The following is a 70,564-nucleotide window of genomic DNA, read 5'->3' as shown; positions in this document are numbered from 1 at the left end:
CGAGATTAACAAAGAATTCAACAATTAGTTCTAATCATATACTCCCGCGGTCTCAAATTGTTTGTCGCATTTTGAGATTTCAATTATTTAATAATAGTGATTTGACGGTGATGTTCGTGAATTTGTTTTTGAAATTACCCTCAAAGATTCAAATTTTAAATTTAAATTTAGTATAAAATATAGATAAAAGTGGGCACAACATTGAAAAAAAAAATTCAAAATAACTCTGACTTTGATATGAGATGATAAACATTTTGAACTATCTCAAAATGACACTTTCAATAGAACAAATATATATATATATATATATATATATATATATATATATTTTGCTACTCATACAGCAATGAATCCACTGGGAAGCACCGGAAGATTTTGATTTTGCAAGGTACTGAATGCATTGAACCGATCGGCGAGCGGATGATGCTAATATCCAAAACCGTTGTGTATTATTATTTTTTTTGTCAATCGAGACTTGTTTACTTTATATCTACTCATACTTAGGGTTGTAAACGAATCGAACAGCTCGAATTTGATCAATATTGAACTCGAGTCGAGTTCGAATTGGCCAAATCAAAATCGAACTCGAAATTATTAAACTCGTGAGCTCGCGAGCCGAGTGTATATATATATATATTTATTTTAATAGTAAAATTACATATATATCCCTTATTTTTTATTATTTATTAAGAAAAAAATTATTTTATTTATTTTTTAAAATAAAATAAATATTTTTTTAATTTTTTCGAATTCGATCTTTAAATTGGCAGCTCGTCGAGTTCGGGATCAAGTTCGAACCTGATAAAACTAAATTAATGCTCGACTCGATTAAGATAAGACTCGACTTGTTTACAATCATACTCCTACTCCTACTTTAGTCTATTTTAAAAAGGAATAATCCAATTGAGCCTATTAAAAAACCGATAAGAACTGAACCACGATCGAACTTGTAGCATATTATTAATTTGGAGTGGATGTGCTGCTTATAGTTATAATCGCATGTTAACACTTTCTCGACCCGGCCTTCTCGGATATAAACCTGGTATTCCACCTCCAATCCCAATCACTTTCCCGATTGGCGTTCTTCTATCTTTATACAAAGGGTAATTCGATTCCACAAAGTAATGGAGTACTAGGTAGCTAGGGTTTTATTTTAAGCTCTCCTTGAGAATCGAAGTCACATTTGTCATCCCTTTTTCCAGCCAATTCACTCGCCTCCTGTCGTGGCGCTTTCGTCGTGATGAAAAAAAATCACAAATAGGCCCGACAGAGCTCAACTAAACTCCAATTATAATCAACGTATGTCCGATCCAGGGAGGTCAAAACTTTCTTAACAATTTCTAACCCACAGCGTAAGGGCACGCTGACTCCAGATCAAGGGTATCTACACTTGCTAGTAGGAACTACACCATGCATTATAGACAGTAGCATAGTAAGTTTAGACACTACTAATAACTCAATAAATATAGACAATAAAATAGCAACAATGAAAAAGAAAAACAGAACAAATTTTCTCTCTTCTTGATATTTGTGACCAGAAATTTGCTGCACATTCAGATGTTATTGCGTTAGTATCTACATTCGTTGGTTTAGTATTTATATTTGGTATCAAATTGTCTGCACCATAAAATTGCTACTAGTATTTGTAGAAGCGCTTGGCTTCGTGTCGCTTCTCTCCCTAGGCAGCATATCCATATCCATATAGTAAATCTGATCCCCTTCTTTTTTTTTTTTGTTGGTTTTTGAAGCATAATTAATCTGCAAAATTGGGTGCACGTAATTAATCTGCCGAGTGTGTGTGTATATATATATATATATATTTTTTAATAGTAAAATTACATATATATCCCTTATATTTTATTATTTATTAAGAACAAAATTATTTTATTTATTTTTTAAAAATAAAATAAATATTTTTTTATTTTTTCGAATTCGATCTTTAAATTGGCAGCTCGTCGAGTTCGGATTCAAGTTCAAACTTGATAAAACTAAATTAATGCTCGACTCGATTAAGATAAAACTCGACTTGTTTACAGTCATACTTCTACTCCTACTTTAGTCTATTTTAAAAAGGAAGGATCCAATTGGGCCTATTGAAAAACCGACAAGAACTGAACCACCATCGAACCGGACGAGTACACTAAGCACCTGTAGCATATTATTAATTTGGAGTGGATGTGTTGCTTATAGTTATAATCGCATGTTAACATTTTCTCGACCCGACCTTCTCGGATATGAACCTGGGGCCTATTTGGAAGCTAGTTTTTTGGACAAGTTTTTTACCTACAAGTTTTTTAACAACTTTTGCTATAGGAACCTAAAAAAACCTTCTCAAAGTTTTTTACCTACACACTTCAAAATACCCAAAACACACAAAAAAAATTTCCTTCCATTTTTTTCTTCTTCCACCCCAATCCCAACCCACCACCACCGCCATTTCGTCCCCTATCCTGCGGAGATGCGCCTGGCTTGTTGATGGCTATGAAGAAGGCACACGTTGGGGAAAGGGCAGGAGGGAGGGGGAGTGCTGGGTCGGGCTGGAGAAAGGGCGGGGGGTTGCGCCTGGGTCGGGCTGGGGAAAGGGCAGGGGGAGGGGGTCGCTGGCAGAGAGGGGTGGCGAGAGAGAGGGAGTCGCGCTGGGGAAAGGGCAGGGGGTGGCGGGGAGAGGGGGTCGCGGGGAGAGGGGGTGGCGAGGGGAGAGGGTCGCTGGCAGAGAGGGGTGGCGGGGGGAGGGAGTAGGAAGGCAGAGGGGAGGAGAAGGGAAAAGGGAGGAGAGGGGTGGCGGGAGGTGAGTTGGTGCTGGGAGGTAACGGGGAGGAAAGAAAGAAAGAAGAAGAAGAAAAAGGAAGAAAAAGAGAAGAGAGAGAAGAAAAGAAAAGGAAAGAAAAAAATAAAAAGAAAGAGAAAGAGAAAAAGAAAAAGAAAGAAAAAAAAGTTTTTCACCTTACAAAAACTTCTACAAAAAATTTTTTTACGTTACAAAAACTTCTACAGTGCACTACAGTAAAGTTTTAGATAAATTCCCAAAAAACTCATATTCCAAATAAGCGTATTCCACCTACCACCTCCAATCCCAATCACTTTCCCGATTGGCGTTCTTCTATCTTTATACAAAGGGTAATTCGATTCCACAAAGTAATGGAGTACTAGGTAGCTAGGGTTTTATTTTAAGCTCTCCTTGAGAATCGAAGTCACATTTGTCATCCCTTTTTCCAGCCAATTCACTCGCCTCCTGTCGTGGCGCTTTCGTCGTGATGAAAAAAAATCACAAATAGGCCCGACAGAGCTCAACTAAACTCCAATTATAATCAACGTATGTCCGATCCAGGGAGGTCAAAACTTTCTTAACAATTTCTAACCCACAGCGTAAGGGCACGCTGACTCCAGATCAAGGGTATCTACACTTGCTAGTAGGAACTACACCATGCATTATAGACAGTAGCATAGTAAGTTTAGACACTACTAATAACTCAATAAATATAGACAATAAAATAGCAACAATGAAAAAGAAAAACAGAACAAATTTTCTCTCTTCTTGATATTTGTGACCAGAAATTTGCTGCACATTCAGATGTTATTGCGTTAGTATCTACATTCGTTGGTTTAGTATTTATATTTGGTATCTAATTGTCTGCACCATAAAATTGCCACTAGTATTTGTAGAAGCGCTTGGCTTCGTGTCGCTTCTCTCCCTATGCAGCATATCCATATCCATATAGTACATCTGATCCCCTTCTTTTTTCTTTTTTTTTTTTGTTGGTTTTTGAAGCATAATTAATCTGCAAAATTGGGTGCACGTAATTATTTAAGTATGCTTCACTAATTGATCAACATTTCTAGGGCCTATGACAACTTTTTTATAGTTAGCTAGGATCAATGACATTAATGTCGGGTAATTGTGTGGTAGGGCGTACCATGCATGCACATATTCAAAAGGAAGCGGCCGGGCATATATGGGGATTGTAGAGACAACGGTACCAAAAGTTCTACTACAATATTAACCTCTAGAAAAGTGCAGGCGGAAAAAGTTGAATTTGTCGACAGAAACCCTAAAGCTTGTCACTGTTCGTGTAGGTATTAGGTGGTAAGCTTGTAGTCAAGGATTAAGACGACTACGTCTTAATCGAAGGTTAACAAAGAATTACAAAGGTCAAAAGTGAATGTTAGCCTTGTTCCCATCAGAGTACACTCCTGCGTTAAAGTTCTCTGATTTATTATGATTTAATACCATCTGTTATCTTTTCTTTCTCATCCAATTGCATTGATTACCGACCGAGTCATTATTCTGTCAAGTGTCAAGTACAGACAACCCGCCAACACCAAAAGGAGGTTGTAAAAAAGATACATTGTAAGGAGGTTCAATCTACTTTCTTTTTCTCATCTTCTTTGTCTTAGCTATGATTGATGAGACGTAGTGCTGCTAATTATTAATATTGTTGAGAAAAAGATCACCAAATCAATTGCGTAAATACTCTTCGATCAATCAATTGAGGGGGCTTGTGTGTATTTGTCTGTAGCTATAATTGCCTCATTGCTAATCATATATATGAACCAGAGATCACGTGTTCACTTCACTGGTACTTCATGAATGTGATCATTAATTAGACTAGGTTACATTAGTTGGCTTCTGAAAATTTGTCTTCTTGATTCCGAAGCTTATGAAGATTCCCTGTGCATGTGGAATAAACAGGTTAAGCTAAAATGGTACAGCACAAGAAGAGAGTATTTGTCTCGCTGGATCGGCCAGCATCGCTTTAAGTATTGGAATCAATGGCAGTACAAGTGAGTTCGGCTTTTCTCTATCAACAGCAAACATTTTCTATGGGCAATTATAGTAATTAACAACAACTAACCCCGGTTTTCTTTTAATCCAGTTCACGAGTTTCACGAGTTGGGTGGAGACCTGAGGATTGGATCATTACAACGATTAATGACCCTACGGTCTATACTTGGAAGAATACATTATATATGAAGTTCTCACTGCCATCTGATGAATAATTTTTGTGCCAAATGTGTCAGCAAACGCTTTCCTGCCATCCTGGTCCCTGATATCTGCCATATCTGTCGCAGCGAGGTTTGTGCCCAAGTTAGAACGTTAAACCCATACTCGAATGAAACAAAATCAACTGCAGGTTTGTGATGGTACAGAACCAGATTACAGCAATTTCTTCATGCTACTGTGAACTAAAACTGAGTATCAGTCCCTCCACTCCACCACAAGGTTGAAGAAGGCATGGACCATAAAATTTATGCCCAAGCATAACTTAAAATTCATACACGAAAGAAAGCACGGATATTTTATGACATAAAGATCGATGCCCACCCGGCAATATTTGCTTTTGAATCTAAATTTTCAGAATGCAGCAACTGGCACGTTATGCATAAATCTGCACGACATAGCAAATTGTTTTATGCTGACAATGATTCATCAGTTTTGTCGTACGCATTTTTGTATTTGCCGAATGTATATGGTATGTAATTGGTGGAAAGTCTTCTTAAAAGGGAACCAGGTAGAGGGCTGCTGAAGTTGCTGCCTAAAATTACAAGTTACTCCGTAACCTAACAAGAGAGTTCTGTGTTGGGAAAACCACATATTCATTGGTAAATTTTAACGTGGGGAGCGATCTGTAATTGAAGGCAATGGAGACAAGCACATAATATAGCCAGCTAGCATGGAAGGAAGTAAAAGCAATGTGCCTCAAATACTGTGCATTGTATCCGTAGGAATGCCTGCTTCTTATGCAACAAATCATTCTCTGGAGCACAGAAACCCACCCACACAGCGTCCAAGGTTCTATCCCCTAAGATCTTCTCCAGTTCATAGATTCAGTTGCTGTTTGCTGTCCCGAAACACCACCCACATTCTCTTAACCGTTGACTTATGAATTCTGTTATGGTATAGAGTAATTTAAAGTACAGCTTCTACGAGCAGGATTAAAACTTAGTAGGCTACCGCAATTTGATCCCCCAGCACATACACCTTTTTTTTTTTCTCCGATTTTCCCTCCATTCTTTTTTAAATTAATCTTTACTATGCTGAAAGCATACACACCAGCGAGTCCGAACGTATGACATGTAATTTAAATTTAAATTTATTTTCAAATTTACGTGTACGATATACATCCATCCTTACGAGTGTATGCAGTATCAGTGCTAGCCTATAAATCTGTATGTAAGTGATCTCGTTGATGGACTACGTATGGCAATGAATGAATGTTTCCCTGATTAACTCCTTGAATTAGCATAATCCGACCACTTTTTAAAAGTAGACTAGGAGTCTGATTAATTTACTGATATATTACCAATCAAGGAGTGCTCATTGGTGTGTTTGGTGGCCGACATAGAACTTAGTTGCAAACTCTGATTGATGCCATATAATAGTATGCCAGTAAGAACCCTTTCTTTTTTTTCTTTTTTTTTTTTTTCTCACGAACGCTTGATTCAGTTGATTGCACAATAAGATTTAATTCCGGCCAAAAGAAAAGAAACTGAAAAAAGAAAGAAAAAAAAGAGCACGAAGAAGTCGGTACTTGAGTGGATGTCTCATGGTTTCACGACCTCTGAAATTGGCCTTACAATCTTTTAAGTTTAGGAGAAATAAAAGTTTTTTCCAAATTAAGTTCTTGTGAAAAGAGGGTACATTCGTACTTCTGATTTATACTGCCTGATTTGTTGGATCGATATTAATATTGGCCACCTAATTTGTGCATTAAGAAGCCTGAAAATGCCAACAAAAGAGAGAGAGAGAGAGAGAGAGAGAGATAAAGAAAAAAGGCCATGATATATCAACATCTTCTCCTGGCAGAGAGGCACGTAATGCAGTAATGCACTGAGCGCCACCGCCCCCCCCCCCCCCTCCTCCTCCCTCCCTCTCTCTTCCCCCTAAAACAACCAAACAAAAAAAAAAAAGAAAAAAGAAAAAAAGGGAGGTTTGCACCGCATTTAGCAGAAAATAGAAAAAGAAATGCCATACGCTGCATGTATATAAAGAAAATAAAATGGTGTCGAATGCACTTGGAGAAAATTAAAAAACATGTGCAATGAATGCCATCATTAATTCATACCCGTGTTTCATTGTTTGTTTCAAATCACATTTGGATGATTTAGAAATTAAGATTCAGAGCTCCTCCTCTACAATATCCAGACACCAACTAGTCGACTGGCTGCCTCAACTGTCTGCTTCAAAGGGGATTAATGTCACCTTTTCTACTTCCGAAGAGTTACCACTCAAATTAACAAAACTCTTGCAAGGTATTTTTCTGGTCGAGGGAAGGAAAAAGTGGCACCAGCTGCACTTGTCATTGCGGTGGTTGGAAGGAGTGTTGCTATACATTACTTCATAAATTTTCGAACTGCAAAGTCCCCATAATAGGAAGGTGCATGGTGTCAGGTTTGTCATGGAGGATCCAGCTTAGATGAATTGACCGGAATGAATCTCTATGGGTTTTACTTGTATATTAAGGAAGTTAGCATTACTACTTTTTCTTTTGATTTTTATTTTCTAGAAGAACAGTAACAAGGGAGAAACTGAAAGAAATGAAGCCGTGTATTCATTTAAGACAAATGTAGAAATACTTTTAATTAACAGTAGACTACATAACATTCACGTTCGTTGCTCAGAATTAGGGTTCAAACGAATCGAGTTCAATCAAACTACACATGAGTTTTTTTCAACCAATTTCAAGCTTGATTGAGTTACTCAACGATATCAACAAACTCAAGCTCGAGCCTTATTTGTGAGGCTCAAAAGTTTGTCGAGTTTAATGCATCCATCATATATGTGTGTGTACACACACACACTAATGTTGAAGTATCTATACTATTTTTTGTTTAAAATTATATAGAATATTAATTTATGTCACTTAGGTTCGATTGATTTCAGTTGAACTCAATTAAGTCAAAATCTAGTCAGGCTCAAGTTCGAACTCTAGTAAGATAAAATTAATTTGAGTTTAAGTATTTTAATTTGAGTTGAGTTCGAGCTATGTACTGCTCAAAATTCAATTCAATTCGATTCGATTACACTGTTATTCAAAATGTAGCAAGTATGACTAAAAAGGAATTAACAAGAAATTTTTTTTGTTTATTGAATTGAAGGAGAGACTTCACCACTATAATCTACCTATTGTCTCCTTAGAAAGAGAATAAAAACACACACACACACACACACAGAGAGAGAGTTTTACTACAAAAGCCGTCTGCAATTCAAAGGATGAAATATCTAAACTAGGTACTTTTTGGGTTTTGGGCATAGTCTTTCCCACAGTTGTACCATTGCAATTGACTTTTTGGTGTTGATGGGCCTAAAAAATGGCAAGTACCACTGTACAACGGCAACGGCCACCACCACAAAGCATATCTTTGAAATCTTACAGCACAGAAGGCCTTGGTGGCGCGGACAGTGTACACCAGACGAGAAGGTGGGGGGGCCTCTGATGGTTGCAATTCCCTGAGATGGATTAATTAGGATGGGTGCCCACAATTCACTTTGTCTTTAAGCATTGCTATCTCCCACTAATGCCATTGGGCTGCTTCTACTCTCGTCCTCTCCCTCCTCCCCCGGTTTTTCCTTTTGGTTGGTATGGTATAAATCACTTACTGTATTTTCTTTTTCTAACATGTAAAAGAAAACCAAAAACTCTGCGAGCATAGTAGAACAGAAAACCTAAAAGAATGCAAAACGCATTAGCAGTATCTTTTTGCAGTCGTATTACAATTTATTTTTTTTCCTTTTTGAGAAACTTTAATACTCTCAATTTCTGCTGAAGGAGGTCAAGAACCACAATGGGTGATTGGGGATTGATATCAGCAATAGCATCCCATGGTTTAGGCTTGGAAGTAAACGTGAGTTTATTACTGCATTGCTATCAGACACAGACGATTGCCGGAAAGTAATAACGAAACATAAAAGTACTGAGAAAGCAACAAAACTACATACTACAAACCAAACACCGATGATGATGATGACAATGATCTCAATTTCTGACAGCTGGAAACAGAACAGTTGAAGCCATAACACAAAGAGGACGAGGAACGATGGAGGTGCTTGATTATCATGCGTGCCTGGGGTTGGGCGGAAGGGTTCTGAAGCAAAATATTTGGTTGCTGACACTTTTCTGTAATGGCCGAAGCAAGTGAAAAAGTACATGTTTACGTGGCAAGCGCAGAAATGGGACCATTAATTGTTGTGGAGGTGTGGCCTACTTGGGTTATAAGTTTTTTCCGAAGGAACACGATTTTCATAAGTTAGTACTTGGCCTACTTGTGTTTTTTTTTTTTTTTTTTCCCAGAAACTATAGATAGCCTACTTGGGTTATAAGCAATGTGGTTAATCTCGGATCGGACAGTTACTCGGTTAAACTATTGGGGTCAACTAGTCGAATTGGTCGGATCGTTTATAAAAATCTGCTATCATCAGCATGATGCTATAATTATTTTATTTTTTTTAAGTTTAAAAAATATTGAAATTAATTTTTTTGTTATATTTTTCCTATTAATAAATGAAAGCGTTACAATTTAAGTAACTCAAACTATGTTTGGAGAAAAGAAGAGGATCAATTTTGATGATTTTGACCGAAACAATTTTATGCTACAAACCAGTTCAGTTCAAAAAGAAGGCCAATTTCACAGTCGGGCAATCGAACCGACCGGTCCAATTAACAACACTGGTTATTATTTTTATTTTTCCCTAAGTGGTCTACCATGGAGAATCTCCAATATACTAGGAAACTTAGGCAAACCAAACTTGATATATTAGGAAACTTGTTGTATTGGAAAACATGATGGCGTTTCAGTGGCATGATAGATGAGAATACAAGCAATAATTAGTAAATGACACTTGTTTTGTAAAGTCACGCCGTCCGTCGGTGGGTTACGTTGTTAATTTTGTTTCAACAATGTGTAGTACTTATTTGGACAGACAAAGGGGGCTTCTGTTGTGTATATCAGCGTGTGTACCTGCATAAGAAAAGAATCAGAAGTCAGAACAGCAATGGTGGGACGACTGTTTGTGGGGGTATCTCTGATCCAAAAGCTATTGATGCTCTCGTCCTCTGTTGCGCTTCTGCACAAGGATTGAATTCGAGTTAAACGGCGATTTATTATGTTGCAAGGCCTATGCTTGGACCACCCTGTCCTCATATTTTTTCAGAGCCCTAGGGTGGTCCTGTTGCATTGCCATGTAGCTGTTTCTAGTTACGAGGGAACGGTGATTTACCGGACGGTTTGCGCCTCCCTCCCTGGGGGTCTATTCACATTTGAGGTACCCTTTACTTGATTGAATGCCGGAGGAAAGTTGGACAAAGGAGAGGAAACTAAAAGAGATCGGAGATTTCTCGAGATGGACCTGGGCACGAGGCGAGTTTTACGCCTTTTGTCTTTCTTTCGTAAGAGCGAAGGGAGCATTGGACCTGGACGAAGAACCAGGCCGCATTAACTCACGGCGTAATATGCTTTCTTCTTAGGTATGTGTTGGAAGGGTCGGTTCCGGAACCATGGCGTTGGAGGCCCAGGTTGTCAAGAAAGATACGAGGGAACAAAAACAGACTCTGTTGAAGCCTCCAGACACAACCGGGCCCAAGACACAAAAGAGCCTGGACATCCACATTCATCCTCAATGCATTACTAACATCTTTTGTGCACTACCCAAAACATAAAAAACTGAAGAGATTTTTGTTCCTTGCTGCTGATTATCATAACAGAACAGAAACAATGCTGCTCCAGTTGTTTTTATCATGTTCTCGAAGTACTAGTAGTATGTTTTTTCAGTGGTTTTATTTGTTTAATTAAACTGCATTTTCATTGCTCTACATCTTGCGACAGACGCCTAACATTTTTTGGTTTCCATTCCATGGATTGTCAAAAGCAGAATGTTTTGCTGCAAAAATTGCCCGCTTCATCAAAGTTGCCCCCCGCCAAACAGAACTAGGACCGCACGGCATCCCCCCATGACTTCTCCTAATCTCTCAATACTGGCTCATCCCTGAGTAGGGAAAATTTCAAAACCTCCCAAAACCCAGGTCCTAGACTTAGGCCGGCCACTTCAACCTGTGCAAGAGCGCACTTGCACAGAAGAGAGAAGACCAAAACAAAGAGTCGAGCTTCCATCCCAGCAAAAAGATTTTCTGTCTATTAAAGTAACCATTTCCCGCCCCGTGGGGGGGGGGGGAGATCGGTAAACGCTGCTCCACACTTTTTACCCATGTGCGTTTTCACCGCCCCTTTTCCTCATCTTCTTCATCGCCGGTCCCCTTCCTTCCTTGAAAAATCTGAAAAGCAAGATTGCGCAATTTAACTGGTGACTGGATGCATGTTTGGTTGCAAGAATCATCATATTTCCATCTTGAGCAAATCGGACGAACGGGAGGAGGTTGAGTTGAAAAGCAGTTGATGGTGGGAAGTCAGACAAAGTGCTCTGTCGGGTATTCATGTTCGTAGCCATTGTAATCGTAGTACAACCTCTCCCCTTTTGCTATATCTCTGCTCGCAATCAGTAAGACCCGACACTCTCCATTCACATCATATCGCACGCATTTTACATTCTGCTTCTTCTTGCCATCCCTGCATCACAGGATCGTAAATACTTGTCAGCACTTTTCAAGGTAGACCTGAACAATAAACAGCGGATGCCTTTCAGGAAAGAAGTATGAGTTAGATAGCGAAATAAACGTACGGTGTGTGATTGTTGATGCCATTAATAAAGCGAGCAATATTACTACGCTTGTCCGGACAGATTACGAGGCTTTTTGATGGATCGGCTGCAGAAAGAAGGGTCATCATGCTATCACCTTCATCGTTTTCTCTATTTTTCAAGTAATCAACATCCCCAACATACTCCGTAATGATTGTCAAATCCCTTATAAATCTATCTGCTTCCACGGTGAATCTGTTAAGATCATCAATTTCTCAAATGAGTGTAAATCTCCCAGAATGCAAAACCTGGTTGCATATGTTTCCAGTAGAAAGACAATCAAATTCTCGCTAAACTCACCCTTCTAAAGAATCAAACACAACCATAAGGGGAGGCCATTCCCCTCTTCGCATCTTAGCCTTGCACAAATTCAAGGTCTGGCTATCTTCCTTGGATATAACCTGCAATTTGTAAATTCTAAGTTTCATATTTGTACACAACTCAAGCTTCAGTCTTTAATGTAAATAAGACTGAATCAAGTAGCATGTTTACAGATTGCTTACTATTAGACATCCATCGGACTTGTAAAATTTCACTGATGGAGAACAAAAGACGCTAACCAAAAAGCATATTTGAGACATCATTATCAAAACTACGAATTTCATGCTGGCTTTAATATCTTGCGTCCGTGTAATGAAAAAAGGCACCCATTTCTAAATGCTGATAACAAGTTCGTACGGGTTCTAATTATCTAACATAGTAGAGTTGATTTAAAACATCCAACCTGCATTCCTTCTCGTTCATGTTTAGCAAGATTGGCAGATCTTGGGGCCATCCCAGGCATGTAAGTGAGCTCATTACTGAATTCTGTCCCTGTTGCTATCAATGCTGTGGCCAGCGATGCCATTTGCTCCAATCTCCTTGCGGGATCCTCGCTGGGATTGAAAGGCAACAGCTTCCTTCTTTTCTTTGACATGACTAAACTGCTGCCAGTGCGCTTTCTTCTCTTTCTGCCGTCTAGAATATTGTATAAACAGTAACGAATAATAGTATATTCATTAACATTTGAAGAGAGCAGACGCTGAACAAAAGAGAGGTTACGCCTGCGGGACATAGGGATGCGTTGTACTTGTACCTTGACCAGGTGCTTCAGCTGATAGTGAAGACCTCTGAATCCGAAAGAAATCTACAATTTTCGTTTGTACAAGAGGAAAAGCTGCACATACATGACAGAGCAGGAGTAAGTATGTCCGATTATATGGTCTGTAAAGCATTTGCTAATGGAAACTAATACACACATTATTGGGGCAAAAACTTGCACAACACTAATCAAAATGGGTTATACTTCTAATAGGACTACTTGGAGATTCTCAGGTTTAAACTCGCTCTTAATTTTAGCTCACTTATTAAGTAGTATATCATCGATTTATATCATTTCTACGGGCATAATTTTCCAAAAAAAAAAGTTGGCTTTTGACAGCCCGGAGAAGAAACTTTTACAGATTTTACAAGCAAACTGATGGCAAATGCTAATGAACTAATGACCAACATCCACCCCCCCAGCCCCACCCCTTTGAAACTGGTGAGTCTAAACAAGCAACTCGGTCGACAGAATCCCATACTCACCACTAAACGTCAAAAACAAAACATGGAAAGTCTGGTACAACTTGAAAACGCTATCAGCAATTCTGATATACAAATTTCAGAATCTAAGGAATCTATTAATTGGGATGAAACCGGAAGGTGGGGAGTAGGGAAGTAGACATCTTGAGTAAATAGCATGAATGCTTGAATTTGCTTCCATATATTGCAAAAAAATAAACTTTTAATAGGAAAAAAAAAAGACATACTGGTGAGCCTTTTGTTATTGGAGCAAGAGGGACAAAACCAGGAGCGTTTAGGGACGGATGCGAGGATAGGCCTGAGGCAAAATAGGTGAAACCCACGATCACATTTGTCACATAACAGAAGCTCGTCAGCATCCTCACCAGACCCACATTTCTCGCAGCACGCATTGCTGTAATCTTCTTGTTCTTCTGCTCCTCCTTTCTTTGATCTGGATCTCTTTTTAGATCCGGGTAATACGGAAACTGGGATGGGAGCTTGGGTCCTTTTCCTCAGCACCAGTCTTGTTGAAGAAACCATTGTTTTCACTCCCAAGTCACAGCTCCCTTCTTCTTGGGTTGTTTACGTAGGCAGCGTGAAATAGTGACAACAAAATAAGGGTTAGGACTTAGGAGGGCGTAGCGGAGGTTTTGGAAGATTTGAGGAACCGGGAAGGAAATGATTTGGCGCGCGAATTTGGTTTCGCGGGAAAATGGTGCTTGGCGCCAACCTGGTGAGAAGTAGTAGTGGGACGGGTGTGGACTGTGGAGGTTCCGAGGTGGACTGTGGAGGTTCCTTGACCGTTTCGTATTCGCAATTCACTTTGGTTATTGGGTTTGGGCTTTATTAACGTTTCTACTTGTAATAAATGCCTTCCAAGATCCAAGGCCATGCCTGAAGACGGCCTTTGAAGAAACGAATCAAGATTAGGAGTGCGAGCACACGGGTTCGGGTCGAATTTGGAAATTTTTTACCCAAACTCGTTTTTTGAGTAGATTCAAATTCGACCCGTATACCCGATGAATCTTGATTTTAGAGCTTCGAAACCAGGTTCGAGAGGACCGGGTCTAAAAGGTCCGAAATTAAATTCAAAGTCAATCATAAATTCAATCTCCAAATTTAAACAAATCAAATACAAAACTAAATTACAAATAACTCACAATATTCAATTCAAAACTAACCACAAATTAATCTATAAAATTATTACTAAATTATTAATTTGGTAAAAGAATTTATTTATAAATATTTGTAATTTATAATTATTAATATATTGTTTGAATCCAGGCCAGAATCCTATATTCTGTATCCGATCATTTTTTTTTATTAGAGTTAACGAGTCAGGATCCAAATTTGAGTATTCGAATTATTTTTCAATCCAAATCCAAAAAAAATTATTGGGTATGAATCCAAATCCGATCCGTTGACAACCCTAATCAATATTCAATAAGACTACATAGTCCGATGGATGTGGACGATATCAGTCCGACCCAATTGGGTTGTCAATCTCAAAATTAGGAAAATAAATAAATAAAATGAATAGTTTCAAATCAGGTTGTTGCGATTTTATCTGAATCATTTACTAGACTTCACCTACAACAGAGAGAATTTGGACCCTGGAGAATCACTTTCATGTCCCTCTACGGACGAAACACTTTAGTGTCATAAAAAAAGAGTAAATCTTTATATACATCGACAACAATGTATATCACCAAGCACTTTAATAGAGATATGTCTAGCACATAGTAATTTGTTCCTAACAAATTAGGACTACTATTAACAAACTTCCCTCTTATGTCTATCTTCATTTCTATACCTAAGGTTCTGTTTGGATTAGCTGTTTTTTAAAAATATTATCGTAGCTGAGTTTTTAGAGTATATTTTACAATAAATTTTGAAATATTTAAGAATAGTAGTATTTTTAAAATATATTTTAGGATATTTTTTGAATAATTTAAAAAATTTAGACTACTTTTTAGAGTATCTTTTAGAGTACTTTTTTAAAAAATTTATAGTATTTGAAAAACTAATTTTTGAAAAACTAGTGGATCCAAATAGAGCCAAATATTTTGTAAAACCTTTAGGTTCATGATGATAATTCTAAAAATGTCTATATGCTTCTTTATAATACTTATTTCCTTCTAAATTCATTAACCAATGAACCAGAAATCTTGCCGAGGGCTTTGATACCACTATTCACTAAAGAATTGTGAAGATATTCAACTCCGGTATTGCAAATAACAAAGCGATTATTAAAAAAAAAAAGAAGGCCCAAGGCCGAACGGAGTCAACGGCCCACAACCACCAATTAAGAGTAGTTTGGGTAGGGCCGGAGATGTTGTAAATCACTCTTAATACTAGTAATTGTTGGCAGGACTCAGGAGTGCTCCTACCTATTACAGTATTACTGTCCAGTCTCTGCTTTGGAAGGTCCGTCATCCATGGAATCCACGGGCGAAAAGCCTAAACTTACCAGTAGCAGTATTTACTGGGTCTCTTGTACCGATTCGCCCGAGTTCGCCCACTTGAGTTGGTGTCTGACTCACTCCACTGTCGTCGGAATCGACGCCGAATGGAAGCCCCACCGCAGCCGCCAATCCACCTTTCCCACGGTCTCTCTCCTCCAAATCGCATGCCGACCATTCCCGGACTCCAACGAGTCGCCGGTCTTCCTTCTCGACCTATCCGTACTTCCTCTTCCGTCAATCTACGAATTATTGAGCAACGCATTTGTATCCCATGATATTCTCAAATTAGGTTTTAGGTTCAAACAAGACTTGGTATATTTATCGTCCACTTTCTGTTCTCAGGGCTGCGATCCTGGTTTCGATAGGGTGAGTACGGTTTTCATTGTACTTTTTCTCTTTGCCCTCCAAATTCTGTCTATACTTTTCATTGTTTGAGTTTTTGGCTGGGCAAGGTAATGCATTTATTTTTTCAATTTTTGGCTGATGAAGGTAATACATGCTTTTTAAAAGGGTGGGATTTTTCTCATGCACGTTATTTGGACCAAAATTGCTCCTGCTATATAGCGAATTTTTTTTTGGCTGACATTGTTGTTATTTTTCTGGATTGTACGTGGCTTTTACTTGTTTTCTTGGTAGAGAACATAGCTCAGAGGATGAAATAGGTTAGATTAACGATGTTGCAGACTTGCAGTTACCCTTTTGCATTGATATAATTTGTGATACCATTTCACTGGTAATTGGTCAGAGTAGGTGGAGCCTTTTCTAGATATTACAAGTGTGTACAGCCATCTACAGCACAAGCAATCTTCAGGAAGAAAGGTACCAAAACAAAGCAAGAGCTTGGCAACCATTTGCCAAGAAGTGCTGGGTGTTTCACTTTCAAAGGTTCGAACATTACCAACGGCTTTGCCATTGGCTCCATTCTCAAGTTTTATTATTGTGTTTGATTGCATTTTCGGGAATTTACATAGTGTGATGCATATGCTTTAGGAACTTCAATGCAGTGATTGGTCGCACCGTCCTCTTAGTGAAGAGCAAAAAGCGTATGCAGCTGCTGATGCTCAGTGTTTGCTTGATATATTTAATGTCTTCCAAGCAAAGGTTGAGAAAGAAGGTTGGGCGCCCTTAATGTGACTATTTGCTACTGTACATTCTTGGGTTAATCTCATCATGTAGAGTTCACCTTTGAAGTTAAATGCATAGCTACTTTCAAGTGTCTGTTGACTGTTAATATGATGTGTGGACGCATGAACCATTGAGGTTTATTTCAACGCAGATAAATTATCATTTTTCTCATTGAGCTTTCTTAATTGTGTATAGACAAAAATCTCATGTTCTTGATTTCTTATCTGTATCAATGCTTTCTTAGGTTATCTGGTATTAATATATTGGGCTATTAGTTGCAGGGAATTCTTTTCATAGGTCATCGAACTTTAACCTTGGGTTGAAGCAGATTCTTGAGATTTCTAATTGTTGTCAGACGGTCCTAAGGAAAAATGTCTCTGAAGCTTCTAATGTGATTCGAGCTACTATGCCTGAGTTCCCAGGTAGAATTCCTGCTATTGAGGCTAAAGCCTCTGAGAAATCAAGTGGATTTACCAAAGAAATGGATGTCATCCTCTTGCGTATTGCTAGAAAATATGGTGACAAAATTTTGTTGAAGGACTCTGACAGGAAACCTAAAATGTCCAAGAAAGGAAAAAGGTCATCTGCAGGGATGACTTACAAAGAAAGACTCGTGCAAAGTGTTGATGATTGGCAAGGGGCCCCCCCATGGGATCTTTCAGTGGGTGGTGATGGATGCCCCAAATTTCTCTGTGATGTGATGGTGAGTTGGAAGGTTCTTCTTTTCAATTTGTAGTAGCTGAAACTTTTTTGCTTAGATTTTGTTAAGGTTAACTAGATGATGGTACGTGATGGTCTGGGTGTGTACTCCTGTATCTATAGGTGGAAGGCTTAGCAAAGCATTTACGTTGCGTTGGGATAGATGCTGCTATTCCGCATTCAAAGAATCCTGGAACTAGGTGATTGTTCAATGAACAATCTTGGTGATTTTCAAAAGAAGTTTTGGAGTATGTATCAGCAGCAGAAAATGGAGACACGGTTCCTTAACTGCTTTACTTTTTTTTTTTTCAGGGATTTGATAGACCAAGCAAACAAGGAAAAGAGGGTGCTTTTAACTCGGGATGCGAAGCTTTTGACACATAACTATCTGATAAAACATCAAATATACATGGTCAAAAGTCTTCTGAAAAATCAACAGCTACTTGAGGTAGATCTCCAACATTTTTTGGGAATATAATTCAGCTTTCCCCAACCCTACTTCTTATCCAAACAACAGGAAACAACAATTTTGATATTCATTTTTTTTATTGTTCGCCTGTCAAGGTTAATGTTGCATTTTTAGTGCCATCTCCTGGAGAATGAAAATTGGTTGACTGCAGGTAATCGAAACTTTTCAACTGAAAATTTGTGAGGATCAGCTAATGTCAAGGTGCACTAAATGCAATGGGAAGTTCATCCAAAAACCCTTAACAACTGAAGAGGCTGTGGAAGCTGCCAAAGGATTCCAAGTGATTCCCAACTGCTTGTTTAACAAGAATCTAGAGTTTTGGCAGTGTATGGACTGCAATCAACTTTACTGGGAGGTATTTTTTTTTTTAAATGCATTTTTTGGGTTCCATCTCATGTCCCCCGCGCGGGGGCGCTCCCCTTCTTTTTTGTTTTATTATCTCTTTCATCTATGTCAAGATCTACTTCATAACTTTGAAGCAATCAACCTGCAAAGTTCTGATTCTATGGAGGTCTTGTGTGTTAGTGCAACAGTGGATTCCATTCCAGCATTTTCTTGATTAAGGAATTTTTGTTTGTAAGATATTGTTTATTATTTTTTTATCTTTCCTTCAAATGAAGATACATGTACATTGCATTGGGCCAAAAATGCCATCTTTACTTGTTTTAATTTGATCACTGAGTTCATTTCAATGGATTCAGGATGCTGTTCCTTAATTTGGATCCTTTCTATGGTTAACGCAGAAACTTCTCTATTGCATAGTGTATTGTATAATTCATACCATATCCTCCTGCTCTATCTTTGCTGGAAGCTGTGTCTGCTGCTTTTGGTTTTAGTAGCTGTAGTGCTCCCAAAACATGACGGGATGTGCATGTGCATGGAGTTGCAATCTTGTGGATAGAGTTTAGAACCCATCTTTAGTCAGTAGTATCACCCCAGTCTTGGTTCAATGCACAGCATTTTTCATCTGAAATTCCTGTTATACAGAGCTTCCATAACCCTCCATTTATTGCATGAGTACTGATATTTAAGCTGAAATTTGAGTTAAATTGTGTGGATAAAACATTCAGCATCTGTGGCTTAGTGAAGTGATCTCCAGTAGCATTGCTCACATGTAGTTTTGTACACATTCTGTTGTCACAGGGAACCCAATATCACAATGCTGTTCAGAAGTTCATTAACGTGTGCAACCTAAATGAATAGCTCAAAGCCATTTGATTTGATGATCAAACAAAAGGCAACCATGCTTCTGTCGTGGAGAAAACAAAAGGCAACCATGATAAAACGAAAGGCATTGTGATTTAATGATGGCAGTGCTGTTCAGAAGTTCATTAACGCGTGCAAACTAAATGGATAGCTCAGTGCCATTTGATCTGATGATCAAACAAAAGGCAACCGTGCTTCTATAGTGGTGAAAAAAAATACTGAATAAAAGTTTTGTTATCTTCTCTCTGGCTCAAGTTCTATTGACTTCTTGTTACTTCGTATGTAATGGGCTGCAACCCTCCCTAGAACCCACCCAAAAAAAAAAAAACTTTTCTGTAGCAGTCCGCCTGTAACAACTTATTGTAAAAAGTAGCTGTTTGGATTGTAAAAAGTAGATGGTGTAAATGTTTCGGTGTCATGCACATCCGTTGAATGGCTCCATCACCCTTTACTCTCTTACAATCTGTAAGTGGGTGTGTGTCCAAATAATACTCTCACTATCAGTCCAACACTCCCATATCGTGACATAGGTGTTTTATTTTGTTTTTGACTTTTTTCCCTTCTGTTTCCCCCAATGGTTTCGTGGGTGTATCTGATATGTGTAGATTGGTGGGGAAGGGATTGCTTTGTCTGGAAGCTTAATCCTGGTTAATGATGAGAGGCGCTTCTTGTAGATCATTGGAGATGTATGATATAGTGTGGGGGGGAAATGGAGTTGAATAATGGCGTTGGAGCGTTGCTTATTATTCTTTTGATTGATAATTTAAAATGGACAAACAGCTGGTTATGAAGAATCAAGAATGTATTCCTTAGCCCATTCAGCTTGACTTGCGGATCAACTTTCTGTCAGAGCAACACATCATGTCGTCAAAAGCACTAAGATTATTATAGCGACTAAAACAATGGAGAACCTACAATAACAAGCGTTTTGTTTGGCAGGCAAGCATTATGCAATATGGCAAGTGTTATTTAAAAGATAGAGACAGGCTTGTGTGTGGACTGGACTCTGGGATCTGGACTCGGAGAAATAGAGAGATGGGAAAAAGCAAAAGGACCCACACGAAACTCTCTGTTGGTCGGTGGGTCCAGCTCCGTCGGATCATTTTTCAAGTTATCGACTTTTCGGACGTTAGGACAAATGTTTTTTTTTTTTTTTTTTTTTGGGGAAGGAAAACGTTAAGACGAATGTGGTGGAAGAAGGAGGCATCCATCTTCATTAAGGTTTATTGTGGCGCTGCTGTGTCTTTTGTTTCGATGCACATCCTTGTCCGGATGTTTGATTGTTTTCACGTTGAACATTGGCATTAAGTATCCTTGTCCAGATCTTCTCCCTGTTTTTCCCCATTTTTTCCCCCTTTACCCGGCGACCAATGAGAGAAAACCTTCAACAACCAAATGTGGAATTTTTCTGAAATTTTTATAAAAGAAAAAATTACTGTAATGATTTAATATATTTGAAATAAAAAATTGATTGAAAAATATGTTCATAAAAAAAAAACAAAAATTTTTTTTTTAGAAAATTGCAATCCAAACACACCCTTATTAATTTCCCTTAGTTACATACATAGTAGTAGTATTTTATCTAGCCGGTAATTCACTGCAAAATAAGAGTTACAAAGGAATTGTGAATAGAACAATTAACAAGTGAGTTTTTTGAGTGTTTGTCTAAAATTTTACTGTAACTTACTGTAGAAGTTGTAAAAAAAATTTTTGAAGTGTGTAAATTTTTGGATATTTTAAAGTGTATGTTTTAAAATTTTTGAGAAGTTTTTTGAGATTATTATAACTAAAGTTGTTAAAAAATTTATAGCAGATAAATTTGATCAAAAACTTGCTTGCCAAATAAAGTCAATATTTCTCTTGCATTATAAACATATTTTTTAATTCACTTTTTTTAAAAAAAAATTATTTTCAACTATTTTTTTTATCTCACATACATACATTACATAAAGTGTTACAGTAATTATTTTAAATAATATTTCGAATAATACTCTGTCTAAACACACTCTTAAATTTAAAGTGAAAAAAAAAAATTTGTTAATAATGTAATAAAATAATAACAAAATAAATGGCTATCCATAAGAAGTCGGACGGGACTATGGATCTCGTGTTCCTGGGCTTCCGTCCTGCTGCTAGGCTCGTACGAAGAATATTTGGAGAACCTTCGTCGCTGTTCTGTCCTGACGTTTGACGCGGAGCAACTAGACTGACGGCGGCTCAGCTCACATTCCGTCATTATTCCTCAGATTGTTGGATGACTGGCGATAGATGGAGCGGACAGCCCCCTCTCCAGCGTTCACCACTGAAGAGTAAAGGGTAAGGATTGGATTAGGGCCGCCCAAGTCCCATGTCCCAACTCAACACGTCGCACACGCTCTGATGGGACCAAACGGGACTTCTACAAATCCAAATATTCTTGCTCGGTACCGAACGTTTCGTTTTCTCATTGGTTCCATGTGGGGTCCTAAATTCTTTCGGTGTTGACACTTTTTACCAAAGAAAGGGAATAAAATTTAGAAAAAAGGAAAATCGTTCAAAACGTCCCTCACATTTTGTAAAATAATTTTTTTCGTCTTTCGCTTTTAAAAATGTAATTTTATGTCCTTTACAAATTCGCATTGGTCAAATTTGGTTCCTACTTAGGTTTTCGACTAGTTTTTTGTCAGAATTTACCATGTGCCTTGCACGTGATCATATTTTTAAGAGCAAATTTATCAAATCAAATTTTATATAATTCGATTCATAATCCTTCACATTTCATAACATAAAATTTTTCGTCCCTTACATTTCACAAAATGAATTTTTTCATCCTTCACATTTTTTAAAATGATTTTTTTTTACCTTTGATTGCTCGTGTGTGTGAATAATTTTTTTAAAATCCATGTATATATTTTTTTTATTTCTCTTGAACAGTACGAATAGTATGTGAAATCAAATAGAGATATATTACACACTATTCGTATTGTTCAAGTGAAATCAAATAAATATATACATGGGTTTAAAAAAATTGTTAGTTTTTTACTTATATTCATTTTCTTTTACTCGAAATTTGAAAATAAAGAAGACATTTAATCCTAAATATTATCGAGTGTTTATATCGAATTAAATTTGGATAGAAAAAGTAAACAAAAGAAAAGTATGACAAAAAGAAATAAGTGATTGGCACTTTCAAATTTTAACAAAATCACAAGGCAAGTAATTCAACTGTTGGTCTTAAAAGTGTCGAGTAGAAATTTCAGATTTAAACTGAAATTTTTTAGCATAATTATAGAATTTGAGTTAGGACCCATTAATTAAATGACCTTATTATACAACTCAATAAATAAATTATTACCAAAAGAGAAATGTCACAAATATTGAATAGGTTCAAATGGTGAAATCATATAAATATATATATGGGTTTCAAACAAAATTATTAGTTTTAAACTCACACACACACACATATATATATATCTATTGAATAACATGTATATAACTACGATTAGCATGTTTAGATGAAATTCAATAGAGATAAATTACATGTTATTCATACTGTTTAAGTAAAATCAAATAGATATATACGTGGGTTTATAGAAAAAAAGTTATTCGTATACATGATCAAAGAGAGATGAAAAAAATCATTTTGAAAAATATGATGGATGAAAAAATTCATTTTTTCAAATGTAAGGAACGAAATAACTCATTTTGTAAAATGTTAGGGATGAAAAAATTCATTTTGTGAAATGTGAGGAACTATGAATCAGATTATGTAAAAATTTGATTTGATAATTTTGCCCTTAAAAATGATCACATGCAAGTCACGTGGTGGATTCCGGTGAAAAACTAATCGGAAACCTAGGTAGGGACCAAATTTGGTCAATATGAATTTGTAAGTGACGTAAAATTGCACTTTTAAAAGCGGGGGACGAAAAAAGTCATCTTGTAAAATGTGAGGGACGTTTTGAACGATTTTCCCTTAGGAAAAATATTTTCTCACATATTATTATTGATTCTTATATCTTTTATATCTCTCACATATACAATGATAATTTTTCTTCCCTTACACATACCGACTTTGTACCTTTTACGTCCCTCACGTATAAAATGATAATTTTTTCGTCTTTTACAAGTAAAAAATGCACATATTTAGTCATTCGACTCATTTCTAATTATATTTTTGTTAGAATTAAAAGCGCATGAAACTCATGCTTCACAAATTTTAATGCTAAACCAAAAGGCCACGAGAAAGAAAGGAAAAACATCTCTCACATTTCGTTTTTCTTCGTTCTATTTTTCTAGGCATCATCCATGGCTGCATCCAACAGCCGCTGTGCTCGTGGTGTCACCGTTGATCGGCACCATTTTCGATCACAAAATTTTATCAAAATTTTGTTAGATAAATAGCTACAACAATGTTAACACTATCTGCTTGAGTCGTGCGTGGCACTATCCTAAGAAACTATTTCATGAAATTGAAATGTTTCCCCAAGATTAAACAAGCCTTCTTCTAATTGTTGCTAACAAGAAAGACAAGATTTCTTCTTGTTGCAAACTAGAAGGACCAGAACTAGCAAATTAAAACCAGCAAATATATATAAAAGACAAGAAGATGAGAACAGAATTATCAATAGGATATCAACTAACAAAAAATAAAAGAGAGAAAGAGAGAGAGAGAGCAGCTATCAAAAGATATCAACTGAAGCTGCTGGGGTGATTTTCTGAGGAGAGAATGGATCCTATTTATAGATTTTAGAGTGAGGTGCAACCCTTCCCACTTCCGATGTGGGACAAAAGACTGCAAATCTTCTCACTTCTCAATGTGGGACAAAGAAAATAATACTTCTCATTTTTCGATGTGGGACAAAGAATATTTTGAAATACTATATATTTTACAACAATCTCCCTCCTATTTTAAAAAATTCTTTGGATAAAGGAAGAATTTTAAAAGTACTCTGCTGGATTTGGTTGAAATGTAATTAGATTGGTGTCTTTTTGGACTATGAACCAAACATAGATTGATAAAACATGATCTACAGAATTATTGGTGAAATATAAATTTCTATGAACCAATAACTCTTGATGTATGACAGAGATTTTATCAATCACATTACAACCCATAATTTACTGTTAACGCGATTTTGCGCTTTTTGACCGTGCGCCTGCCTGGTTATTCATGAGAGCTCTAAAGATTTGACCAATGAATCTTATAGGAGCGGCCCCACTCCACTCTCATATAGGTGAATTCATCAAGTGTGTATTGCTTTAACTACACCTCCCTAATGGGATATGAATTCATTAAAAGTTTTAACTCATCCTCACAATTACTCAAAACACTTATCTCTGGAGGGACTTAAATTGAAGTGCTTTACTATCAATATTGACTTGTTATTACCCATATGAACCTACTTCATGGGATCACCAATCACATAGGTTGGGTTACTGTCTCTATTGACAACTTGTTGGTCGAAATCCCATTTCTTTTGTAGTTTGAAGAATCAATTTTCTTCCTACGGGTTTAGTCAGAGGATCGGCTAAATTCAACTCTGTCTTTACATAATCAATGGAAATAATTCCATCTCTAAGCAGCTGCTTTACGACATCATGTCTCAATCTCATGTGTCGACTTTTACAATTATACGATTTATTTTTAGCTATGGTAATCGCTGCTTGACAGTCACAATGTATGGACACAGGAGGCAACAAATCCTTAGTTGAAGGAATATTAGCTAAGAAATTTCTCAACCACTCGGCCTCAGTCCCTGTCAGTTCCAGAGCTACAAACTCTGACTCCATTGTTGATCTAGCAATGATTGTCTGTCTAGCAGATTTTCATGCTATTGCACCACCACCAAGGGTGAACACATAACCACTAGTGGATTTCGTATCATTTGAATCAAATATCCAATTAGCATCACTGTAACCCTCTAATACAGTGGAAAATCCACTATACAGGATACCAAAATTCATGGTACCTCTCAAATATTTCATTAGTCTGACTAATGCAAACCAATGCTCACGGTTGGGATTATGGGTATATCTACTCAGTCGACATACAGCATAAGCTATATCAGGTCTATTGAAATTCATCAGATGCATCAGACTCCCAATAATCTGAGCATATTTAGACTGAGCAATTGGGTCACCATTATTTTTCTTTAATTGAGTGTTAGCATCATAAGGAGTACTCACAGGTGTCACATCATAATTTTCAAACTTCCTAAGAAGTCTCTCTGTATAATGTTCTTGTGACAACATTATACCATCACCTTTCCTTATGATTTTAACACCCAATATTATTTTGGCTTCACCCAAATCTTTCATATCAAAATTAGAAGACAAAAAATATTTAGTACTATTTACAATATCTAGACTAGTACCAAATATAAGCATGTCATCCACATATAAACTGATTATCACATATTGATCATTTATAATTTTGAAATATACACATTTATCCACTTCTACAGACGAGAATCCATCTTTTATCAAGACTTGATCAAATTTCTCATGCCACTGTTTAGGAGCTTGTTTTAGACCATAAAGAGATTTAATTAGTTTGCAAACCTTATTTTCTTGTCCAGATACAATATATCCCTCAGGTTGAAACATATAAATTTCTTCTTCTAAATCACCATTTAAAAAGGCTGTTTTGACATCCATTTGATGAATAACAAGTTTATGGATAGAAGCTAAAGCAAATAAAACTCGAATAGACGCAATTCTAGTTACTGGTGCAAATGTATCAAAATAATCAATATTTTGTTTTTGAGAAAATCCTTTTGCTACTAAACGAGCTTTGTACTTTTCTATAGAGCCATCAGAGTTATATTTTCTTTTAAAAATCCATTTGCAACCAATAGATTTTGCACCAGGAGGTAAGTCTACCAAAATTCAAGTTTTATTTGACGAGATAGAATCAATTTCAGATTTAATTGCTTCTTTCCAAAATTTACACTCAGGAGAAGAAATAGCATCGGAATATGTTAAAGGATCATTATCAACAAGAAAGATTTGGAAATCTTTTCCAAATGAAGATTCTTTTCTTGTCCTTTTGCTCCTTCTTAATTCCTCAATTGGAATAATTTCCTTATTTATTTCAACAGGTGCATGAGAAATTTTACTAGACAGTGGAAAAATATGTTCAAAAAATTCTGCATTCTTTGTCTCAATAATTGTATTACAATCAAGTATATCACTTCTTAACACAAGAAATCTATATGCAGCACTATGTTCAGCATATCCAATAAACATACAATCAGAAGTCTTAGAACCTATTTTCCTTTTCTTAGGTTCAGGCAATAAGACTTTAGCAAGACACCCCCAAACTTTTAAATATTTCAAATTTGGTTTATAATTTTTCCATAACTCATAAGGTGTTTTGCCAGTTTTTTTATGTGGGATTCTATTTTGTAAGTGACATGCAGATAATATAGCTTCTCCCCATAAATTATCTGGAGCATGAGAACTAATTAACATAGAGTTCATCATTTTTTTTTAACGTTCTATTTTTCCTTTCAGCTACTCCATTAGATTCTGGTGAATAAGGTGGAGTTATTTCATGTATTATGTCTTCCTGTTCACAAAGGTTATCTAAAGTTAAATATTCTCCACCCCTATCTGATCTAATTCTTTTTATCCTTTTATTAAGTTGATTTTCTACTTCAGACTTATAGGATAAAAAGGCATTATAAGTATCATCTTTATTTCTAAGTAAATAAACTTTGGTATATCTAGAATAGTCATCTATAAAGGTGACATAATACCTTTTCCCACCTCTAGTCATTGTTTGTTTTAAATCACCTAAATCAGTATGAATTAAATTTAATAACTCAGTTTCTCTATGGACATTTATACAACTTTTCTTTGTTATTTTAGCTTCTGCACATATTTCACATTTGTCTATATTATCATTAATACCAGAAATTAGGCCACATGATTGCATTTTCTTTATATAACCAATATTAACATGTCCTAATCTAGCATGCCATAAAGAAATGGAATCAACAATATAAGCAGAAGAAGATGCATTTTCATTGATCACATTGGAAATATTAAGTACAAAAAGTCCCTGATTACAATAGCCTTTCCCTACAAACACATTATTTCTTGTCATTATAATCTCATCAGATTCGAATGACACTTTCACCCCAACTTTTCCAAGCAAAGCTACAAAAACAAGATTTGCCCGAATATTTGGAACATGCAGCATATCATTAAGGGCCAAAATTTTTCCTGAAGTGAGTTTCAAGAACACTTCACCCTTACCAAGAACTTTAGTAGTTCGTGAGTCTCCAAGGTAGACTACTTCTCCATCATCCTCTATTAGAGTATAGGAGGAAAACGCTTCTCGATTTGCACATATGTGCCGAGTAGCTCCAGAGTCTACCACCCACTCTTTCACATTGGCTGCAACGTTTACTTATGAGATGACTGCAGCAATTATTTCATCTCCTTCGGTTAAATTAACCTTAGGAGGATTACCATTTGCTTTGTCACCTTTATTGTATCTATACAAGGCAGCATAATGTTCTGATTTTCTACAATAATGGCAATTGCCTTTCTTTTTCTTAAAGTTGGGAATATTAGGCTTGTAATTGGGATTTTTTGGTCTATTATACTGGGACTTATTGGCTTGCACATAGCTACAATACACATCAAATAATTCATTTAAAAGTGTTTGTAAAATAGTATTTCAACATACCTTATTGGCATATTTTCACGACTCTTGTATCTTGACATCTATGATGGCAGCAGGTTGAGATTCCGTCAGTGCATTGGCCACTCCATGTATGTCGAGTAGAGAGTAGACACGTTCTTGCCACCTTTTGAAGTTTTCGTCAACAAAAACCTCAATTCTAGAGACGTCAGGAAATGGCTTCGCAAAAGGTAGTGTCACTGCAACAGTTGCTGATGAAGACTGTGGGGTGCTAACATTGTCAGATGCCATAGTTTCTTAGATTGTTGGATAAATAGCTACAACAATGTTAACACTATCTGCTTGAGTCGTGCGTAGCACTGTCCTAAGAAACTATTTCATGAAATTGAAATGTTTCCCCAGGATTAAACAAGCCTTCTTCTAATTGTTGCTAACAAGAAAGACAAGATTTCTTCTTGTTGCAAACTAGAAGGACCAGAACTAGCAAATTAAAACCAGCAGATATATATAAAAGACAAGAAAATAAGAACAGAATTATCAATAGGATATCAACTAACAAAAAATAAAAGAGAGAAAGAGAGAGAGAGAGCAGCTATCAAAAGATATCAATTGAAGCTGCTGGGGTGATTTTCTGAGGAGAGAATGGATTCTATTTATAGATTTTAGAGTGAGGTGCAACCCTTCCCACTTCCGATGTGGGACAAAAGACTGCAATTTTTCTCACTTCTCAATGTGAGACAAAGAAAATAATACTTCTCATTTTTCGATGTGGGACAAAGAATATTTTGAAATACTATATATTTTACAACAATTCAACTCCCCGTTCATTTTTATATTTCTGGGAAGTATATCATGTCTTCCAAAGTAAGTTTACACTGTTAAATTTTATGTTCCAGCAATGTTACACTTCTCAATTTTCCGAGCTATATACTTATTTAACAACTCTACTTAATATTGAAAATTAATTTATTCACTGAAATGTATTGTCATTTAACACACTAAGCACTGCTTAATTTTCTGTTCAAAATTTGAAAGTAAAAATATTTTACTGAATTTGCTGGATTAAGCACCCTCTCACATAACATATTCTCATGCACGTTAGACATCTTCTCTCTTCCTCTTCACACACACACACACACACTCTCACACACTAATATACTTAATCACTACCTTTCAATTGTTTCGTTATCTTCACTCTCATATACTTTACAAACTCTCCCATACGCAAATAAAGGCAACCTTTTTAAAAATAAAATCATCATATTGTGCTATATATCAATTCAGCATTTGAGCTTAGTTTGTTATTAAACAAATATGACCTTGTCAATGCAAAACTTTCAACAATTTATATTCAGATTTCAAATTTTACTTTTATCAAACAGAACTTAAGTGTATAGTTCGTTATCTACCCTTTTTCCTTTGCTACACAAAAAAAAAAAAAAAAAAAGAAAGAGAAAAGAAAAGAAAAAAAAAAAAGAATGTGGGTAAGTTTGCTCAAAAACATGAAATCCTTTCCGTCTTAAAAAGAACCAATCTCTAACATAACCACTAAAACTTATTCCCAGCGTACGTAGAGGTCGTCGCCGCTTCAAAACTGTACCTATGACCCTGGATTCTAATTTCTAAACCAAGTAGACAGTGAAGGAGAATTTGGAAAGATAGCCTGTCAATATTGTGCTGCAAAATGATTTTAATGGTCGAGGGTTGCTGCACATTCAAATTACGTAAGCGTACCTTTTCCTTAACAATGCACTAACATGAATATGATTTTTCAATATTTTAGACCAGCCGAAACATTAATTATTGTCAACCCGACCACGAATTATTTCGAATATGTCTCAGCTTTAGCGATCTAACCTTAAGTAGCTGAAAAAGTTGTTGGTTGCTCTGCTCCTTCATGAATGAGTCAAGCTAGCTAGGGCTCATTGTGTGGACTGTGGAACATAAGTACGTACTCGTACAGGAGCAGTCTAGATGTCATTCAGGGTCTTGTGTCCTGTTTGCTTGTTTTAGGTTGTGCTATAGAAGCACCATAAAGGAAGAGCTTTCTACCACTACAAGTGTGCCTTCCAGTTATGAATACTACTCCTGAATTTGCTCTCATCCATTGCTGGCCTCACAAGAAAGCAATTATACACCATCTCTTGCATCGGACAGGAAATTGTATCGTATATATACATGGACATCTTACAGGGCAAATTAGGCTATACAGTGGAGATGGGAACAGTTGAAGCCTAGCATGGACAAAAGAACAAGGAACCTAGCTATCTGAACCTGAACTGACGGTCTCTTCCCCATATAACAATAACAATAGTAGCAAAGCTTACCATCTGCTGATTCTCCGGTGACTGAAATCAGTTGTCAGAAGGAATCTACCGAAAACACTTGGGTGAACTCGATTTATGTAAACTTTGTGATCCAAATTTTATCACACCCTCACATGACAAAATATGGGCTGTATTGTAGATCAACCCAAGCTTTTGCCTATTCACAATACATCCAATCTTTTTTAAAAAAATAAAAAAATTTTTTGTTGGGGCAAGGTGCATACAGACCACTTATATAAGTGCAACATTGAGCAATACATTTGACAAAAAAAAAAGAGTATACGTTTGACAAATTATGTATCTATATGCTCATGAGGTGTCTACATTAGAGTATGCGAAGTCTTCAATAAAGTATAGTCTACCAATAGTACATAAAAAACTATCACTAAGTTGTCTCTCTCCACTCTCTCATATGCATATTGTAAGCCAACGCATGAAAGCACAAACATAAGCTTCGCATCAAGTGGCTTTTTCTTGCTTTAAGACCGAGTGGTGGAAAGTGGAAAGTGGATGATTTTCCTCTCTTTCTTTCAAGACTCTCTGCATAGCCTTTGCCTTTTTCTCTCTATCTTTTTCTGCCTCTTAATTTCTCAATGGATACTACTCAGTGGCCACAGGTAAAAGACACATCTATATGTTTTCCTCTCTCGCTCTTATATCATCATAACATCTTTATAGGGATGGGATTTTCAAGGGCTTTTTTTAGAAAATTTTTTGCTTTCTATGTAATATTGAAATTCTTGCATACTTTACTACTGGCTAGAGAGATGAGATGATAAGCACCCGCCACTAATGGTTGAATTTTGAGTGATTGTTTTGCTAAATTTTGCTGCCTTTGAATTGTTTCTTTCGTATGTGTCTGAAAGTTCTACGACTGCACTTTTTATCTTTGCTTTCTCCTTCCACCATCTGATAAAGGGGCATGGGAAAAGTTAAAACTAATTTGTTCTTATGGTTTTTCAAAAGTCTAAAGTAAACCCTGCACTTGTTTTTTTTTTTTTTTTTTAATTTTATCTTGTCTTGCTTGTTTGCTGTTTCTATCTTTCTCCATTCCATAGAACTTTTGCCCTATCAATAGATCTCTTTTTGTGATCACGTAAGAGAAACATGGGCTTTTTCCGATTGATCTATGTATTTGCTCTTTTTTCTTTCCATGCCTTGATGACTACCTGCTACAGGGCATAGGACTGGCGAAACCAATTGAAACGCCGAAGCCAGCTGCAGCCCTAGAAAAGAAGCCAAGGCCGCAAAAAGAGCAAGCTTTGAACTGTCCGAGGTGCAATTCTACCAACACCAAGTTTTGTTACTACAACAATTATAGTCTCACTCAGCCAAGATACTTCTGCAAGACTTGTCGGAGGTACTGGACCGAAGGGGGCACTTTACGAAATGTGCCAGTTGGAGGAGGATCCAGGAAAAACAAAAGATCATCATCCAGTACTACTTCAGTTTCGTCATTACCACCAGCTTCATCATCAGAAAATAAGAAGCTTCCGGATCTGAGTCATCTTACCGGTACCGCACCTGGTTTTCCTCAAAACCCTAAGACTCCTGAGGGCCAAGACCTAAATCTAACTTATCCCCCCGTACGAAACTACAGTGCCAGTTTATCCGGGCTCATGCAGTTGCCTAATTTTAACGAAAACAAAAACCTTGATCCCCATCTCGGTAATATTTCATCATCCATATCCCACGTGCCTGCAGCAGGCCTGGAGTTTCTGAAGAGTACTAGTGGAATATCTACAGGGGGTTTCAGCTCTTTACTGTCGATGCCTCTTTCTGATTCTAACGCAATCTACTCATCTTCTCAACAACTCCCTATGCAAGAATTTAAGCCAAAGCTCAGTTTTTCTCTGGATGGTTTTGACAACAACGGCACTGATTATGGAAGTCTACATGGGGTTCAAGTTGCAGAAAATAATAACAACAATAATAGCTCAAGACTCTTTCTTCCTTACGAGGAATTGAAGCCACTCTCCTCGGTGACTTGCGACCAGTATAACGAGCATCAGCAGAATAGAGGGCAGGAGGGAGAATCTGCTCCTAATGGATACTGGAGCGGGATGTTAGGTGGAGACTCGTGGTAAATCGTAGCAGTCAATGCCTGAAAGAAGTAAAGAGTAATCAAAAGGTGGTGCCTTCATGATCCCTTATTTAATCTCAACTGTTTAGTGACTTATTCAGCTGTTCGAAGTGTGATATCAAATGAACTAACAGATAGAGGCATCTTCTTCTTTTCTTTTCTTTTTTTTTTTTTGGATTGGGGAAGGAGGGGGTGTTCTCTTTGTCATCATCTTGTCCTTCTTCTGTGGTTTCTCTTTTTTGTTTTTCATTTTTTTTGATCTGTTCTTTTTTTGGCCTACTATTTAGTTGAAATGCTACTATTAAATTGCTCTGAGTTTTCATCATGATGATAAGATATCGTCGTGCAACATAAACTCACAATTTGGATTGGTTTGCTACGTGAAAGAAGAAAAAGAAAAGCTGGTTGCCAGCTGATGTTCGGGTCCCAAGCGTTCATGCATGGGCATGTAAATATGTGTGAACTTGTACAGCTGATGTTCCTAGTTGAAGAATGGGAAAAATGTAATAATACAACTACAGTTCAGTTGTTCAAAATCAGCATCCTTTTGGAATGTGGGTTGATGTACGGGCTCGGTAGAGTACTTGAGTAGCAAGCAGGAACGATTAGCTGAGGCTTGATGAAGCGTTTCTTAAACCTAATTTAACTGGTACGAACATTAATTAAATGATCGCAAAGCCCATGACACGACTTTAAGACTTCAAAAAAGGGTGGGATCGATGAGTTAAGCAATTAAGCTTAGGAGATGAGAACCCATACAGCAGTGAAGTGACAGCCGTCCCGGCCCTTTCTGTTTTCACTTTTCTTTTCTGTAGTTAATTATTGCCCATCTCTTCTCATCTGTTATATATATATATATATATATATATGAGGGGAGCATATAAACTAAGGTTAGATTGTCAGGTCTTGGTAGGAGGATTTGTAATCATCAGAATCTTCCAACCGTTAAACAAAGGGTACCCATCATCCATTCACTAAGTGGGATTTGGAGTGCGAAGAAGAATAACGTAGGCAGAGGCGCAACTGGGGATGACGACCACCCACGTTCCAAATCTTTTATAATCACATGCTAAGACTCGCTTTAACACCCCCAAAAAAGAGCTTCACTTCCTCTTGTAGTTTTAGGCTTCGTACTTTTACGATACATTCAGACAGACTGCCACCTTAATTTTCTTTTTTTATTGGGTTTTAGTGGAGGAACATTTTCTGCGGTTCCTGTATGGCTTCTTCGCTCAGTCTCCAAGGTGGAACGGAACTCCTATCTATCTCTGGGAAATGGTGGCCACTTTTGTACGGTTGGCCTTTATATTAGTATTGATTTCCATGACCACCATTTGTATACTACTCCTATATTGTGTATGCAGTAGCATGGCTAAAAAACATAAAAATAAGCGTTCGCATATTTCAGCGCCTAATTAGTTGATTTGGGAAAAAGCAAAACATCCTCAAGCAAGATTTCAGCCTCACCCTAGCGTGGTATGTGTATACTGTATATATATATATATATATATATATATATATATATATATATATATATGTTGCCTTCTTACTCTCAAAAGGACCCCACAAAAGATTAACATTCTACCGGGTAGTTAACGTCCAACCAAAAAACAAAAAAATCATCTAATTGACCCCATCCATGACTATGATTATTGCAATATGTAGGAAAATATGATATATAATTTTAGTGAATTATTTTAATTTATGAAATGAATGAGACCAAAAGTTAATTTAATTAATAGAAATTTTATTTAGTGTATTTGGATAGGAGATTATTTGGGATAATTTTTTTTAAAAAATATTGTAGCATTTCTTTCATGGACTCCAATCCAAACCAGCGGTGGATGAGAATTTTGATGTCATTTCAGAGTAGCTGGTTCAGATTAGGGCTGGAGCTGAACTAAATAGCTCAACTCGAGCTTGTGAGCTACTTGGTCAGCAGCTCGAGCTCGAGCTCGAGCTCGGTTAACCAAGCTCGATCTCGAGCTCGAGTTGCTCGTTAGAGCTATCGAGTCGAGCTCGATCTTGAAAATATGATACTCAAGAGCTCGACGAGCTCTATCGAGTTTTTTATAATATATATTTTAATTTTATTATTATGAAATGTCAATAATATCCTTTATTTAAAATTATATATAAAATATTAATTTTTATTACTTGAGCTTGATTAACCTCGAATAAGCTCGATTGAGCTTGATTTGAACTAATTACATTTAATTAAACTCGAGCTCGAGTTCCATAAATTGATGTCAAGCTCGAGCTTAAGCTCGAATTTTAAAAGCTTAATGAGCTCGAACTCGAACTTGAACTTAGTTATTTTACCTTGAGTCAAGCTCAAATAGTAAACTACTCGAGTTTGACTCGACAGCAGCCCTAGTTCAGATTAATAGAAAAGCTTCACATATATAGATGTCTAAGGATCCACACTCTAATTCACATGTTAAGTGGATATGTCCACACGGGACTTTTTCATTAATTTGAAAACAACTATTGTTAGGCCTGTTTAGTAATTGTTTCGCACCCACAAAATCTTTCCAACTTATCCATCCGTGAGGTACTAAGATATTCGATATGTATGCGTGTTGTGTGGATAATATATATCATATGATAAGATGCACTAGGGGATTCTTCCTCTATCGCTTCCGAATTTAGATTCAGCTTCAAGCAAAGACACAAACCTAGGAATGTAGGATTTTGATCTATGACCAGTGAGTTAGTAACTAACGACTCAAGCATATGATCAGCAAGGTGGGTAAGAAGTAAGCAGAAATTACCGTCAACCCACAGAAGATAAACGAGTTTGGGATGATTGACCACCGTCACCTCCTCTCCTGTAAAAGTAGATCAAAAGCAGGCAATATTCAATATTGTATTGTATTATTACTTCTCTTACCAGCACGCTTGTTAAAGCAAGCAACCAAAGTTGACTCTAGGAGAACAACATTTGCTTACATCCGAAGTTAATTTTTAGGTCCTTAAGCTTTAGGACAAAGGAGGGTTGTACCATGCAAACCTGTTCATTTTTGCAATCACATTCTGTCTTTCTTGAAATAAAATTTTGCTTTTCTTTTGTTCGTAGCGTTGGTTCTGAACTCTACCCACCACTGGGTCTGGGCCATGAGTGATAGGAAGAGGTGATAGGATGTTACTAGATTAGTAATGGAAGAGGGTCCTATGCCCGATGACTTGGCCTCACATGTCGTCGCTGTTGGCCTACAGCTCACCTAATTCTTCCACAACACATGGCCTGGCCACCATCTTCCCAGTCGGATGGATGCAAACCCGCGACTAACCTCTCCTTCTCCCCCAATTTATCGAAACCCTCGCATCATTTTTGTCTTGTCATTTTCCTTTCAGCCGGTGCCTTACGGATGAAGATGGCCCGGTTGATACAGCTACCTACGCCTGTATGCTAGACTCTTGCCATTTCTCCAATTTCGGCCAACAAGTCCATGCTAACGCGGTTTAAAAAAAAAAAGGGTTCGCAGGCCACAAGATGTTGTTGTTTCGACGGTGCGGTTCAACTGTTTGAGAATATGCCTCAGAGAAACTTGCACTCCTGGATTGCTATTCCTAACCTATATCTATCTACATGATGGCTTCTCTGAGGAAGCATTTCCATTGTTTGAGGATTTGCTGCTGGAGGGTGTTGAGTTAGAGTTCTTTGTGTTTCTACTTTCTAGTGTTGTTGAGGATTTGCACTGGTTATGCTGGCGTGAGATTGGGAGGCCAGCTGCATGGGGTTGTTATAAAGAATGGCTTCGCGTCAAATATTTATGCTGCAAATTCATTGATAGTATGTATGGAAGACGTCGAAGCTTGGGTGATGCAAAGAAGGTGTTTAATCTCATGAAAGAGAGGGATTGCGTCTCTTGGAATTCTGTTGTTATGGCATGTACCGTCAATGGAGAGGTGCATGAAGCATTGGAGTTTTTGTATAGAATGTAAGCAGAATGTAATTTGGAGGCACGTGTTGTGTCTTGGGGTGCTATTATTGGTGGCCTTTCACAGGATGGTTATGATGCTGTAAAGCATGTTAGCGTCAGGGTTTGAGCCAAATGCACAAACACTGGCAAGTGCTCTTCCCGTTTGTGCCGGATTGCCAATAATAAGAACTAGGAAAGAGATTCACGGCTATCTCGGGAGACATGAGCTTATGCATAACCCTTTTATAGTCAATGGGTTGGTCGATTTGTTTAGGAGGTGCTGGGATATGGCAACTGCTATGTCTCTATTTTCCTCTTTATTCTCTATGAAAAGTGAGATCTCCTATGGTACAACAATGGTCGTCAGTTATTTTAAGAAGGGGGAAATTTCAAGGTCTGGGGATCTTTTTGATCAGATGGAACTGGATGGAAAAAGGAAAGAAAAAGTATCATGGTACTCGATGATTTCAGGCTATGTGAATAACTTGACGTTTGCTGAGGCTTTTGCTGTGTTTCGAGATTTAGTAAATCAAGATGTTTTTGATGAGGCTTTTGCTGAGGCTTTTGATGTTGAAGTTGATGGTCATACCCTTGGAACGGGCATCCTTGCTGGTTTAATGGAAAATGACCATAACGAACTCAGGCATGCAAAGCTCGAAGTTGAGGCCTGTGGCATCTACACTGTTAGAATCATCTTACCAGCCTGCTCAAGGTTGGCAACTATTGAGCGAGACAAGCAGGCCCACGCACGTGTAATTAGATGTGGTTATTAATCGTATGCTCATATTGGATGCATACTACTGCATTCACCATGCATGGTCATGGAAAAGGAGGAGCTGCCTTCTTTCACAGATTGCTTTTTAATGCTTTTAAGCATATGAGCAGGAAGATGAAGCATATGATGTCATTCGCAAAATTGCAAATGCAGCCCAGCTGCACGTTGTGATCGGGAGTGCCTTGCTCGGTGCAGTGGCTGTGTTATCCATGGAAATATTACTGTTGCAGAACTTGCAGCAAGTAAAGTCATCGATTTGGAACCAAATAATACAGGAAAACATGTTATGTCGGAAAATTTATATACTTCAACAGGCTGATGCAGCGATCTTGCATGAACCATGCTTCTGATTATATTAGGAAGGATGAAGAATTAGGCTTTATCTTGGAGTTCAGATATGGACTGGAGGTTGACGGAGGAGTCGGACTCCGCCACGCGTTGGAGGAATTTGAGGATCCTGCGAAGGCCTCTCTCTCACTCACTCTGCCCGGCCTTAGAGTTGTCCGGAGTGGGAGCGTGACTTCTCTGTAGAGTCTTTGCTGGTCCAGTGATTTAACCAGTACCGCCACTGTCTATTCAGGCTGAGTCTCAGGCCCCGAGGCAAGCTGGCGTCGTGCCTTTTAAGTCTCTAACTAACTGTGAGAAAAAGATTGATGGAGAAATGGACGGACGGGTGGCAAAGCTAAGTTGGGCTTCGGAAGTTAAATGGGCTCAATCCCGCGGAATCGTATCCATCAACAGATTGACCACCCCTTTTATGGATCCATCCGTTGGTCCACCCTTTGCTTTGTCATGATTCCACCGACCGCACACGACGGTTCTGATTTTGCGACGTCACGTTAACACACTGTAGTTTGTAAAATAGCCGTATTATATTCCTATATTATCCATACTGGTGCTCAATGCAGCCTAACATGTGTGTAATAAAAAAATATACATAATTTTTATGCTCATATATTTTAAATAAAATTTTTATTATTGAAGCAAAATTTAAATTTTTAAATATTTTTTATAAAATAATTTATATTTGTAGTTATAATATTTAGAGGTAGTTATGTTGAAAAAATATATTTAAATAGTTAAAAGTAAAATTTATATACCTAATATTTAAATAGTCATGGGTAGTTATAGGTAGTTAAAGTGAAAGTAGTTTTTTTAAGAGTAAGAAGAGAACTTCATAAAATGATAATAAATGTTAATCCCAAACCTCTCCTGAAACTTTATATATAGTATAGATAATACACATACACATATAATTAAAAAAAACTTTTATATTTTGTATACTTTAAAATTACTCTAAAAAACATTCATACCTTTTAATTAATTGTATATAATACATAAAAAAATTTTGACATATTATATTTTATGAATTATACTTCATTTTAAAAAAAATTTTAAAAATTTGAGCAAGGATAATGATTTGTCTTCTTAGTTATATACAAAATAACAGTGACATATAACATAATTCTATAGATTTATACACATAAAAGTAATAAATTGATAAAATTTTAATAAATTTAATGGCCTTTACACAAAAATATGAGTTAAAATTGGTATAAATATAGCACATATTATAGTTCTGTAATTTTCAAATATATTCATACCATTCACTTTCAAATTTATATACCTAATTTTACCAAACATGTATTTTTGTACCAAAACTGTTATTCGTGCTTTTGAAAACAAAAATTATGTATGCCAATGGTTTTTTCATGGGTACAACCCAAAAAACTCCTTCTAGTATAGTTATCCCACAGAAAAATCTCGTGTCAAATCATACACAACAGTACTTTATGATTCAAAATAAAGCGAAAAATTAACGAAAATCGTTAAATTTAACACGTTTGATATAAACGCACTGGAACTGTGCGTGATTTTTCTAACAAATAGTTTTTTAAGGTAAAATTTGATCTAAAATACTTATTTTGCCCCTCATACCTTAATAAAACAACCATGATTCTTTTTTAATTTTGCTCCAAAATTGCAAAATCGACGATTTTTGCTTATATTATTAATGAATGAAACTAATGAATCAAAAATCGTTTGTTTTATGTTTTTTTTACTCATATTATTAGGATATTTTTGTCATTTCACTCAAAATCGTTTGTTTTAATGATTTCCGTCGATGTTTCAAATTACTTCAAACCATGAAGTACCGATACGTATGATTTAAAACCACAAGGGGCTTTTCTATAAAATAGCTATATCACAGGGAACTTTTGTGTTTTTTACCCTTTTTTTTATGAGTAAATCTTTCCTACACTGACGGTGTATACACTATCATCGTTGAATTCATGACATGTGTGCAAAAGTTGAATTTCAAATTCAAATTTTGCATAGTTGTCATTCATCCAACACCGATAGTGTATACACTGTCAGTGTAGAAAAGATTAATCTTTTTTTTATACATGTACATACAATATCGTGTATTATACTTGTACCATATATGGTTACTCCTACCATTTTTTTTTTTGGTTACTACTTCTTTTCCAGTTTGTAACACCAATGTCCCTTTATGTTTAGGGTACTTTTCGATGACAAAATCTTAAATTTTGGGAAAGTGGGAATCATCGAATGTAACACGAAATCTTACTTGTTAATTTGCCTCTCTTTCCAAAAAATTATCCTTAAAACTCGAAGTATAAAAGTCTCCCATCTCAGTAATGCCATTAGATTGGACCAATGTATATCAACTAGTTGGATGCATGTCATAATAAAAGAGAGTGATATCCTTATACTATATAAGAACGAGTTTAGGACTAGATTTTAACCGCAGAGGTGAGGCTATTTTGAGAATGTGAGAGTGTTTGAAGAGTAATTGAAACACTGAGTACAAGTCATTATAGCTTTAATTTCACTATAATTACTTATATAACCTTTCAGACATTTAAGGTTAGGGGCAGGTTTGGTATGTTACAATGTTTGATGCCAAGTTGAGTATCAAGTACAATTGAATAAAGCTTGTATTTTGATAGAATTACATAAAAGTCCTTTTAATCATTTATTATACTAACATCAAAACCTTCCAATTTCCTGAAACCTTTCTCATCGGTTAAGGAATTAATTGGATGTTTACATAATTGGATTTTAATTACAATTAATTAACTTAATTATTATCTGAACAATCATTATCATATTTATGTTCCCATGTTTAGCCGATACCCTTTCTTCTTTTTCGGTTTCACCTCTTTGATTTTATTATGGCTATTAAATATTTGGTGGAATGCATAGCTTTTCCTTTTAATTGAGGCAAGTTCTTTGGGTTTGTCTTCTTCGATTGTAGTTTTTTTTTCTGATGATTAATTTATTCAAAAACTTCATATAGTTTGCCTTTTGATACTTCTAATTCCAAAAACTGACTAATTGTATTGTTTTTTTTAGTAGATCCCAGAGATTCTATCTCTGGTTAAAGTACAATTTGAGATAACATTGTCACTTTCTAAAATAATCAGAAAAGCAATTTTATCATCTTCTCCTCCTCAGTCAAGGTATTATCTTTTTATTTAAGTCAAATAACCTTATTTCTCATGAACTTTCTCCTATTATTCTTGACTCCAGGGATCTGTTGACTACATTCCAGCAGTTATGGTTCAAGTAGTTAATTTTTCATGTAATATGATTTGGAATTCAGCTTGTGTTTATTTTAATTAGAAATTTTATGATTGTAAAATTTATTAACTTATAATTTTGTAATTCATTGAAACTAAAAAAGAAAATTAATCATGCTACATAGTACTAAGATGTCATTTGCACTCTATTTGCTTTCCATGTGATCTCATTCTTGTATTATACTATTTATATAGTTTCAAATACAAAAAAATTACTTTTTTATGCTATCTAAAAGAATTTGTAGTGAAACTTGATGAATTTAAATGTTTTAGCTACAGCACCATTTTGATTGCATTGTATTAATTCATTTACTCATAATTGTATATTGTACAATGATAAATAATGTTTTTTGATTTGATTGAAACAACTATTATCCATAGTTCAAACGAGTCAATTAAGCAGAGATGTTATATTGGATACTTATACAAGTAAATATTATAAAATATCATTAAGCAGTTTCTACCTATAGTTTGCAATTCAAATTCATATGAGGAATTTCTTCTGATTTTAGTTACCATTTCCTACAATTTCAAATTTAGAAAATATTATTTGCACCAATTTTTTTATAATCAAGATGGTTTCAATTCAAATCTTTAACAATTATGCAGATTTGAACTTATTTATGAGATTACAAAGAAATGTCCATAGCAAAAAACACCAAATCTGAATAATTTCTACAAAACTTTGAAAAAGACCACTTAAATTTCTTATCTATCTATCATTTTTTGGCATTATTATCTCTGTAAGAAACATGTGATTAAGTCATATTATACCCACCAAATTATATAAATAGTTAGTCAAAAATAAAATTATTTTAGATTAGATTGGACGCAAAGTGATTGATGGATAAACTTGACTTGATAATTCGGGTTGAGCTTAAGTCGAGGGATAAATCAGAAGTATTGCTTGAGGGATCTTTCACGAACATATATAGATTCGAGAGATGAAGGGTCCAATTGATACTTTAAAATGTTTTATCATCTTGAATAAGTTTTAGAAGAGACATTTGGATACTTTTCAATTGCACTTCAAACATTATTACATTTTCAAACTACCCTTATCTTTACAGTTAAAATTCAAACATAACCTTTGATCACAACGGATTCTTATATAGTATAACGATAAGAATATTTCATTGCACATTATTTTTATTGACTCACTATGTAACTTATGATTTTTCTATTAAAATTACATGATAAAATCATCATACTTCAGTTCCTATACTACAAAATATTAAACAATAATTATTAATTATCTTGAATCACAAGCATCAAATTCCCGCGCGTCGCGCGGGCTGTCCCTTCCTAGTTTTCGCACTTATATCGGGCATCTAACATGCACCTGAATCCAGTTGCTAGCCGCCAGAAACTCCTGCATTGTATTCATGTAGCAGAAACCATTTTCATGATCACTTCCGAGTGCAAGCACCTGAATCTATTAGTTAGACACACAAACTCCTGCATTGTATTCATGTAGCAGAAACCATTCTCACGATCACTTCTGAGTGCAAGCATTTGAATCCATTAATTAGTCACACAAACTCCTGCAACGTACTCAGGTAGAAGAAACATTTTTCATCATCTATAAGTGCGACTAGTGTTTAATAGCTAAACCATAATGCTCAAATTCTTGACTTAAAGCCTAATTCAGATTCAGAGTGCAAAAGATGCAGTCAAGTTCCAGTTCCCCTTCCTTCTAACACGATAAAGTATACTACAAATTATGTTGATTAGTTGAGAATGTTTACATCTGCCACCTTTTAGGCTGCAATGTGCATATAAGCTGGCTGACATTGATTAGAATTGATACAAGCATGAATGAGAACTCTACAAATACCGGCAACACCAACCCCTCACATAGCATCATATTACCCGTAAATGCTTCCAGAACTTTGGGGTGGTCATTACAGTTCAAATTTCACAGATACAGTAATGCAATACGAGGGTAAGTATTAAGCAAGAGATCTGAAACAACAAATATAGGCTTTTGAGACAAGGGTATTACATGTTCAATGAATTCCAAGACACAAAAGAAGTAGCAATTCTCAGATTCAGATGCTGACAAGTATCAACTTCTGAACTTTTCTTCAACATCTCAAAGAATCAACAATTCCTTTTGGCGTTGAAAATAAAACTAAGCAAGATCATCTTACGGTGCTACCAATTCTCTTTTACAATTTTAGACTTCTCCAGAATGAACTTTCCCTCCTTGTACTTCTGTGTTGAGTCGTAAGCTCGCTCATACTTCCACCCTAATAGCTCGTGACAATCACCACAATGTATGTCGGCAACTGTGTGTAGACCAGTCATGAGCTGTCTGTCTTCTTTAACTCCCAAAACAATGTTCATCACATGAGAGAACAAAAAGGCTCGCCCATTTCTTCCCTAAAAATTGCATCGCAATGAATCTAAGCCACTGGTGCCCAAACTATATTCATGATCATTGCAGTCTCAAGAAATTGGCTTGCTTTGAATTGAAATTGATAGTCATTCTTAACAAAACACAACATTTGACCTCCAAGTAGGATTAACAACACATAAAATTTCAACAATCTTTTATACCACTTATCTTCACTACTAGGGTCATCATATATGCTCGTCTTCGTACACAAGCGAACAAGGAATTCTTTATATTTTTTCCCCCTTAATATCTACAAGGTTTTACAGCGCCTGGAGGAAAATAACCCGATTTTTGTCGTTTGACGGTAGCAGTGACTTCCGGACAACCGAACCGGCCGTGCCATACTAATTTTCAAAGAACCGAAAACCATATATTTTAACTACCATCATTATGTATTCCCAACTAAAAACTCTCCCCAATTAGATGACCATGATAACAAGAACTGAACAAATCATCCATCCCATTAAGAATTAGGGAAGTAATTTAGAGGGTACGATTGGATCAATGCGTTACCTGAAACTCCTTGGAAATTATATCATCATGAAGCGAAACATGATTCTTGCATTTATAGCAGCTATACAGGCGAGGTCCAACCAATTCACCCATCAATCAAAAGTTCTGGGGCACAACACCTCACCCTGCTTAAAAACCAAGACTCGACGGATTCAAAACGCATGATGCAGAAACCAATCAAGATATATATATATATATATACATAGATAAACTTTCAGCAGCACATTGATGGCTGCACAAGCCAAAAGGGAGAAAAAACCACAATGTTCTTTACCTTCAAATGACTCAAGGAGGATGACCCAGAAGTCTGCAGCCAAAAAAGCCAAAGGAAAAAAAAAAGGATGAGAACAACAGAGCTTGCTGACGTAGAAGATGGTATTACGACACTCACAGGACTTTGCCAATATATATATATATATAGATATACACACACATACATACTGGAATGAAATGATGAAAAAGGAAGTTGGGTTTGACAAAGACGGGATTGGTTTTATAAGTAAACACCAGTAAAGACCTCGTTTTATATATAATATATAATAATAAAGAAGCGTGTGGAAATTTCTACTCCGCCTGTCCGCCACCCAAGCAAGATTTAGACAGAACAAGAATAGTGATGGTGCGAAACAGTAGTGTTACTTTAGTTGTGACGGTTTTGAAAAAGAAGCAACGGTGACTTTTGAGAAACCCCCTTCAGCTCACCTTTGTCCATTGTCATAATCAGAGATGGACAAAGGTTGAATTCGAGGGCAGAATTAAAGCAGTAATAGCAAATTTTTTTTAAAAAAAAAGATTAATAATTATACAATTGCACTAACCTGCCTGGCCACTCTGCCCTTGGGTTGACGGTTGCCATCCTTGAGGTCGGATGGAGAGAAAGTGGGGCTGTCGGGGGCCATACAAAGGGACCACTGCCGTGCCGGCACTGAGTGAGCAGTGACTAAGCAGGGGGAGGACAATTTCAAGAGTACCGTTAATGGCTTTGTTTGGATATCTAATTTTTTTAATAATATTTCGTTTATATCGTAAATATTTTTTTATCTTTTATATATATATATATATATATGATACTATAAAAAATATTATAATAATAATTATTTTAAATAATATATTCTATCCAAAGTCCAAACAATAATAATGAGTTCAGCGTATCAGCCATCATTACTTATAAATAAATATATTAAATGAGAAAATACCGATCGTGCAACGCAAATGACAAAGCCAAGGCCTTCTTTTTTAACTTCCCCACAAAAGCTGCATGTGGTCCTTAGAAACTTTATTTTTTATCAAGTAATGGAAACCGATTCCACTCTCACTCTTTCCAACTGGAAACTTTTAGAATTAGAATGCCAAAAAAGTTGTTAGGTCTGATCCCACGCACGATAAATGATTCCGAGGCAGCTAAAATAGAAAACTGAAAACAGTTTAAATACTAGTACAAAATACCCAACTAATTTCCTCCCCGCCAAAGGTCCATTGATTTGCTGTTTTAATTTGATGTCTAATCAAACTTTTTTTGTAAATCGGGACATGAACTCTCTAAAACTTAGTACTATTTAAATTCATTATATTTATAAGCCATCAAAAGAAGATATATATATATTTTTTTATTATAATACTCAAGCGTGACATGAGATGTAAAAACAACGCATTTGACCCCACACACACACACACACACACACTCACGCGCGCGCACAAGGAGAGGAGATTTAGCACGGCAGAGTCTTTCAAGACCACGACTTATCCTTTATCCACAGGTTCAGGGATTTGCCAGCATTAAAACGCAGTAGGCAACACGAGTTTACCTGTGACACCACCCAACGCAGTCGCTGCCTGCAATTTCAGTAGTATTCTTTCAAAATCTTTGCCTCCTCAATTGCAATCCACTCAGGAACTGTCTTTCTTCCTTCTGCCCCAACACAATGTTCATCGCGTGAGCGAACATGTATGCTGCCCCAGATTTTGCCTAGCAATCAAACGTAACAATTCCTTGCGTGAGAGAAGATCATCGCGAAGAGCCACAGGTGTACAGCACTCTCTGCAGCAGCTGTAACTAAAATGGATTACCCGTGACTGCGAGCGAGGCCTGCCATTTGACCTGCAATATTTACATCAAATTCAATTAGTAGAAGGAAGCATGCTGCTGCTATTTGAACCGGAAAAGTGCTAACCTACTTCTCTGCTGCTATTGTTTGATTAATTTGAATCACAAAAAAAAAAAAAAAAAAGAAGAAGATTGATGCTCAGAAATCAGTTTGAAAACAAGGAGAAGACGCCATTATTTAATTATGCCTGTAGGAGGCGAAGCCAGTACATATAACAGACAACTAAACAGGGACAGGATTAGTTGATAGGATTGGAACAGAGGACTCTGAGAAAACGAAATTCCATGCCGAGACTGATGAAGTGTGAAGAGTCCTATAATAATAATACTCTGCTATATGAAAAGATAGAGATCGGTGAAGCTACTCCAGTGCAATGTTTAACTCAATTTTTGCACCCTCCAATCCAATGAACTGGAATTCCATCTCCACCAAGCCTTGCTTACTGTTTGCTTACTTGCATGCCATGGGCGAATGCACTTGCCACTCATATTTTTCACAACAATCAATTTTTGTATGCATTGGAGAGCAAGGAGAAGGAGAATGGATAGGAAATTCGGATAATTTTGTCCTCTCTCGTGTGTTTAGTACGTATGTATGTGGGTAGTTTTGTCAATTTATAAACTTAGGTTCTATTTGGATTGTAATTGTTTTTTATTTACACGAGTACTTAACAAACAATTTCGTAGTAAGCTAATGAATTTAAATTTTTAATTTTTAATTTTATTGGACGCACCCTAATATCATCATCCATGTTAAAAGTGACTTAATCGATTCTTCAATCCTAATTCACTGTTTCCTAGCAATTCCTAATGACACACACACATTCATGGACTGAACAAAACAACTTTTTGTTTTACTGTTTGAAGAGCTTGTTAGTGGTGCCTTAAAGGAAGTTTAATTCATTACTCGTGTGATCAGCCTTGGAGTGCAAATAATTTAATTTAATTTACGGAGTAAAATTCTAAATTTAAAACAGCAATGCCAATCGAGTGAGCAATACAATATAAACCAATTTTTTTTTTAAAAAAAAATGAGAGGATTATAGGATTAGGAAAAAAAAGAAAAGAAAATGAAAGAGATGGACAGACGGAGTACCTGAAAAAACACACCAAAAAAGTAGAAAAGGAAAACGAAGAAACCGAGAGGCTCTCTTTGTTGCTCCTGGATGTAAATTCCACCGACTCAGATCACTGTCTTGGCTAGTAGCGAGAGATCAGAGATGGCTGGGCCTCACAGCAGTAGAGAGATGGCGGTGGCTCCCAACAATTACGATGTTTATGGAAAGAGGATCGCGGAGGAGGCTCCTTCGGAGACGGCAGTGGCTTACAACAGGTGCAATGCCTCTGGAAATAGGATCGCAGAGGCTCCTTCGGAGACGGCTGTGGCTTACAACAAGTATAATGCTTCTGGAAAGGGGATTGCGGAGGCTACTCCCGTGGCTGCCGCTAAACGCCGTCGAGCTGACTTTGGTACCAACTTTAATTCCCGTCTCTCGCTGTTTATCTCTGTGCTCTCAATTTCGCTTTCGTTGGGTTTCTACATTGCTAGAGAGCTAGGTTTAAAGTGGACTATCGTTCCATTTTGGGGAGAAATAGCTCATCTGGATGCCTCGTTTACTTGGGGTCAGAATACCCCTAGCTTTTCACGCCCTTATATTTTCTAGATCGTCGATTTGCTATTACAAACCTAACCTATGGGTTTTACGGAGATGTGCTTCTTCTTGGTGGGGGAGAGCTTCGTTGGAGGTCTCGTTTATTTGTTGGTCCGGACAGATACCTATCTCTTTCTCTCTCACCCACACAGCTAGAAATTTATGCTTTTCTGGTGCTAAATTGCTCTCTGAAAGAACAAGAATGTTGTGGTACGTGTCTTTGTAAGGGTGCGGTGAAAAGCTTAGGATTTGGAAATGTGTGTTTGTTGGATGGTATGAAAAACCATACCGTAGGGAGAAATAAATACAAATTTGCGTGGTTTCTTAGATAATAATAGCGTTAAAATTTAAGCATAAGAAATGAGGTGACTGATATGACTCTGTTGTTGCCTTTTTCTGTTTTTGGGTGTGGAAAGAAAAGGGCAAGAATGATGATAGCTATAATAGTGGTTCTCAAATTTTATTTGTTAGTTATGGTGATGGTGTATCTATTGTATATTTTAAATAGCCGAGATCATTTATTGTCCTTCTAATCCTGACTCGCATTTTCCGTTTCTTAAATCTATATCCATTATTTTGTCGGTTTGTGAATCGGGATAATATGGACTTCTATTTTCTGCCTCGTCGCAGATGACCCTAGCATCCTTAGTTTCTCAAGTTTTTATGCTCGTGGGGATGGAAGAGGAGAAACCCGTGTAATTGTAGACACTGACCCCATTGGAGCATCCTACGATTTTTACCTCCAGTGCTCGGTAATCAGTTTCTTATTAAAAATCTAGACTTGGGGTCTCAAATTAGTTATGTTTTTTCTTTTCTATCTCCGTTTAGGGGTGTTGTGTATCTCTGACATACTATTGCAATTGAACAGAAAATGTCGCCTCATATTGGGGGAACATCTGCCCCGTCTGTGGATGGCGGATTTAAAGATCATCATGTTGATCTCAGTGTTACGGGATCCAATCCAGCTTGACTCAGTTTTATGGGATCCAATCCAGCTCAACTCAGTGTTATGGGAGCCAATCCAGCAAGAAGAAAGGATAGCCAAAGCATGACTTTGCAGGGTGGAATACCAACAAATCCTGTTCCATCTGATGCTTCCAGGACATTGTTTGTGCTGGGTTTGCCTTCAGACTGTAGACGGCGGGAAGTTGCTCGTATCCTTCTGTGACCTGCAAACTAGTGGTTTTACTCCTATAGTTCTTCTGTTGTTTCCTTTACTCCATTTTCTGCAGATCTGTTTCGCTGCTTTGAAGGCTATCAAGAATTGAGACTTATAAGGAAAGAGCCAAAATATGTAAGCCTTTGCTTGGATTTATGTTTGTGATTTATTGTTTAATTTATTGCTCAAATCACCGCCTTGCGACTCGTGCAGCATGGTGGTGATCCATCAGTACTTTGTTTTGTGGATTTTGTTAGTCCCGCTCATGCAGCTGTTGTTAAGGATGCTTTGCAAGGTGAGATGATAATCACACTCTTATATAGCAATGGATGCTTTATTTGGTGGTTGTGAGGGTAGCCTTACTATCTTTGTTATTCATGACATATATGAAAGAAGATGATTATGTATCATGTCAGTGATTGGGTTAGTGTGCTCTTTGCTAGAGGAATATTGCGACTTTTAAGGTACACCTCCAACGGCATAAAACCAGTTGCCATCTAGAAAATGGATGGAATTTAGACAGGATTTTACATGCCCCTTGATGGACCTCCAAATATGTACTCATACTGGTTTTCCAAACTAGGTAGTGTAACATATGGACGTTTTCATTGGAGAGAATTGAGTATATATGATGTGGTAATAGCTGGATTTTGTGATTTGTTGATGTCTATGAGCCTGTCAGATAAACTAATTTTAGATATGAATTGTGAAGTAGTCAAATATTATTTGCAGGTTACAAATTTGATGAGCTTGATCCTCTTTCTGTCCGTTTGATATTGCAATTTGCTCGTCACCCGGCTGCAAGGTTGGCTGGTGGGTACCGTTGAAAATGATGAGGTATAAGGTGACAGGTGATCTGTTCTACACTCTCTTATGTAGAAGTTTATGGCAACTGCAATCTGAGAACCACCCGCAATTGGTGACTAAAGTGTACTGAGTTTTGAATATCTTTGTATTATTTTGGTTTTCACAAAATGTTGCTTCTATTGTAGGCACTCAGATTGTGTAAGTTAGAACAGACTCCAGATGGGTGGTTTTCCTGGGATCAGCTTGAATCGGGTGGGTTCTCATTTTTCAAGGGTTGGATGCTGGAGTTTAAATTGCCCTTAGCTTATGTTTTTCTTTATTTTCTGTCTCAGACTTTCACTAGACTCTGATGTTGTCATGTTTATTGGATGGCTAGTGTTTCTATCTGAGGATATTACCATAATTTCCATGTAGAGCTTAAAGAGTTGGTTACATATGAATCTTATGAAACTCTTTTAAATTACTAACTTGATTTTCAGGTAATATCATGATATTTAGAGCATAGTACTCTGCATATGGTACATGTTCTGTTCGCTATTCGTGTTTATACGATTTTTTTAGTTGTCGACAAGTTTATACGATTTTTTTTGTGAGCTGGACTGGTGCTAAGCAGTCAGGAAAATGGGGGAAAAAAGAAAGAAAAAGACAAGGAAAAATGGGTTGAAAAGCAATGCTAAGCAAATCAAAGTGATAGTCACTTGAGCCAGGATTTAGCGACTGTAGTAGTGCTATTCTAATGGTGGGAAGTAGTCTCCGAGATTCTATTAAATCTTTTTAGTCATTGTCTGCACCATTACATGTATAGATTATGTGTCACGGCTGTTGTCCATATACTTGACAATGCCCCCTTTCGAAAGTTTTAGAATGTCACATTTGCAGAAAGATTTCAAGGCTGGTAAGCAAATGAGGCTACAAGCTTACTCAAGCCATAAAATCTGTAATAGACCAACTAAAGTTTGCCATATTAACGATGGCAGAACAACTAATTTTACCTAGTTAGTCCTGTCATGCCTTCTTCAGAGTTCTTCTGTTATACTTATTCCAAAATGACCATTTAATGCTAGGGGCTGCATCCAAAATTTATGCATATTAGTTGGTGTTATTTTCTGCATCAAATGTCAAAGCACACATGCTGTTTGAGGCATAACAAACTGAGCTATGGAGAAGGGGATCCAAATTTTACTATAACATCGTAGTGCAGTAATACAGATTCCGTCTCTTTTCAGCTTAGATCGTAATTGGAGTAATAGCTGATCTTTTCAATCTTTTCTGCATGATGCTTCACTAAGCACAACTAGCCTATCTAAAGGCTGTAGTAAAAAATGGAATTTTGTTCGTTAGAAAATGTGCTACTAAGTAAATCACATTTACTGCACCTTCTAAGACTGCAGGATAAGATTTCGGTGAACATCTTACTTGCTAAAAGAGAAAAGCTAATAGTTTTTGTATCTCTTCAAGTTGTGGTCCTTTGTTAAGGCTAAATATTAATCACCATATCAGGTGAAAAGATATGTAAGTTTGCTACTAATATTGAGAGCTTTTAGAGAAACAATTAAGGGAAACTGATTATTCTCCACTTGCCAACCTTGAACGCAACTGGCTAATTTTCCCGTGACATTTGACACAACCCTGATTTCCGTGATACTTTCTAGAGGTCAATACATTCACCCTTCCCTCTAATTTTCTTTGTGCCATCTCCCCTTGGTAGGCCTTCAAATAATGTGTGACGAGTTATAGCTAGTTCCACTCTATAGGTATTGGTACTAAGATTGTTGCCTTCTTAGTCTTTTTTGCCTGTTTACGTTGTGGGTGGGAGAAGTAAATTTGATTTTTCATTATATGGTTGAAACTAGCATTCATGCAGAGCTTTGTTTTTTGGTCTTATTTAGTTACGTGTAGGTCCTGATAACACTCTCAGAGCTTTGTTATTTTGTCTTACTTAGTTACGTGTAGGTTCTGGTAACACTCTGTTCATTGTGGTGTGAAACTTTGTACTGCTAAATAGATTTGAACAATGGTAGTTCATAGTTGTCATCCTTCTCTCTCTGCAGCAATGATTCTTTTATCGTGTCATCAATGAGCTGTCTCACTGCAATACTAGTTAAGCTTTACATTAATGATTTTCCAAATTTGCTAGGCCACTTTTGGATGGCTTTTACTCTCTCCCCCTTTTTGATAAATTAATTAATTCATAATCACCTTTGTAATGATGACTCTAAACTGACTTATGCCATTTAAAAAGATACATTAGTCTTTACAGTCCCAAGGGACCCTGAGATTGACGATATGGTAGCCATTTTAGTTTTTGATACACGTAAGATTAGTCATTTTTCAAAAAGAGTAAGTGGACTTACTTACCTTTCTGTCTTTCTTTAAAATGAGAGTATAACCATTGGAATTAAAGGAAACAGACAGTAAGTGTGTAAAAGTGCTTTTTGGAAAGAGGTTACTAAAAACTGGAAACTTATCTGAGGGCTTGAAGATTACTTTCAAATTCCATCAATGTACTTATCAGTCTAAAAGTGCATCATAGATCCTAAAAGTAATAAAATAAGTAATTTATGAATATTAATTCTACAAATAAAGTAGAATAAATTGAAATGTGGCTTGAGACTTGTATGCATGTATCTGTTGGAATTTTTGTTTAATGGTTTTTCTAGAAAATTGCCTTGCACTACTCTTCTTAAACCAAAATTTTGCATCCAAGCTTCTGATCTTGCTTGTAAAGAATGGTTTTGAAAGCTGCATTAAGTAGGTGGAATAGCTAATGAGGATAGATAGCGAGCTTTAAGTCAAACCAAACTGTTGTTTAAAGAACAACCCCTAGATCTTAGTAAATCTCAAAAACCGTTTAGATTTTATGTCGAAAATGAGCTGCAAACTAAATTGATGATTGTTGGAACAGAAATGTGTGGGGATCACATTTAGTGTCTATATCATAGTTTGAATCAATTGGTACCTGTCAAATATGTTATGTTAGAAGATATATGAGATTTGATAAATGCTAATGTTTTTTATATTGCAATGTCTAAATGAATTAAATACTTCTACAGAATGTAGTTCATGTAGAGCTTTGGTGGTGTGCAGGAGAAGGGCAAACTTTTTTAGCTTCCGAGATTCTCATGTCAGCTTTGCCGCTGTCGTTGGGATCAGGCATAGAAGATAAACCAAGAATCGGAAACTGAATATCCTTGAATGTTAGTTTTAATCATTTCCTCAGAAATACCGAAGCTGATTGGAGTGGGCAAGGTCAGGTCCAACATATATTTGTCATTTTCACTAAAAGAGTGCTCTCTTGTTAAGACTGCTAGTACGCTGATTGCTATCTGTATTGCAGGATGGAGATTATCGTCTTTACTTGCTGGGATAGCCTTATCGGCTTTTCTACCTAGGAAGTTTCTAGGGGCTCTTTTTTGGTGTCTTTGCTTTCTTATGATTTCAAGCTGCTTATATTCTGGCTGCTTCTATGCGTTATAAATAGATATTTAGCATCAGTAATCATGGCACCTCTAATGATAGTGCAACACGTGGCTTTCCTTTGGCAGGTGATGATGTGCTGTAAATTTCAGCGCTCTGTTACTTCCGTGGCTTACTTTTGGATCCATTCTAGTTACGCGTGTCTGACTTCTCTGATATGTTTGGCTGGAGTGCAAGGTATGGTCCTTCCGCTTAAAGGGTTGTGATTCCAGTTCATGTAATGGGCGACTTCCTGTCAGTTGGATTATGTCTGTCTGTCGAGTCTACTTCTGTGTGACGGTTCTCACCTGTTCTTGGAGACATAGTAACGGTGATTGTGTGCCTAGGTTTTGGTTTGTTTTGAATAGGCACTACTGTTCTAAGGTATAGTTCGTTTGCCATAGTTTTTTTTCCCCCCCTTGCTTCAGTGTAATTTTTATCTACGAGGAAGAACTATCTTTTCAGGTGTCATTTATTAGAGCACTGCAATTACCCATCTTAATTCCTCTATATTTTGCGTTTGATAGATGCGCTCTTGGCTTGCCAATTTTATGAGAAACTGCAGTTGTTAAGTTTTGACTGTGAAGTGACTCGTCCACGCGTTGTCTTTGGGTGCAAGATGCTTTCTGCGATTATCCTGGCTGTTGCGTCTCTTGCTTAAAATTGAGGAGGGTTGCGGAGGGGAGAGGCTGATTAGAAATGGAGAAAGTTAATACATCGCTTTTGCTTTTGTGAAAGCCGCGGGGGGAAGAAGAAGAAAAATGCGACAGAGGAAGAATTGATCTGATTTGTGGTTTTAAAGTCCGGTGGTGAGCGGAATTGTGATCGGTGGACTGGTTGTTGAATTGATCTGATTTGTGGTTTTAAAGTCCGAGAGTCGACGTGATTATTCACTGGTTGGGGTGGTTCCTACTTCCTACATATTATATGGGTTTAGCAGAAACATGGAGAGAGAAGATCTGGATTTTTTTGGGAGTTGAACCATTAGAATCTTCTAATTAAGATATAACATTAGAACGGTACTGGCTTCTCATTACAAACCTAAATCGCCACATGAGCATGCTAATTACGTGGCATTAATTAAAATATTTTTTTCGACAATATTTGGGTCACAGAAACAGTAACCATACATATTTAGTTTAGTTCAATCAAACCATCATATATATATATTGTTATACGATTTTGGTCACTGTATGCTGCTTGGATTGTTTGTTTCCGTCGGAAAATATTGTTGTTTTCCGTGATCATATTTTTCTATCACCTTTTTTTCTCACATATATCAAATTGCTATAGTAATTTTTTCATAAAAAATGACAGAAAATGCAATCCATACACAACCTTAATTTTGGCTCATAAACATTCGTTTCGGAAATCAATCAATCAATCTTGAAATACCAACGTAGAAGTTGGTTGCCTGTATCCATCCTCCCTCCAAGTTATGACTCTTCAATTGCCGCCTTTAAAGACCGTATGTATAAGTATAACGACCCTCCCTCCAGTTCCAGCAATTGCCGACGTACAACGACCTTCTTCTGCACAATAAAATTAATATTACTATGTGTTTCTTGGTGTAAAAGACAAAGCAGAGTATCTTGGAGAACATGTATTTAAAGCTAAAGGACAATTAAGCGACCAACTTGTTTTGCACATATTCTTGATGTCTTGTGCCTACTGCCTAGGGATGGTTTTGTTTAATTTCTATTAATTAATTAGTCAGTAGTGATTCTGTCATGGAGATGATGTATGTCTATGGGATTTGAAAATTACCTCACCATACATTATAAGAGGATAATCTAAAAATTAAAGGGGCAGGTGAATTTGAAAGTTTCAACGTCAAACAGCCTCCTTTTTTTTTTCGCATTCTTGAAAATGACATGCTTTGCTTTCGGCTTCGTGAGTTATATAGATAGTAGTAGTATAACTTAGGGATAATTTCAGAAACCTCCCCTGAGGTTTCTGACACTTTCACTGACATCCCCTGAGGTTCTCAAAATTTCACTTACCTCCCTTGATAAAAAATTGGGCCCCTTTTCTGACGTCATCAGGGCCAAAATTACAGATATATCCCAAGTAGTTGGGGTTAATTACTACCGTTTAGTTACATAATGGCATCTGATATGATTAATTAAGCTTAACAACAATAATAGAAACTTGATTTATATAATATTTTTAAAACCCTAATACATCTAAATTTGATTTTATTTTTCAAATTTATAAGATTTTTATTTAAAAAAATGGGATACGGATAAGATATCCGGTTGGTTCGATTTGCATAGGTGCATATGAGAATATCCGAATACTCCTGAAACCCGCAAGCGGGATTCTATGTTTTTTCTATTTCAAGGTTAGCTCGCATGCGGGTTAATGTTATATTTGAGCGCGAGAAGAAAAAATTGGTAATTAGGCTCTTTGGGCATTATAAGTAAATATTTAAATTAATGGCAGTTTTATTACACCAATATTATTGTATTATCATTATTATGATTATTGTATTATTTCTTATGCAAATATAACATTTAATTATCCAAGCAGTTTGATTTTATTTTTACAATTTATAAAATTTTTATCACTTACATAATATTTTTAAAACCCTAATACATCTAAATTTGAATCTAATTTTCTACAAGTCATACTTATAAATGCGAAATCTAACAAAAAAGTTAAATACAATTTTTGCAGGTCAAATTTAACAAATGCGAGCTATTTGCAAAATTTTAAATATTTGCAACATTTTTTAAAACAAAAATTAGAAGCTTTCTGCAAATAATTCCCTACCTCTCAAAAAATACCAAAATAAAAAAGATAAGAGCTCGCATTTGCTTCCTAGAAATAATTCCCTAGCTCTTAAAAAAGGGAAAAAAAAATCGAGAAGAGCTCGCATTCGTGGAATGCGAGCTCAATAACCAGAGCTCGCATTTGTGAAATTCACAAATGCGAAGACCCCCCTGACGGAAATTAAACCCAAAATCACCCCTTTTGTAGAATTTTTTTAAAATTCATCACAAAGTTGGAAATTTCTCAATAGAAATACAACTTGTCTGGATTCCTTTCACACTCTCATATCATTACGGTTGCTTTGCGATTACAGCGGCAAAACCTGTTTTTAATGGAGAAAGATGTAGGTGAATTCTATGATTCTCCCCTATGGCTTGAAGAGGCCATGGTTGCAGCTAAAACTTTTTACTCAGAGCTCTAATTGTAGCACAGCAAATGCACTTGTTATCACTCCAAATTAGTAGCAAAGAATGTTAATAGTTTGAAACCTCAGAGGTAGTTAAGTTGCTTTGCTTTATATGTTATTGCTACTGAAACAGCAAACCTTCTGGCCGTTGCAATTTGCAGCTAGCCGTTGCAAAATCTGCCAAATAACTGTTGCATGGCACATCTGGTGCATGCAATTTTTTGTATTGCACTTACCCCCCCTCAACTTTACTAATTAGTCCAAATCATTTATTCTTCTTTGAATCTTCTACTAATACAACTTCTGCAAAGGGTAGCTATGGAATAAAAATACCTTCTCACACATGAAAATAATATTTTAATCTGATTTGGACTGGATTGTTACCACAAAATCAAAAGCAAGGGAGGTAAGTGAAATTTTGAGAACCTCAGGGGATGTCAGTGAAAGTGTCAGAAACCTCAGGGGAGGTTTCTGAAATTATCCCTATAACTTAAGCTGCTGGAAAATGACAATGGATATTTTATTCGTAGTAGTACGTCCGAAAGTAAGCCTATATTAACATCCATCCTTAAAAGTAATTCGGTATTACTGTTAGTATGTACGTGCTTCCTTAATATTTTATATTTATATTGGGGTATTCCACACCTAACTAATTTCTGTCGTAAACTGAAGATGCGCAACAGATCTTCTGTCTCACACCCTGTGTCACTATCTGTCCCACTTTTTATTATATTGCTATTTCTCCTTCATAAATATCATGTTTTAATTCTTTTTTATTTTATTAAAATTCACTAATTATTAATTCAATAAACAATAAATACAACCGTTTCAAAAAAATAATATATAATAGAAAATTAAAAAATATAGCTTTTGCAGTACACGACAGAATTCTGCTTTTTCTTTTCCATCACACATCATCACACGTGTCTACGGTAGCCAATCAAATTCCTACTTCCAATCTACGGAATGGACGAGGGTTTCTGACAGCCCTACTGCAAGAACTGAACAAAATAGAATAAGCAAGTGCTGTGAGATCCATTAGGCAGGTTAGGTTACTGCTCTCTATGAATGTGAAAAAACATGGGAGACGTACTTCTTTCTGTATTGGGAAGTACATTACATACGTCTGATCGCAGAGACCTTAGTTTTTCTTTTTCTGATATATCTTTTTTCTTAGCACTAGGAGGCACAAACGCGCTTCGCGCGATGGAAATCGAAAATGCCCTATCCAGTTTTATATTGACCAAAAATCATAATATATGAGGTATTAAAAATAGTAATTTATCTAGAAATCATTATTTGGCTGTAGTTTAACACATAAACCACTAATTGCAAGTCAAGATTTTGGCTGTTACAAATGATCACCCACAAAACAGATTAACATAGAATGCAAAAAAAAAAAAAAAAAAATTGTACATAAATACTTATAAAAAATTAAGCCACGTACAAACTAAAATGGCATTTGAGCCATATTAATCAACAACCTAACTACTACAAAATATTTGTGGTTGAATTCTTTATAAGAATGATATCTACACATTAACTAAAAGCATCTCCTAAACTGTTCTCTAGAAAAAGACTAAACAGATTAAAAAATTACAATAATCAATTTAACATTGAGTCACACTCCTAATCAGACTACATGAATGCCTAACACAGCACAACAGATTCCTCCTTCTTAGCTGCTCTACCACATGATCCTGCACTTCAACATTCTGAAGCAAAAAATCACAAGGATAATCATAAACAGCATAAGAATAAATAGCCAATATACCCCACAATGTAAATTTGTCTCTCGACTCCATTGCAAAATATCAGCCCCACAATGTAAGGTATGCATAAGACCATGACAACCATTAAGAACGTCATTTTTAACGATCCAAATTCTATTCCTTCAATAGAAAAATAGACACACAAAGAATTTCAGTTTCATACAAAATCAATAGACAACAAGCACAAAATTTCCTCCATATGTCACAATGTCAAATACCAAAAGCAATTCAACTCAAATATCTGAGGTACAAACTCAAACAAAATTCAAAACTGCATTGAAAATTGGATTCTTATCAACCAGAACTTATTTTATTGAAAATCTGGTTTTTTTCTCAAGGACGAAGTTCAAACATACTCAAAACATTGACCGTGATTTTAGAAAAAATTTCATTATTTATAGCCATATGAAAACACAACCATTAACCTTTGACAGTTAACCTTCTTTGAATCTAGGGAAAAAATTGCATTTTTGTTGGCAATATATATATTCTATCAGTTTCCACAAGACCAACCAAATTAAACTAAAATTCATGAGAAAACAGAAGATTTGAGGCTGTCAGCAAGTGCAACTTCACTAGTAATAATCGCAACACACCAAACATCTAAAACAAAGCAAAAAAATAGACATTAGGAATGACTCAACATGCAGCCAACACAAAACTGACTGTAATTTCTCTCTTGCGATCAGTCCATTATATATAAAAAGAACAAAAGTAAGTCAAACTTTTTGGCATTCCATTTGGAATGACTCAACAAGCAACCAAAACAAAGAAAACTGACTGTAATTTTAATCTTGCGATTGGTCCATAATATATAAAAAAGAACAAAAGTCATTAACTTTTTGGCATTCCATTCACATTTCATGGTGGAAACTAACCTCAGCAATCATGAGTAACTATTCTCTGGCAGTTTGGCAGAGTGATTGCCTGCAAATATACATCATAAGAGTAATGAATATGATGGGGAAAAAATCTGTACACAAATCATAGCATGTACTACAATATTTTCCACTCCCTAATGAGACCAATAGTTGTATATTGATATAATACCCTCCTATAACAGTTCTATCATGACGTTCAAGCTACATTATAGAAGAAAAATAGTAAAAAACAAATAGAACAGGTGATAGAGGGGCTCTAATTACTCAATTGCAAATCTATGTTAATACAGGTGCTGCTTTGATATTGACCTAACAGATGATACTAACATGTTCATTGAATCAGTCTTTGGTGACTTATCAGGGATTGCCCAAATTCACTACACTTCAGGCAAGCAAATCCCATAACATAAAAGGGCTAAACTTCGCTGCAGCACAACCTCTGTTGAGCACAGAAGAATAACCTACATAATCAACAGAAAGATGAGTATAACAATTACTGAACTCTGTGGCACAAAACAATCGCAGAATAAGCCAAAAAATAAACAAAACAAAAGAAATGGCACAAAAATTTAGGAAAAGAAAACACACAATTAAAGGATGACCAAAACAGGTAGTTCTACATCATTTATACCAATTGTAATCATCATTCATCCCTTGATGTACATACCATAAAGAATTCATTAGCTATGAGCAAAGGATTCATTAGCTCAAATGAATGCTGCATTTTGAGAATGCACAAGAACATACCTTGGATTTGCATATTCTGGTAAGTATTGCAACAGGAAACGAAGAGCAGTATCTCTCTACAGCAACAAAATCATAACATATTTATTAGGCATATTATTTGAAAAGCCAAAAACTCAAGGATGGGAAAAAAAGAAAATGTCTGTTCCTTTTGGTTCCTTTGTTTCGAAAAATTATGGACACAGGGAGAGAAATATCATTATCAGAACAGTGCTTGGCCAAACAAGAGGAGGGTTTCTTTTTTCTAGGAGGAGAAAAACCTATTATGTTTACTTCTGATCTCTTCATTTCTAACTGCTAAAAATACACCGAAACAGAAAATGAGAATACAAAAAATCTGAAATTATCTATATAAAACATCAAGACAGGGGAATAGGATTCAGCTAGACCCAAAAATTATGTAAAAAGTAGCTACCATTTTGACAGTTAGGATTTTGAAGTTTTAGTTCTTCCAGTGCTAATAAAGATGATGGCAAAATTATGGATGAGCTTTAAGGGAAGATTATTAATTTCTTGTGCCAGGCAAAGAGAGAGGCTAACCAAGCAATTGAGTTGCAAAGCTATTCCACATTAAATGGGAAAGCCTAGGAAGAAGAGTTACAACAACATTTCCTCTTCCCCCACCCGGCAAACTCCCTCAGTCCTACCCTCTCTAATCTTGCTGTCATGGTGTAGTACTTTTGAAAGTTTATACTTGTAATCATCCTTCTAGGACCACTTATCAATTAAGTAGTTTATGTTTATTGAGTGCGAATTTTACTATATGTTTGAAGCAAGATGAAACCCTTGGCAACTCAATTTCAGTTAACATACTGAAGCACATTACATATACTTTTGCACAATACTATACTGAAGCAATGGGTAAGTTATGATCTAGGCTATCTGATCAATGAGATTATCATAGCCAACAGGTATTATGAAGGAACTTTAGTCAAAGAAAAGAAAATGGATGGTCAGCTTGTTCATTCAAACCCAAACTTTTTCGGATGAAAGAAATAAGAAATGAATAAATGTATAACTATGAGCTGGACCTTACACAAAGGTATAATTAGGCTTTCTAACTTTGGGCATCAAAATCAAAGCTTCCTTGCCACCTGAACTCTAGGCAAATCGAGCATTTTAAATCTGCAATATCAAAATTTCAAAAAATCAACTTTCAGTTTATTCACCATTAACAGGAAGAAATACAAAGAGGAAAAAAAACTAATCAAAAAAATGCATAAAAATAGTAACAAAAATCAAAGAACATAAAAATTTAAAAATATATATATAACAAGAAGAAATACAAAGAGGAAAAAACGAAACACAAAAATACATAAAAATAGTAAGAAGACTCAAAGATCATAAAATTTTTTAAAATTACAAAAAATAAACGATACCTCTAATCCATGGCTGCAGTAACAGTCATTGATTCTCTGAAACTAAAATTACTAAAAAACTTAGAAATATATACAGAACACTGTGAAATTATATCGATCTATTGAATGTAAGGCTTTTCGGCAACTGCAAGCAAATCCGTGGGCAGATAAAAGAGCCATAGATTTTGCAGTCCCGGAGAGCCCAAAAATTTTCTAAAATTGAAGGGAGAATCGGGGAAACATTAGCTTTGCAGTTGATTGGAGAATGAGAGAGAAGGAACTGACAACCTCTTTTTAGAGGAAAGGGTAAAAGTGGGCTTACGAACACACCAAAACCAACTATAGTCAAAGCGACGCCTCTGTGAAGCATTCCATCCAACACCTTACGGGCATCCTTTAGGTAGCTAATAGAGGATAGGGAGATGATATGGTGGCAAGGGAGGGAACGAAGAGTCTGAGGAGATGAAGGGCGAGGGAGTGGAGATCTAGGAAGGAAGGCAGTGAAAGATGCTGATGATGGCGAGGATTTAGCGGAGGGATTGGAAGTCATAGAATCCCAGGGCTGGTGGGAGATGGGGTGCTCGTGATGTTGGGTGTCGGAGAGGGAGATGATGTGGCGGCGAAGGATGAGGGAATGGAGAGAGTCTGAGGAAAAAATACAGACAGGAGAGAGGAAGAGGAAGCAACGGGAAAAAAAAAGAGAAGAGAAAAGGAAGAAGAGAAGAGAGCCGGCGGCAGCGGAGGAAATTTACGAAAACCCTAGAGAGGAAGTATATGCAGACGGCTGGCGCATTGCGCAAAAAAAAAAAGGCTGGTAACTCACATGCTTGGCACGTGAGAGGACGACGAAATACTTCCAGGTCACCACAGCCCTTCGCTCTTTATCTACTTATGTTGAAAAAGAAACATGAAGGAAGTAGGGGAATTTGAACTCCCGATCCCTTTAATTGATGGGATATTCTGTAACCTCAGCAGAGATCTTCTTGCCTTTGCTTGTAATTAACTTGATTTGCTTGTATACTAAGCAATTGTTCCTCCGCCCTCCTGCCCGTAAACTTAGCAAAGACATAGCAGGCTACTACTACTCAAGCCGTAGTTAGCTTGTCGCGGTCAAAAGAAGGCTGGGAATGCACAATCGTCATAAACAAAATATTAATCGTTTGTACGGACTGCTGAAACAGCAAAACCTCGCAATCTTTTGGTCAGCATAAAACTTAGAAGCATGAAGAAAGTCTGTGCGTGGCTTTGGCGAGTACTCGATACATCGACCGGTAGCATATATCATCATAATCATTCAAGCAGATTAATTATACATGTTACGGGCCGGTGAAGTTGGATATTAGTATCTGTTTTTGGAGTTACTGAGGGAATACATAAAGTAGAAAATAGCCCTTGGTAATTAAATTCTGACCCGTAAAAATGGTGCCCAAAAATGACCTAAACCCTGTTGAAATGATGGATGGATATAAATTATAATCGGTTATGTATGATGCAATATCAGTCATTTATCTAACTGTTCCAAATCGAAGTACGCTCCAACAAAAGTTTGGTTACTGGAAATCAGGTCCCTGCGGCTGCGGAGAGAAGTAGTGATGGCAAGATCAAGCAAAAGAAACCACAAAGTGAGGCGCGCACTTAATGGCTCGAAACGTTTTCTTGTTCTCTGCAGCACCGGCCGGAAACCTGCAAATTACTATACAGCAATATTGTTAGGATTTAAAAATGAAGAAGAAGAAAGGTGAAGGCTTTATAGATCACGTACTTCCAGATGGCCTTGATCAATGAGAAAGAATTTATAGACGGAACCTCTGTTTTCAAACTCGGACCGGACCGGCCGGTCGAACCGGTTGAACCGGGAACCGGCCAGGTAGCCGGTCCGAGTCACATTAGAAAACCGGAAATTTAAAACCCGGTCAAAGCCGGTCAAAAACCGGGTTTGACCGGGAAAAAACCGGTTTTTCCGGTTCAACAGTATTTTTTTAAAAAAAAATTCAAACTTTTTAATATTATGTTTTGACCCCCTAAATTGTTAAAACTTATTGATATACCTCAAATATTTGATACTTTATAAATATTGTCCTAAAATTTGATGTTATTTTTCAATTAAATTCATAATTTTAATTCTAAACTTGTTAATATTTATTAAATAATATAAATTGCTACTTGATTGTTCTAATTTCTTTGTATTTTCTTGTTAAATATATTTGAAACATCAAATATATATGAATATGCCTTTATTAATATCAATATATTATTAGATATTATATATATAACATTTTAATTTTAAAATAATTTTTATTTATGACGTCATCCGGTTCGACCCCTATCGACCCCCGGTCGAACCCATTGACCCCTGACCCCTGACCTCGGCCGAGTCGCTATCCGGTCCGGTTCTGAAAACATAGGACGGAACACGTTAGTTAAAGCGGATAATTATTGAACGGGGAAGCATACAAGAGTGATATTGGTTCGGCTCATCTTCAAGCTGTTCTGCTCTGCTCCACGACAGAATGTTATGAGCCGCAACCAGTATCACGCCATGTCTGCTTCTCCCTTAATTTGGCTCACTCTCTCCCCTGCGGCAGAAAGAGTCTTTACTTCTTGAAGATGATCAAGAAGAGTGCTGCCTCGCCTCTTTTTATAATGCCAGAAAGTGACCATTTGCCGTATATGCCCAACCACCTTCCTTAACTTTGATATGTCTGAAACAATTGTCCGGCAGTGAAATGGCTCCCGCAGCGAAGGACTGACTATAAGAGATGAGAAAGCAATTCCTGCGCCTGGTCAATCAGTCGTCTGTAGAGAACAAATTATCATTTCCCAGTCAATTAGGCTAAGAAAGAACAAATTATCATAAGATACTAAGACCAAGAATCCACTAACGGTCCTTTCCAGTTTATTTTTGTTTATAAAAAAAAAAAAAAAAAATTCGAGCATAGTGGAGGATACTTTGAAAAATCGCACGTGATTTTTGTACGGATTTGTTGCCATGTCTTTGTCGTGTAACATTTTGCAGTACTATATTGATAATATTTCATGGTCAAATTAATTCATTCAGGGACAACAACATTGGCTAATCACTCTTTGACCGGAAACATGCGTGACCTAACAAATCGACGACACCTTTACCATTTCATCATCAACAATTTGCAATACTAGAAATTGGCAATGAGCGTTTTCACTCTTTTTATTGATTGATTACAATGGTGATTCAGATCAAGACAGATTTGCTGAAAAGGTCTGCGCAGAAAGCTAGCTAATTTCCACCCTTAATGGTGCAAAAAGCGAATCCAACTAATTGGGTTCCTACTTAAGACGCTCGCTAGCTAGCTAGGTACGTATTAGTACTAGCAAATGTGCAGGTAACTAACCTTCACGCCGCGAAGTTATATTTTGGTACTTTTGATTTTCAAAGGAAGTGGAGGGGCCTTCCTTTTTTGAGTTTTTTTTTTTTTTTATTGAGAAAAGAGAATACCTAATCTTAAAGCAGTGGGCACAAAAGTTTGTCTCAATGATGAACAAATTGTACATTTGTTAAATTCGGTGGTCGTCGTCTGCTTCAATTTCAGCAAACCCTTTTTCCTTTTCTTTTTCGTCTGTAGACATATTTTACTACTCATAGGGTAGGAAACTAACCTTTCCAGGCCTCATAGGGTAGGCAACTGTAGTCTAGCTAGCTAGCTAGGTGGATACCTTCTCCGAGAGTTGATAGAATCTTTCCCTTTTTTTTTTCCTTATTGTTTTTTCTTTTAATATTTTTTGCATATAATATAATCTATCTTGTTCTATAGGGATTAAAAAAATGTTCTGATACTTTCTTTTGAATTTTTTTTCGAAACATGTACGATTCGAATCCTTAATCTACAGTTCAAAAAGGGTTTTAGTCCTGATAGCAACGAGATTGGAGGCGTTGATAATTAAGTTCGTGGTTCGAGTAATGATCAAGTTATTATTCCAGTTTGACCGATTACTAGAGCTTGTGTTAAGAAATTTAAAGAACAACTCAATACATTAGTTCATGTTGTTCGTGAATCAATTGAAGGTTCTAAAGTGGTTGAAAATCTTAATCAAGAAGAACAATCAATTGTTACATTGCTTCAAGTGGTCCAGCAAACTAGCTCTTAGATTCGTTGTTTAGTCATTTGTTTAGTAGTTGCTTAAGTAGGTTAAAATTGATGTAATTCGACTAGTTTAGTCTTGAGGATAGACCGAATCATTTAGTTGCTACTTTGAGTCATTTTCATGTCGCTTTTAGAGTCATTAAGCTCGGCCAACTTAACCGTTTCCATTAGGCCCAAGAAAGTCAAGTTAGTTTCCTAGTTGGAGTTGGTTTCGTGTCTTGTAAATTCTATAAAAGAGTTAAAACGTTTTTCCAGAATAATTAATCGAATTTTCCAGCTAAAATTGAGAGATTCTCTCTTGATTTTTCGTGAGCTCCTTTTGAATACTTTAGAGGTTCTCTTGAGTGTTCAACTTTGGCTTATCAATAAAAAATCGCACTTGATTGTGGAACTGTTCTACCAAAACCTTGGTTCGTTAACTCTTTAGGTTGTGGGTTGAGATAATACCAAGAAGTTCACACCTCGGGGGTTAGATTGGATTGTAAGTTTTCCGCTGCCAAAATTGAATATCACCATCACAATCAGGGCTTGTTAATCACGAGTTTCTTATGCAACGGAGATCGTACTAAGTTCTTTTTTTGTTGTGATCATTGAGCCAAAACTCAGTGATTTCTTCTTGTTTTTTTTCTAGTTTTGGGAATTCAAAGGCACCTATAGCCTCTCATGCATTCATCATTCTTTATAGCGTTAATCGCACTAAATCCCATGCAGTTAATTAGGTATAAGTTGTACTTTGCCCCTTGATACTTTTTTATCATCACTTTGCCCCATCATTATTTGTTGACCTTTACCGTTATTAAACATAAGCTTTATCCATTAGTGACTCTCATAGTCTTGTTTGTTAACCTTTGCCGCGGGGGGACGTCTCGAGCACCAGTTGCACTCCACTTTGGACTTTTTAGTCCAAAGGGGTGCCGTTTAAGGGGTCTAATAGTAGGCATAAACAAAATATGGGGTCCAAATGTTAATCAACATCAATAAATATTCTCATATGATAATTTCAAAAACCTTTCTTTAGATTTTTAACAATTTCACTTAATTCTCCTCAAGCTTAAATAATTACACTACTTCTCCAAGAGCAATAAATTATATAATGTCCTTCACTTAATAAATAATCTATAGGGATATATAAAACCAAAAATTAAATTTTAAAAAATGAAACCCCGCCTCTATAATTCCCAACCAAAAACGGTTATTCTCTCCAACTCTTAACGAATACCCAATTTCTTATTTATCTTCTCTTCTTACATTTTCACTTATCTTTCCATAGCTCTACTCCAATCAACAATTGCCTTTCACTATAACCACTAATCTTCTCTATGGTTGGTGTCTACTCTTGTTCCTCCTCTTTTTCTTAATCACTATACTACTAAATCCTATCACTTTTTAAGTTTAAAATCTATAGATATAGCAAGTTGAAATTGTCAAATTACAAGTTTAGATGAGGGGCAAATATCATTGTCAAGTTAGATGAAGAGAAAAAGCCTCGTAATTTTGAGAAATAGATCATCATATTCATAGCTGAACAAGAAAGAGGAATAAGGGATAATATTAGAAACCTCCCTTGAGGTTTCTCTTAATATCACCTGGCATCCTAAGGTTTTAAAAATTTCACTTACCTCCCTTATTTTTGTTATTTGTGTAACATTTTTTAAAAATCCTAAACTACCTTTTTACTTGCTAAATAAAAATATTTGTAAACTATTTTGTTTACTTCAAGAAAACTATCACCTAAAAAGTAATTTCTTGTAGTACTACCACATCATAATACTATACCCAGTAAAAATATAAATTTTAAAAATAAAAAAAGATGTTTGAAAAGAAATATATTTCCACCAATTTAACTCTATATGTTCAAAATCAATTTCTTATAAATTTTATATATGTTTTCCAACACCTTCTCAACCCCTTGCCCAAACCATTAAATTGTACCAATAATTATAAAAATCAAGTCAAAATAAGCCAATAAATCGTTTCCCACTTTATCACAATCACAAAAATAAAAGATAAACAAAATTCAATTTATTATAATTTATAAATAAAATATTGCATAGTCATCCAAAAAGAGTAAGAGAGAATGATACGTGAATTATGTGTCAAGTGAGAGTTAATATGGTCTTTTTACAATTACTGGGGGACATTGCTTCAATATTGGTAATGGTGGTGTAAAGCTAGATTGTTTTATGTTTGAGAATTGTCAAGCCATGGAGGTTATATTTGGATTGTGATTGAGTGTCAATGAAATTTTTTTTTTGGGGCAAGCATTTGAGCACAGACGAGGCTTTGGGCAAGCGCTGAAACAAGTAATGATCAGCATTTCTTGGGCTGCGGGCATTGCTTGGATTAGCGATTACAGTTTGGAGTGTGCTTGGCTAGTTCTTACTACAGAATATTAGGTCTGTGTAGAGGTTGAAGAAGATGAATGATAAACTATTTTGTTCTTTTATTACGAAAGGGTATTCTGGAATTTTTGAGAGAAAATTTAAGTCTTTTGAGAAGCAAAAGAGGTAGATGTAATTCTTAAACTTGAGAGAAGCTTCCTACACTTGCTAAAAACATCAATGAAGGTTAGTAAAATTATCCCATATTCTTTTGTTAAAGAAAAGTTACTCCATATATTCTCAACCTAATTTTCTTTTTCTTTTTTTTTTACGTCAGAGCAAGTATCTTCGCTGGTAGTAGAGGAAGTTGAACCGGGTTTTAAGGAAAAATAAATAAAAGGAAGAAAAAGAATAGCGTCATTAATTGCTGTTTTCTCGGGTCATTTTTTTTACGGGATGGAATAAATACAAACACGTATTGGTTAGCACCTGATTTACATATAAATTAGTATTAATTATTATTTAAATGCGGACCCGCATTTTATTACTCCTTGCAATTAAGCGCTTGCCACCTAATTAAACCTCACTTTTTCAATAAACTTTAACACCGTTAAGCAAACCCTTATTAATAATAATACTCCCTCCGTCCCACTTTGATAGTTCTGTTTTCCTTTTTCATCTGTCTCAAATTATAGTCCACTTTTCAATTGAAAAATGTAGTTGTATTTTAATTTTTCTAAAATATCGTTATTCAATGTAAGTTGTTGCTACTATAAACCTGTCCCATTTAATGAGAGTTGATTTTTTTTTTTTACCATCAATTTAAGTGTCCATAAAGTTGTACTCTAATTAATGTAAAGGTATTTTAGAAAAATGGTTATTTAAATTGATTGTTTCAATAAAATTAATTATTTTTTCTTAAATTATGTGAAAAAAATCAAAACTATCAAAGTAGGACGGAGGAGTAACTAACTTACTTACGGCCGAAAGTCTAAACCGGCGACCTTCTGGCTTAGAATAGAGGAACCGAACCGAACCGATTTATTTTCGAGACAGTTGATCCGCAAGGATTTGGTCCGCTTTCCATGGTTTCTCAGGGGACGAGATTTTGAGAAACCTGGCGAGGGATTTAAGCATCTAGTATCCCACCGGCGGCAACTTGGAAATGGAAATTGACGCTACGCATAATTGGAATCCATCCATGGGCGGAGGCGTGAGAGAAGTTCTGTTTGAAGTACGGCGTCACGCTTCAGGAACTTACCCCAATTACCCTCCGACGGGTCAACAGGTTCACTCTGCATTTTCTTGGCTCTGTCCTTTTTTCGCCAGAAATTTGCATATCCTGATTGCTTATTTTTTATGACCAATTTAGTTGGACGATGGCCGCGGAAGGACTTTACTCTCCTACTTTTCATTGCGAGGTACTTCTAATGCTGACTGTTAATGGTAACTCACTAGTTGTATCAGATGCTTGAGTTCGTGATGTTCAAATATAGGTGTAAGTTGTACAACTAGTACTTATAAATACGTGATACTGGACCTTTATTAGGGTTGAATCCAAACTTGTGTATACGCAAAAGCTATACCATTTTCAGTTTGCATATTTTCAGCTTGCATTCAGTCTTCTGCATGTTTAATGTACTTGTGCTAGGCAATTCCAAATTTGGCAGCTTGCATTCAGTCTTCTGCATGTTTAATGTACTTGTGCTAGGCAATTCCAAATTTGGCTTGGAAATATTATATAATTTAAGTAATTTAGGCTTGAGGGACTCTGTGGCTGATTATTGATCGATTAATTTGATAACGCTGGCGTGACATTTGGAAATCAAAATAATCTTGGACTTCAAAATCATTCAGTTGTTCCTTGTTCCATTTCAAAGCAATATAACATTTTGCTTCAACTTGATTTTCTAGTGTTCATATGTCATTCTCTCCTGGAACTATATATGCACACACATGCTTCTCTCTCTCTCTCTCTCTGAATTTCTTTGCTTGCTGATGTTTGTTCTGAAACTTCCTCAACAATGAAGGCATCACCCAAATGACGGAGAGATGGGCAGAATACAGGAATCCAAAAAAGTTGGGTAAGCATGCAGCTTTGTTCATCTCTCCCCATGCAGATCGAGTGGCTGTAGCTTTCAGGAATCAGATAACGTTCTTGCAGAAAGATGATGACTATCAACAACCAAGTGGCACTTTTACCAGTGAGTTAGCCAATCTTCGAAAATTATCAAATAATGTATGTTACAATGAGTTTGTAGAATTTGGGAGCATCTTCTATCTACAACCAGGGTGAACTGTTTGTTCTAAAGCCACAAGATTATAATTAGACCATTATTTGGAGCGTTGTGGCATCTCTGTAGTTGTTTATTGCTTTCATCTTTTGGGCTCTCACATGATGGGAACTAATGTTGATGTTGTATTTCCTTTTTTACCAATAAGTTATAGAAATTTGAGGGGTGCTATCATTGATTCAAAACCTGAAAAATAAACATGTTAATCCAGTCTTGATGGTTGGGCTCTGATATTCATGCGTTTCCATAAGCTTAACAGTGCTTCTTGCTTGTTTTTATCTACTAGGTGGAAACATCAGTGCCTTCACGTGTGGTACATGGTCAGAAGCTCATGAAGTCCTTGGAGTTTTTGATGACACTAATACTCTATATTTCATTAAAGCTAATGGAGAAGAAATTGCCAGAATCACCGGGAAGCATCTTAAAGTCTCCCTACCAATATTGTGCTTGATTTTGCAGGATGGCAATGATGTGAACAAAGCATGCTTGTAAGCTCTATGTTTGATTTGAGGTTCCTTCTCCCTGCTAATTGCTTTTTCCATACTTTCCTATTTCAATTGTCGGTCTCTTAGTTGCTAACATTTTTTACAGGTGTACCTTTAGCATTCTTACGTCAGATGGTTCACTCCACGATTTAGAAATTAGTCAGGATCTAAGTGCCTCCATGTCTGCAGCTCCTCTTGCACGTACTGGAGTAATGCTGAAGAAACAATTCCCAAAGAATGTTTTCTGTATGCATCACCATCCAAAGTTGTCTTTGTTCGCTACAATCAGTAGTGCCAGTGGTGTTGCCATTTCCAATACGTCAGGACATCCAGGTTAGTAAAATTTTGGAGTTGAATAGATCTCAAAGTATTTGTGTTGGTAGAATGTTGGATAAAAGAAACTCTAACTAGTTGACAGCATACCCCTAAAGGCTGTACCTCAGAATTGGAAAGATGGTCTAAGAATGAGTTTAGTTAATTTTAAGAACAAAGATGTAGTAACTTTCTTCTTTTGTGAATTTTGTTACTTTTGTTCTCAATCTTCTTTTGTGGTTAGCCTATATACAAATAATTGGCAAATAAGTCCTCTGAGTTACTGCCTATAGCATGTGATTACTGATTGTTGCTGTGAACCTCTCTTTTAACAACTTTAGTTATATAAATTGAAATAGCAAGTGCTATAGACAATAGTTTCATCTATGAACTATTTTTTTTATCAGACTGATTACTTGAAACATCTTGTAAAAAGAGGCATAAAGGTCAG

At 36.3% G+C, this 70,564-nt stretch overlaps 6 protein-coding genes and 1 long non-coding RNA gene across 19 annotated transcripts in view; 4 read left to right on the top strand and 3 right to left on the bottom strand.

Annotated features, from left to right (window-relative positions):
- Window positions 1-10,820: 10,820 nt before the first annotated feature.
- Window positions 10,821-13,939, bottom strand: LOC113724855 (histone-lysine N-methyltransferase ATXR6-like). Its single transcript, XM_072073260.1, has 6 exons — window positions 13,480-13,939; window positions 12,765-12,845; window positions 12,414-12,646; window positions 11,990-12,090; window positions 11,672-11,884; window positions 10,821-11,559 (listed from the first exon to the last, which is right to left on the bottom strand). Exons 1-6 carry the CDS (start codon window positions 13,772-13,774, stop codon window positions 11,400-11,402), a joined length of 1,083 nt encoding a protein of 360 aa, XP_071929361.1. The 5' UTR covers window positions 13,775-13,939; the 3' UTR covers window positions 10,821-11,399.
- A 1,518-nt stretch (window positions 13,940-15,457) lies between these two features.
- LOC113724854 (uncharacterized) lies at window positions 15,458-19,709 on the top strand. 3 transcript variants are annotated; one of them, XM_072073259.1, is made up of 9 exons: window positions 15,474-15,918; window positions 16,042-16,065; window positions 16,450-16,584; window positions 16,690-16,813; window positions 17,100-17,527; window positions 17,647-17,723; window positions 17,836-17,971; window positions 18,144-18,347; window positions 19,136-19,709. In XM_072073259.1, the coding sequence occupies exons 1-9, from the start codon at window positions 15,673-15,675 to the stop codon at window positions 19,193-19,195; spliced, it is 1,434 nt and encodes a 477-aa protein (XP_071929360.1). In that variant the 5' UTR covers window positions 15,474-15,672; the 3' UTR covers window positions 19,196-19,709. The 3 variants fall into 3 exon arrangements, with proteins under 3 accessions (XP_071929357.1, XP_071929360.1, XP_071929359.1); XM_072073256.1 differs by having other exon boundaries at window positions 15,458-16,065; XM_072073258.1 differs by having other exon boundaries at window positions 15,474-16,065; window positions 17,106-17,527.
- A 10,876-nt stretch (window positions 19,710-30,585) lies between these two features.
- Window positions 30,586-32,581, top strand: LOC113724853 (dof zinc finger protein DOF4.6-like). Of its 2 annotated transcripts, none has more exons than XM_027247729.2 (2): window positions 30,586-30,777; window positions 31,339-32,581. In XM_027247729.2, the coding sequence occupies exons 1-2, from the start codon at window positions 30,754-30,756 to the stop codon at window positions 32,245-32,247; spliced, it is 933 nt and encodes a 310-aa protein (XP_027103530.1). In that variant the 5' UTR covers window positions 30,586-30,753; the 3' UTR covers window positions 32,248-32,581. The 2 variants fall into 2 exon arrangements, with proteins under 2 accessions (XP_027103530.1, XP_027103531.1); XM_027247730.2 differs by lacking the exon at window positions 30,586-30,777 and adding an exon at window positions 30,785-30,955.
- A 9,937-nt stretch (window positions 32,582-42,518) lies between these two features.
- On the bottom strand, window positions 42,519-46,804 carry LOC113724851 (protein yippee-like At4g27745). 2 transcript variants are annotated; one of them, XM_027247728.2, is made up of 6 exons: window positions 46,667-46,804; window positions 45,272-45,564; window positions 44,285-44,406; window positions 43,741-43,773; window positions 43,467-43,591; window positions 42,519-42,937 (listed from the first exon to the last, which is right to left on the bottom strand). In XM_027247728.2, the coding sequence occupies exons 5-6, from the start codon at window positions 43,557-43,559 to the stop codon at window positions 42,710-42,712; spliced, it is 321 nt and encodes a 106-aa protein (XP_027103529.1). In that variant the 5' UTR covers window positions 43,560-43,591; window positions 43,741-43,773; window positions 44,285-44,406; window positions 45,272-45,564; window positions 46,667-46,804; the 3' UTR covers window positions 42,519-42,709. The 2 variants fall into 2 exon arrangements, with proteins under 2 accessions (XP_027103529.1, XP_071929356.1); XM_072073255.1 differs by lacking the exons at window positions 45,272-45,564; window positions 46,667-46,804 and having other exon boundaries at window positions 44,285-44,480.
- On the top strand, window positions 46,791-53,833 carry LOC113724850 (uncharacterized). Of its 9 annotated transcripts, none has more exons than XR_011830648.1 (10): window positions 46,900-47,040; window positions 47,853-47,974; window positions 48,091-48,376; window positions 48,455-48,516; window positions 48,595-48,676; window positions 49,114-49,218; window positions 49,374-49,440; window positions 52,276-52,437; window positions 52,734-52,842; window positions 53,172-53,833. XR_011830648.1 is itself a non-coding variant. In XM_072073254.1 (3 exons), the coding sequence occupies exons 1-3, from the start codon at window positions 46,791-46,793 to the stop codon at window positions 48,190-48,192; spliced, it is 474 nt and encodes a 157-aa protein (XP_071929355.1). In that variant the 3' UTR covers window positions 48,193-48,268. The 9 variants fall into 9 exon arrangements, 1 of the variants encoding a protein (XP_071929355.1); XR_011830642.1 differs by having other exon boundaries at window positions 52,734-53,028; XR_011830619.1 differs by having other exon boundaries at window positions 52,526-53,028.
- A 3,440-nt stretch (window positions 53,834-57,273) lies between these two features.
- On the bottom strand, window positions 57,274-63,364 carry LOC113724848 (uncharacterized). Its single transcript, XR_011830587.1, has 7 exons — window positions 62,994-63,364; window positions 62,343-62,386; window positions 60,602-62,273; window positions 60,259-60,347; window positions 59,226-59,281; window positions 58,806-58,939; window positions 57,274-58,524 (listed from the first exon to the last, which is right to left on the bottom strand). It is a non-coding gene; the product is annotated as an uncharacterized lncRNA (long non-coding RNA).
- A 4,686-nt stretch (window positions 63,365-68,050) lies between these two features.
- Window positions 68,051-70,564, top strand: part of LOC113724847 (MAG2-interacting protein 2-like) — a 13,350-nt gene continuing 10,836 nt past the window's right edge. Inside the window, exons 1-5 of the mRNA XM_072073253.1 lie at window positions 68,051-68,310; window positions 68,395-68,443; window positions 69,053-69,226; window positions 69,603-69,804; window positions 69,908-70,134. Coding sequence (XP_071929354.1) covers window positions 68,188-68,310; window positions 68,395-68,443; window positions 69,053-69,226; window positions 69,603-69,804; window positions 69,908-70,134 — 775 coding nt within the window. The 5' untranslated portion in view covers window positions 68,051-68,187. The remainder of the gene's footprint in view (window positions 68,311-68,394; window positions 68,444-69,052; window positions 69,227-69,602; window positions 69,805-69,907; window positions 70,135-70,564) is intronic.

This window comes from Coffea arabica, chromosome 2c (assembly GCF_036785885.1).
Source record: "Coffea arabica cultivar ET-39 chromosome 2c, Coffea Arabica ET-39 HiFi, whole genome shotgun sequence".
Classification (NCBI taxonomy): domain Eukaryota; kingdom Viridiplantae; phylum Streptophyta; class Magnoliopsida; order Gentianales; family Rubiaceae; genus Coffea; species Coffea arabica.
This window is presented reverse-complemented; position numbering and strand designations above follow the sequence as displayed.

Excerpts from the sequence above, each read along its gene's own strand:
- LOC113724855 (XM_072073260.1), bottom strand. The coding sequence starts at position 13,774 with ATGGTTTCTTCAACAAGACTGGTGCTGAGGAAAAGGACCCAAGCTCCC. Across the intron at positions 12,647-12,764 it reads AGCTGAAGCACCTGGTCAAG|ACGGCAGAAAGAGAAGAAAG; the intron begins GTACAAGTACAA and ends ACAATATTCTAG. Across the intron at positions 12,091-12,413 it reads ATGAACGAGAAGGAATGCAG|GTTATATCCAAGGAAGATAG; the intron begins GTTGGATGTTTT and ends TACAAATTGCAG.
- LOC113724854 (XM_072073256.1), top strand. The coding sequence starts at position 15,673 with ATGGAATCCACGGGCGAAAAGCCTAAACTTACCAGTAGCAGTATTTAC. Across the intron at positions 16,814-17,099 it reads AGCAAAGGTTGAGAAAGAAG|TTGCAGGGAATTCTTTTCAT; the intron begins GTTGGGCGCCCT and ends TTGGGCTATTAG. Across the intron at positions 18,348-19,135 it reads GCAATCAACTTTACTGGGAG|GGAACCCAATATCACAATGC; the intron begins GTATTTTTTTTT and ends CTGTTGTCACAG.
- LOC113724853 (XM_027247729.2), top strand. The coding sequence starts at position 30,754 with ATGGATACTACTCAGTGGCCACAG. Across the intron at positions 30,778-31,338 it reads ATACTACTCAGTGGCCACAG|GGCATAGGACTGGCGAAACC; the intron begins GTAAAAGACACA and ends TACCTGCTACAG.
- LOC113724851 (XM_027247728.2), bottom strand. The coding sequence starts at position 43,559 with ATGGGTGAATTGGTTGGACCTCGCCTGTATAGCTGCTATAAATGCAAG. Across the intron at positions 42,938-43,466 it reads TAATTTCCAAGGAGTTTCAG|GGAAGAAATGGGCGAGCCTT; the intron begins GTAACGCATTGA and ends TGCAATTTTTAG.
- LOC113724850 (XM_072073254.1), top strand. The coding sequence starts at position 46,791 with ATGGCTGGGCCTCACAGCAGTAGAGAGATGGCGGTGGCTCCCAACAAT. Across the intron at positions 47,041-47,852 it reads ACGCCGTCGAGCTGACTTTG|ATGACCCTAGCATCCTTAGT; the intron begins GTACCAACTTTA and ends GCCTCGTCGCAG. Across the intron at positions 47,975-48,090 it reads ATTTTTACCTCCAGTGCTCG|AAAATGTCGCCTCATATTGG; the intron begins GTAATCAGTTTC and ends GCAATTGAACAG.